Genomic DNA, 51,747 nt, shown 5'->3' on the forward strand with positions numbered 1-51,747 from the left:
GTGACAGATTTATCACGAGTACTCGACTAAATCTAAAAATTTGGTCCTTTTTGCATTGATAAAAGAAATTTTGTGTATTTTATTTGACAAAAAATAAAGTGATATGTTTTATTGGCTTTGGTAAAAAGCAAAGGGTGAGGTGATAAATGACCTTCGAGTGGATTTAAGGCCTGGCTTATTGGGGGTTATGGGCTGGAAATACCCACCATCATCAACTGCCCATGAAGTTTTTGATACCATAATTTATGCCATAATATTTTTAATATTCTTTATGATCACTATGAGATTAAGGGTTGAATCCACAAGGAGCAAGTATTGAATAAGTGAATTGGATTTTTTATTTTACATTTTTATATTTAGTTTAGGACGAAAATATAATTTGAAAAATAAACTAGTGAAATTAATTCAAAATAATTATATGAAGCAAGGAAGGCATTTATCATTCTAAACTCATTTATCAAGATTTTATAGAATAATTTTGGGATTTTCTTGGATTTTTGTAGTGATAAATCCTAATTAAATACCTTAGTTTGTGTTTCGGTACTGTTGAGTGACGGTTAATGGTGATGGACATAAGAGGAGTGCAAAAGAAGAAAGAAATACTGTCGTTGATTGCAACGGAGATGGTGAAAAATACACACCAACACATGACAGAGTAGAGGTAAGTGATTGAGATTTACCATGCCTTAGCGGTAATGGATATGGAGCACGTTAGCAATAGCAAGTTGGGGAGTTGGTGGTGGCATGCAGGATTGCAAATCTAGGCTATCAGTGATGAACACATATAAAAAAAGGATTATAAGTGATTCAGAAAAAAGACAGTGATCACACTAAATTCATCTTATCATGTCCAACATGATGAGTGGTGCTTTCTCAACATTAGTCTCGACTTGAACATCAATCCAACAATCCTTCACTCTTGGAATGTAAAACAGACCCCTATGAGTTTTTGATAATTATGATTATGAATAAAATACAAGGGTGCCCTTTACTAGAATGGGGGTCTATTCATGATGAAAATATATGTGGTCGTCAAGTCAATCACAGATTACATATCTTGTACCATGTTAATTAATAGAACATATCCATTATAGTGCACATGCGATGCTTATAATGAAGTCCATGAATACATGATCTGACTTAGTGAATTATGATGAGATCATATACAGAAATCACTAGTCTCTAAGCATGTGTTCTAAATATTCTTATTCAAAGGATAAGCGAGAAGGACATCCAAGTATAAAGATAGAATAACATTATCTAGCCTCCCTCATATGACGAGTATGGTCGTTCACATCGTCGTTAGTGTGGAGACATTAATGATAGATAGCGGTAGTTCTTTAGTGGAATAAGTTCATTGAGTTGACCGAATGGATCCCTGCATGGTATTATACCATATTGAAATTGTTAATCGGGTTGATTCACGCCACTGTTGTGCAAGTGGTCCTTAGACCTGAGACACCGATGATGTCTTGTGGATGGATAGTTGTACTTTGGCTATGACTTACATGTCCCTAATCATGGGATTCTAAATGTTCTTAGTTCGAATTCATTGAGAAGTTTACGAAGATGATTGAGTGGTCAAGATGTGATCGTCCACCCTTAGTATAAGAGATGAGAGCTCAAGGAAGACGATGTGATGAAGTCCTTGCCAAGGTAGGAAAATATCATAGAGGAGTTCGATGATTTTGGAACGCATCAATACTAACTCGGATGACCTATGAGGGTTTGACAATTGACCATATCCTAAGTCGCCCTAGGAGCATTAAGTGGATGAGGGACTATACATGGTAACCGGATGAACATGTTCCATGAGCGAATCGATATAGACCCATTTGTATCTTCTACAACACGAGGTATAGCTTGACACCCCACGTGTTGGAGACTCAACGTATCAATTGGGCTAAATTGATCCGGCTTTAATTAATCTATATGTTGATATAGATAATTTAGATGGAAGGCTAGTTATTGGGCCGATGGAGTCATTAACAAGACTTATACATGGGCCTAGAGGATCACACACAAATAGTCTTTTGGACGTCAGAATATATACTTAACTTTTAGGAGTTTTTAGGGGAAAGCCCTGAACGAAATTCACCCAAGCCAGAATTGTTGATAATAGCATAATACATATCTATAAGTATATCAAAAATGCTATTATATGTTACAATAATCTCATAAATATTCCTCTAAGCTCATCATTTTTGCACTTTGGTATTATTATGGTATATTTCCATGAAAAGATGAACTTCTTTACATGATTCTTGAATTATTTGTTTTAGAGAAAACCTCAAATCAACAAGGAGGAACCTCTTTGGAGTACAGAAGAGAAGCAGACGAAGGACATTAATTGAATGAAGTTAAACGTGCTTGGAGATGAAGAAGAAAAACCCTAAAAAGAGGAAAGAGAAGAGATACTCCTCAAATTATAAATCTGTCTTCTTCCTTGCTCTCTATCTCTTCTTTTTCTTCTGCGTTTTTCTCTCCCGATCTGTCTTCTTCCTTGCTCTCCATTTCTTCTTTTACTTCTGCATTTTTCTCCTCCCGATCTGTCTTCTTCTGCTCTTCGCTATTCTCTTTTTCCTGCGATTTTCTCTTCTCGACTTTACTCTCCTCCTCTCCTGGCTTCATTTTGCTTTCTCTCTCTCCCTTCTCCTTTTCCCTCTCGCGTTGTTTTCTGATTTTTCCTCATTCCTCTCTCCATCTCTCTCTTTCTCCTTAGTTACGCCCAGTTCTCTCTTCCTCTCTTCCCCTCCGCAAATTTCGTCTAGCTCGTCCCTTTTTCTTCCAGTTCTCTCATTCTCTATTCCTCTCCCGATCTATTTTTTGCCTCCTTCTTAATCTGTTTTTCTCTCTCGCCCCTGCACTTTCTTCTCTGCGCTTTCATCTCTGATCTGGTCGTATCTCCTCTCTTATTGTCTTTCTGCTCTTTCTACTCCATCGATCTTCTGTTATTCTTCACCTTCACATCTGAAACACTATTATTATAATTTCTCTTAATCTTGAGTCTCTTCTCTGAAACCTCTCTTCTCGCCTCTTCTAATTACTCTTATTTTATGTAGTATTGCTTCTCTCCCTTATAGCTCTTAATCTTACTACTCCGCTTCTTCTGAAATATTTTTTATCTACTCTATTCCAATCTCTTCTCCTCCCTATGATATTTGTCTACGCAATCCAGTGGCTGCTATTTGTCCTCAGCAGGTCGGTGAATGAGCCCCCATTCCTCGCTGTTCAACTGTGGACTCCCGTTGCTCATCAAATCTGTAATGTCATGGAACTTCTCTCTTTTGACTATTGAGTATTTTCTTTGAAGGATTGACTTTGAAAGGATAGAGAGTAATTGAAGTACAATGTGCATCTCTCATCATTTGTAAACTTGTCTCTCAATCCCAATCCTCGACTTACACCACTTTCTCTCTCGCTTGTCTCTTCTCTCGTCTAATTCATCTATCTCCCCACATACGTTGATATTACCACACCTCGAAATCCCTGAGGATCGACCTAGAAATCTATACAAACAATACCCCTCACAAGAACAGTAGTTTTCTAGATATAAATAACAAATTTGTGGGTTCAAGCACACAACGACATTGGGCCTATCAATTGTTTAGGAGCCTTCCCCTTATTCTCCCTTCTCTCCACGCCTCCTCTCCATTCCTGATACAATTGGGACGACATAACAACGACGACGAAGGGTGAATGGAGTTTGCAAGGATGGAGGAGATTTGACGTGGCGAGGATTGCGTGGATACGTCTAGAGGGTGCACAATTGAGCAGCTCGACTCGTCTCGCTCTTGTATCTAAGAAATCATAGATGTGATATGTGCAGGTTCTTCATTTTAATAATTTTAATGATGTCGTTCAATTTCGTTTAGATCTTCCGCGAAGGATCATTTTGAATTCTTCATCAAGATCAAGGCCTCTAGAACCCAATAATTCATAGATCTGAGATGGTGGATAAATATATGAGGTAAATAAGAAAATATTCTAAAAATTTTGGCCCAAACTTTCTTCTAGATCATTAGATATCACCATTTGAAGTTGAAGCAATCTGAGTCATCTAATTTTCACTATTCTCTAATATGTGTAGCATGTTGCCAAAGTGGAACAAAATTTTAAGGAGATGTCAAGAGGTAAAAAATATTTTTATAAGCAAAAAATAAAACTAAAATATTTAAATGGAATTTATGACTTTAATTTTTTTTAAAAAAATTGAAAATTAGAAAATACCATAAAATTATATAAAATCACAATATTACTTCAAAAATATGATAAACTCCTAATTACTTAAATAAATCTGAATGTATATTAATATGATTATGTTTAATTAAATGTTACTTTCTTGATGAAATTAATGTTATAAATTTTTGTTTAAATATGAAAATCAAGAAAAGTCGGAACCTCATTATAAAGGTGTAATAAATAATTTTAAGGCGTGAATATGTATTATGATCATTTTAATGTAAATATGCACATGAACGATATGAAATTACTGCTAAACATGACATGTTATTTGTGAGTTTCATCAGTCATGCCCATTACTGTACTCAAGGTTACTCACAAATTGAGCCCATTAGCAGGTAGGGTCAACGCGTAAGTAATTGCAAGCAGTTTGTGGGTAGTCACAAGCGCTATATGGGTGGGTGATGGTGACATACAATCAACATATGGGTGGAGCACGAGCAAGCATGTCTGGTGCCTAGTCATCATAGGCAACATGCAAACAAGCATGGGAGGTGGGCAAATGATGCATAAATAGAGTGTGGATGCATCTCAGATGGAACTGATGTTTTGTGAGCAGCATGTACACGGTTAGGATGCATGTGGAGCAATTAAGGGTAGTGGGGGAGGTGGTGTGAATTGCTTGTCGATGTCTCACGAGTGGATTTCGAATGGATGGGGAGTGGCGCTTTGAATGGAAGTAAATGACTTTGTAGTCAACTAGTGGAGGCTCATGGCATCTTCCAGATGGCTCATGGGGGGCTTGCGAATGGCTCACGGGTGGCTCCTAGATGACTTGTAAGTTGCGCGTCGATAGCTCACATGTAGTTTGTGGTGGTGCACAAGTGGGGCACATACAATGGGTAAAGTAGCGTGTGATGCTGATGGGAAGAGAGGAAACATCAGGTATTACAACAGGTAAGACATGAACTGGATGCTTGCTATAATAGGTCAATCACAAAGTGGGTGGAGCGCGAGTTGCACATAGCAAGGATGCGACTATGAGCAACTACCACTACTAGATCTATGTCCCCACAAATGAACTCAGAAAGACAAGTTTTACTTCAAATTCACAAAAAAAGAGAAAATCTACAAGGTCATGTAGAACCAAAGAGAGAACTGACAGAGGAAAGAAGACATCACTGTGGGGTATATTTAATAAATAAATAAATATAGTGTCTTTTGCACAGGACATCACTAGCGAAGGGCTGGATCTTGTTGAGTTATTGTGGGATATGTGTGTCCTTCTTGTTCAATAATGATGTGGCAGAGAAGTGGTCCTCAACGTCCTCTCTCGATTATTTTCTCTCTCTCAACCTCCATATTTATCTCTTTCTCTACTGTTATCTCTCTATTTATATTTATACCGTCTTCACCTCTTTTCTCTTCTCTAAAAGGAGGAAAATCATTCTCATCCGTCATTCGACATTGAGCCCGCAGTTCGTGCTGTTTTCATTGGAGGACTAGAGAAAACAGAGTGTCGTAAACCCAAGTAAATGCACAAATAGAAAAATGGAACGTGATGGAGGAAGAGCTTTCATTTTGTTCTCTGTTCAAGAGTAGGACAGTTATGGAGGGGACTGATGATGAAACCTCCCTACTCCCAATTTATGGCCCAGTCTAAAACAATATTAAATTTCATACTAAATCAGGCTTCATTCAACACAATAATAAACAATAACCTAACCAGTGTAAGAAAAAGCCCGAATACAGCAGGAAACTATACAAATTTCATGCTTAATTAGACTTCATTCAACACAAGACAGAATAATAAATGGTCTAGTGTAAGAAAAGCTCAATATACTGGAGCAGTGCATCTATATCCAGCAGGGAACTACACTACTTTCAAACTTAATTTAGATTCCATTTAACACAAGACCGAATAATTAAAGGGCCAGGGCAAGAAAAAGCCCAATGTACTAGAGCAGTGCCCATATATCCAGCAGGAAACTATACAAATTTCAAACTTAATTTATATTTCATTCAACACAAGAATTAGTAATAAATGGTCTAGTGTACAAAAAAGCCCAATATACTGGGGCAGTGCACATAAATCTGGTAAGGAACTATACGAATTTCAAACTTAATTTATATTTCATTCAACACAAAAATTAAAATTAAATGGTCCAGTGTAAGAAAAAGCCCAATATACTGGGGGCAGTGCATATATATCCAATAGGAAACAATAAAAATTTCAAACTTAATTAAACTTCACCCAACATAACACAAAAAATTAAATGAGCCAGTGTAAGATAAAGCTTAATATACCAGAGCAGTCCAAATATATATCCAGCAGGATACGATACAAATTTCAAACTTAATTAGATGTCATTCAACATTTAAAATAAATATTAAATGGGCCAATGAAAGATAAAGCCCGATAAGCTGCAGCAGTTTGTCTATACCCAACATGAAACTATAGGAATTTCACATCTTCAATATAATTCAACAAATATAAAAGTAAATATTAAATGGGCCGGTGAAAGATAAAGCCCGATATTCTGCAACAGTATGTATATACCGCACAGGAAACTATAGGAATTGCATACCTTCAATTTACTTCAATAAATATAAAAGTAAATATTAAATGGGCCTGTGAAAGATAAAGCCCGATACTTTGCTGCAGTATGTAAATACCGAACAGGAAACTATAGGAATTTCATACCTTCAATATACTACAACAAATATAAAAGTAAATATTAAATGGGCCGGTGTAAGATAAAGCCCAATACACTAGCAGGGAGTATATATACACCGCTGATTAGGGTTTGTTTATCTCGCTTGGTAGTCCAGCCCTCTTCTCTGCGTATCTTCCGCCGCCCTTCTCCTTCTGCGCAGCCGAGTGGTTGCCCAACATGGTACGAAGATCTCCTCCACTACCGCTCCGATTAACGCTATTTTCTCTGATTGTAATCGTGTTCTTGTTTCAATTTGTAATCTTCAGATCATATCGAAGAAGAATCGCCGCGAGATCTGCAAGTACCTCTTCCAAGGTTTGTTTTTCTAATCACTGCACTCATGATTACCGTATTCTTGAACTATTTTTTGTGAATTTGTATTGTTCATGGTAGAGGGAGTGCTGTACGCCAAGAAGGACTTCAACTTGCCGAAGCACCCGTTGATCGATGTGCCGAACCTAGAGGTGATCAAGCTGATGCAGAGTTTCAAGTCCAAGGAGTACGTCAGAGAGACTTTCGGTTGGATGCATTATTACTGGTACTTGACGAACGATGGAATCGAGTTTCTGAGGACGTATCTGAACCTTCCCTCTGAGATTGTCCCCGCCACGCTGAAAAAGTCCGCCAAGCCCATTCCTTCTCGTCCTATGGGAGGTCCTGGTGACCGCCCCCCAAGGTATTTATGTATTGTCAGTTGGATTTCAGTTGAATTACTCCATTTTACGTTCTTGCCTTATCGTTTGTACCTTCATTTCGATTTCAGCTCACCTTTAGGTAATTGTTTTCTTTAAAAGTTCTATTTTTCCTGTTCTCGTTTTGTTTCTGGCTCAATGGCCGGATTTGACTATTCGTTTTTGGATTAGTATTGTTCAAGAACAAATAACGGTTTTTTTGCATTATTTCCGTAAACCTTCCAGTTTATTTTTCTCTGTTTGGATTGTTTTCACAAGTGTTGTTTCATGTTTACCTCAGATTTCTGTCTATTTCAGTACCGTCCTATCTGTCACTCGGTTATCGAATTATTTGATTAATGGTGATCAAACTGCTTCGCTTGGAAAAAAACTAGGGAACATTCATCTGGCATCTTGTGTCATCACTAATACAGACAAACTGCTTTGCTTTGTTCGTCTGTATTAGTTTGGTAATTTAATTTTGAACATGAAATAATAGCATTTAATCAGTACTTTAATGTGTAATGTTGGAATTTGCAGGAGGTTCGATGGGGACAGGCCCAGATTTGGGGATAGAGATGGTTACCGTGGGGGTCCCAGGAGTGGTCCTGGAGAATTCGGTGACAAGGGCGGCGCTCCTCCAGAGTTCCAACCTTCTTTCCGGGTAATTAGGCTTGATTGTTCAAGTTCTTTGTTTTGTTGGGATTCTGTTATTCAAACTCCGATAATTAGGCTAAATTTATAACTCTTGGTCTTCATTTAATTGGGATTTACGAATTGGAGTTCTCATTACCTTATGTCATCTGCTCCCTAATTATGAAGATTAATATGTACTTTTTACTGAATATTTTATGCCTTACTGATCTTCGCAATTTTCGTAATTTGTTTCATTCTGGAGCCACTTTCAATTATTTGTAGGATTAAACTAAGTAGATTGATTGTTAAGGCTCAGCTGGATCATTCTATTAACTTTGAGGAACTGGCCATTGTATTTTCAGATTTTGATGTATTTTATTCTTTTACTATTCTCAATGTACTTTGATATATATGAATGGATGAGTAAATTCGCTCCTCCTTTCCGGGTAATCGCCCACTTTAGACCCAGTATGCAAATTATGTTTGAATTTTGCTCCCCATTTTCTGTTCAAGTTCCTCATTTGTTTTAGATTCGTTTTCAGAATATCTCACGTAATGCGCTTTTGGTCATGTATTTCGCTATTAATTGAATTTTAATGCCTTTGTTCCCAATCTTTACATAGTTTAGAGTTCGCGAGATCCTTGAATTTCTAATTCAGTTATGATGTACCAAGATAATTAAGGCTGGGAAGGTTCATTTATATATTTTCAGGAATTGGCCATTGTTTTGCAGATATTTTCAGGAATTATTACTATTCTTGGTCTGCAACATATAATTAAATTTCTGGTTAATTTTTCAGGGCGGGGAAAGGCCAGCCTTCGGGCGTGGCGGAGGCGGATACGGTGCTTACCGGCCTCCCGGCTCATCCTCTTTTGAGTAACGAGTTTATTCTGCTTTTTTCCGTTTATTTTTGCCCTCTGAAGACAATTAATATTTGCTTCCACAGCAGGATTTTCTGTTTCCTTCTCCGTTCGTATTAATATTTTGATTTCCTCTTACTGAAAATACTTGTTTCAGAGGGTGTTAAGCGTCTTTTGTTAGTCTTGTCATTTCGTGGGAGAAGTTTCTTACTCTTTTTAAATCGCATTGACAGTCATAAATCTTGAAACCACAACTCATAATGTGAATTAAAATACATTTTAATTTCTAAACAATACCGGCACTTATTTCGGTGCTTACTGTGTGCAGTCTTCAGAGGCGACTATTGGCCATCTTTGAAAAAAGAACTGGATCAACTTTTTTGGTAAATTGATGGCTAGATATTAACCTAATTTATAAATTAAATGGTATTACACTTCAATATTTTTTTGAAATATCACAATTTTACTTATTAAACAGAAATCTTTACTTATAAATTTACGCAGATTATGATTTAAGTCAACTTTACTTATTAAACAGAAATCTTTTAAAATAAATTTACATTAGGTGTCAGGATGAAAATAATATTTACACAGTTTTTTAATCTCAGAAAAGTTATTTTTCAAAAATCTGAGATATATATAATCCATTTTTTTGGCACTGTATATCCCAAACTCTCTAAGTAAACCTTGACGTAGATTTCCTGCCAGATTTTGACTTGGGCGGAATCCACCTGGCAGGCACGATGGATTCCACGTTATAACCTTGATTACCCCTTTTCTCTCTCTATCCTCGACCAAACCTAGTTGAGAGAGAGTGAGAGAGAGAGGCGTTCTAGAGAGAGAGAAGTAGCAAACACTATATGTTGTAAAATTTGTATATAAATATTATACATTGACAGATTAAGCAATTTAGTAAATACTCAGACCGAGTTATAAACATGGGGAAAAGCAATATTAAAATACATTTAGAGTGAACCGATTTTTTTTGTTTCGGTTGTCCTTATTCAGTGATTTATAAAATTAAAATTGAACCCGTAAATTATAATATTTTACGACCGAAATATATATATAAATAATAAGACCAGACAATTCCTGTTACCTTGGGGGATGCTAAAAAGTACGTGCTGAACCGCGAGTCGAAACACTAAAATAAGTATATTAAATATCTAAATCTTTAATTCACGGATAATATAATCTGAGTTAAAAAAATAGCTAGAGGGTAGAGTCCTAAGAACGGCGTGGTAAGAAAGCAGAATATTAAGGTACAGGGTTTCAGAGAAAGTTTGCAATAAATCCAGGCGTACGGGAGAAGGAAGAGATTTTAAATTCTCCGTGCAATCATTTCATCTTGCTCTTCTTCTTCTTCTTCGGCGTGGTGGTTACAGAGAGCTCCGCCGGCGATGAAATCGTTGTTTGCTGTCGATCGTATCCAAAGATCGAAGCTACTACGAGTGCGTCACTGAATCTGATATTGAAGAAGAGATCTTGAACTGGAAGGAATCTTTCTGCATTCCACTCCAGTTCTGCCTTGCCGGCGATGAGATCGTTGTTTGCTGAAGATCAGAACCAGAGATCAAAGCTACAACGAGTGCTTCACCGAATCTGATGTTGAAGAAGAGATCTTGAACTGGAAGGAATCTTTCTGCATTCCACTCCAGTTCTGCCTTGCCGGCGATGAGATCGTTTTTTGCTGAAGATCAGAACCAGAGATCAAAGCTACAACGAGTGCTTCACCGAATCTGATGTTGAAGAAGAGATCTTGAACTGGAAGGAATCTTTCTGCATTCTACTCCAGTTCTGCCTTGCCGGCGATGAGATCGTTGTTTGCTGAAGATCAGAACCAGAGATCAAAGCTACAACGAGTGCTTCACCGAATCTGATGTTGAAGAAGAGACCTAGAACTAGAAGGAATCTTTCTGCATTCCAGTCCGGTTCTGCTGCGCCGCTGGCGATGGCGGCATTTCTCTTCACACTCCTCGCACTTCCTCGGCTTGCGTCTTCTTTGAACGGTCTGTTCTCATTTTCAATGTTCCTCGTGGTCTTGATTCCCGTTTTTTTAATTGAAATCCTTCAGTACGAGATGAGATTCTGCTTCATAATAGCAGAGTTTTGTTTGGATTACATTGGGAAAAACAAGATGATTACTGTTTTACTACTAACTTTTTACGCGTCGTCTGTTTGTTGCTTTTGTTTTCTGAATCCGATTCTCGTTTACTTTTTACTTCAGTACAAGACGCAGTAATTTAATTTTTAATTGATTCTTACCAGATAGTTCCATATGTTCTTTGATCTAGAGCTTGTTCGCTCGTATTCGTTGCAGATTGCCCGCTGGATCTCGGCTGGTCCGACTTGACCTCGGCAGCTTACGCTTGTTCAGATGAAACACAGAGAGGAAATTGCTGCCGGTATCTCAACGCCTTCGTCGCTATCTCCGTCTCCCATTACGCGAGCTCCACCGGTGAATTGGGGGTTCCTGCTGCATTCATTGAAAGCTGTCTTGGCTCAGTCTCAGAAACACTTCAAGAACATGGAATTTCGCCCCTTGCCATGGATTCCTGCGGATTGGGGACTAAGATCATGGTTAATTCTCAGTGCGAGGGGCGATCCACTGTTCTTGAGATGCTCCAGTCTCCTGGTTTCAGTGATGTTGTCAGAAGCTGTGAGCCTTCTGTTTCTTTAGAAGGTGGTTGCAGGAGGTGCTTGAGTTCTAGCATGATCTACATTCATCGCCTTGTTGGATCTGAAGATAATGTGACTCTGAGCACCTGCCGAGGGGCGGCATTTGTGGCTCTTGCAAATCAGGGGAAGAATCTGTCGGCCGTCGACTTGGTGAGCTGCTTCTTCGGAATTCCGGCATCGAGTCTACATGCAGGTGCGGTCATCTTGAGTGTTCTTCCTTGCTCATTGTGTGTGCTCTGTTAATTTGCTTGAATTCCTTGGTTTATGATAGTTTATCATGACTGAATTCCTTTGCTTCTCACTTGTTCTTCCCCCTTGATTCAAAAATGGTTACGCACTGACATTACTTAGTTTGAGGTAGTCTGATGAGCAGTTTATCGTAATTCACCATGTGTGATCTGTCCTATTGCTTGATTACCTTTGTGCATCATAATTTTCAATTCTTGGATTCATTAGTTGGTGTCAACTTAAACTTCTTAGTTTATCGTAATTTAATGACCAGGTTACTGGCTACTTAGGATACTTGGCTATATCATCCTGATCAAATATGGTGTTTCAGATCCTCTTCTTCAGTCTCCATCCTCTTCAGATTCCTTGAATCCCCAGTCAGACAGAGGGAGGCCTGAAGAGGAGCCAACCAGAGACCACCATCCCTACCATCTTTCAGTGATTCATGTGATCGGAATTGCAGTTGCGGGCACAGCCACGCTGCTCCTGGCATTCCTCATTCTTCTGATTCGCAGGAAGAGGAAAGAACTGGATGTCGACGAGGAGAGTCTCCCTCCTCCTCCGCATAATAAATTCCCCGAAGGTTTTTTCGCTCTCCATCTTCCCTTTTGGGGTTTTTAAAGCAAATTCCATCCAGATTTCTTTCAATCTCAGTTGCCATGTTGATGATTTTTGGTAGGATTGTTTTAGGACCACGATCTGCATTCAAGCGATTCAGCTACAAGGAGACAAAGAGAGCGACAAATAACTTTGAGTCAGTGATAGGGGAGGGTGGATTTGGAACCGTTTACCGAGCAGAGTTTGGGGACGGTATTCGGGTTGCTGTAAAGAGGATGAACAAGCTCTCAGAGCAAGGCGAGAACGAGTTCTGCTGTGAGATCGAGCTCCTTGGGCGGCTACATCATCGCCACCTTGTGGCCCTTAGAGGCTACTGCATCAAGAAACAAGAAAGGTAGTCAGAAAATGACTTCCACTTTCATTCAGGGTGCTAACTATTTGATTAATACTGCATTTTGATTATGTTCTTTTGTCTTTGTTTCGATTTCAGATTTTTGATGTATGAATACATGGAAAATGGAAGCTTGAAAGATCATATTCATTGTAATTCTCTGTCCATTTAATCCCCCTGGTGATATTTGATGATCTTAGGTATGAACGATATCGTTCTATCTCTGTGTGATAGCTTCGCAGAAGCCTCCATTGAGCTGGCAGACGAGAATCCAGATCGCCGTTGATGTTGCCAATGCTCTGGTAGTTCCTCGTCTCTTTTCTGGATTTTTTAATTGCACTCTAATTTTTTCTTTGGCCACATTTGCAGGAGTACCTTCATTTCTACTGCAACCCTCCTCTCTGCCACAGAGATGTTAAATCCAGCAATATTCTCCTAGATGAGAACTTTGTAGCAAAGGTATCTAAACCTTTAAATTATTCAATCATGAACCATTCCCACGATCCCCATCGACTACGCACAGCTTGCAGACTTCGGCCTCGCCCATGCTTCCAGAAGCGGGTCAATCTTCTTCGAACCAGTAAACACAGATATCAGAGGAACTCCTGGTAGGTCTCATCAGATTGCATCACGTGGCGGTATAGTTCCGGATTGTCCCGGACGTGGACGAAGGACGGGACGATACGAATTTATAATATATCATAAATTTTGTCCCACGTCCGATGTTAGCTCAGGGACAAAGGACGGGATGGTTTTGTCCACCGACAAAAAAACCGCCCCGTCCAATAATCTCGGGACGATTTTTCGTCCCATCCAGTTCTCCCAGGATGAATTTTCGTCCCGCAATTTGTCCTGGATGAAAAAACACATTTTATATTTTTAATATATTATAATAGATTATAATATATTATAATATATTATAAATTGTCCTAGGGGGGCCAGGTGGCAACATCTCAACCGTCGGATGTGAATCCGGTGGTTTTCCATCCAGATTCGTCCGTCCATCATCTGGATACCTCCGGATGGTCGATTTTTTCGTCACATAGGACGAAAACCGTCCGGTCCGGTGGGGTCCTCGGGACGAATTTTCGTCCTGAAATTCACCTGGTACCCTCGGACGGGATGATTTTTTCGTGTCCCTGCTCTATACGTGGCGGTTTCCAAAAACTTAGTGGAAAAATCTCATGCATGCAGGCTACTTGGATCCGGAATACGCAATCACACAGGAACTCACTGAGAAGAGCGATGTCTACAGCTACGGAGTCGTGCTGCTGGAGCTGGTGACGGGACGGCGTGCGATCCAGGACAAGAAGAACCTCGTGACGTGGTCACAGAAATTCATAGCGGACGAGTCAACACTCCCCAGCCTGGTTGACCCGGCAATAAGAGGGACCATGGATCTCGAGCAGCTTCACGTCGTTGTCTGGATTATTCAGTGGTGCACGCGGAAGGAGGCGAAGACGAGGCCATCGATTAGGCAAGTCCTCAGATCACTCGACGAGCATATAGGTCTGCCATTTCATGGCAAAGAAAAAGAGGGAGAAGTATCTTATTTGCCAAAGGAGCAGCAAATGGAGGGGATATCCACTGATGCAAATCTACTGTCTTCGTCGAGCACCTCGAGATCTTACTGCAGCAGGAGCTTCCTGCTTGATGGTGGATCTCCGTCATCGCCCGCAGGTTTGCTCTAATTCCAATATGATTTTTCCCTCCAATTTTTCTTTTTTTTTGTTCAGAAAAAACTCGTCTTATTCGCTGCGCATCTGCCCGTGCCTCTCGCAGCTCATACCACACCGACAGCATTTCCGGAGTCACGAAAGAGGTAACCGTAGACATATTTAATGAAATTTGGTTAGCATCTGATGGTAGTAATTTATCGCCATAAAGAGGCAAAAGAAAATTAATGATTAACCTCATGGGGGCTCTAATTACGCCCTACCACTAATATAAATGGCTCTTTATCTTTGGAACTCTGGTGAGAATAAGTATGATAAATATCTGGTAAGATGGCACCTCTAGTAATCCAGCCATATGTATTGGAGACATTTAAGATTTGGAAGTATGATATTTGTGCTCCTCTCATGTTCTCCTTTACCATATACAATATAATTTGTATTTTGACGTTGGTTGATTTGCTCCATGCCTTGCTTTGGAAACTTGCTCATCTAAATTATCCTTACTTTACATGTCATGGCATTCATCATCTGTGTGCAATGCATGCATTGGCATTTGACGGGGTTTTGCTTCTTCAAAAAATATAAACTTCCGAGTTCTTGAAACCTACTTTTCAAAATGATGCTATGTCAATCTTCCAATGTCCAAAGTTTTAGATCTTCTGAAAGATTATCAGATGGAATTTATCACCTTCTTGGTGAAATGATTTCAATTATATTCTAATTAATAATTAATATCTTCTAGATCGTTTGGATGTTGCTTTGGCATATATTTGGAGGTAGTGCATTTTTCAGTTTTGTATTTGGGCCCAAGTACTGTTAGTCAGAGTCTCTGGTCGAAGTTTTTCAATGATCTCACCACTACTAGGCACAATATAACCCTCAAAACTAATTTTAAAGTATTTAAAATTATTTTAGAAATGTCAATTCTACTTACACAAACATCTGATTAAGATATAAAATAAATTTACTATCTGTTGTGTCAAGTTTCCCAGGATACCGCAAGTTTATTTAATAAGCTTGTGAAAGAAATTAAAGTAGCTGATAAAGTTAAACTTAATTAATTGTATCATGACATGTTATTAAGTATATCTGCAGTAATATTTAAAAATAAATAATAGCCTTAATTGTGGTAATAATAGAATAGATAATATTTAGGCATAATTTCAGAAAGTAGTGAAAGGGAAACTCCGATGAATTATTGTGGAGCTATCCACATACTCTGTTTTATGACCAACACCCAAAGAAAAACAGCCCCCACACAGCTTGAAAATCACTCAGTTACATGATCATGATCCTACAACAGAATTCGGCGGATATTGATTTTTTAATGATGAGATTTTTACTTGCCATTATCATTTCTTGTTCTAAAGTTTGAGGAAACCTTAACAAGAAATGAAGCACAAAAATTTGATTATAATAATTTTAATGAACATATGAACTCTGGTGTTCAACTCCTCTATATGGAGTAGCTCCATGCCTTTAGTTGCATCATGTTATCCTCAAGACAGCAATATACTTATAGCTTGTTTTGTTTCTTAGGGATTATAATATTATCCATAAGGGAATGATAAATGAGTCAAGTTTAATATTCAGTAATTTATTTATACTCAAATACACGTTAAAATGTTTGAATTTGCATCATGAATATAAAACAGTCCCAAGTTGTGTATCAATTTTGAAGTTAAATCTGAATTGAATCAAAGATGACTTAACAATCTTAACTCAAACTTAGTTATAAATGGAAAGTCAATCAACATATTGAATCTAATTTTTAATTATGCTAAATACAATTTATGTGAATTTCAACTCAGTTACAAATTAAATTACCATTTGGATTACTTTAAACTGCCAAGGGTTTGTTGGCATTATAATGCAGGGACGTGGACGGTTCGGGCGAAATTCGTCCCGTCCTACGTCCCATGTTAGCGTAGGGACGAAGGACGGAACGGTTTTTCGTTCGCAGACAAAAAGCCATCCCATCCAATAATCCCGGGACGATTTTTCGTCCCGTCCAGTCCGCTCGGGATGAATTTTCATCCCGAAATTTGTCCCGGACGAAAAAATACATTATATATTTTTAATATAGTATAATATATTATAAATTGTCCTCGCAAGGCCACGTGGCAACGTCTCAACCGTCGGATGTGAATCCGCAGTTTTCCGTCCAGATTCGTCCGTCCGTCGTCCGGAGACCTCCAGACGGACGATTTTTTCGTCCCACGGGACGAAAACCGTCCCGTCCGGTGGTCCCCCGGACGAATTTTCGTCCCAGACTTCGTCTTTGCCCCCAGACAGGACGATTTTTTCGTCCGGGGACGAAAAAACCATCGCGTCCGCGTCCCTGATCTATAGTTGGCATGCTTGATTTGTGAAATACTTGTGAAGCGGCCGTATTGTGCAGAGCCTGACATTCCAACCACTTGACTTAAATCATGAGGAAAAACAGAAGTTTATAAAATCAAGCCTGATAGTGGATTTATCCATCCAAAGGATCCATAGTCATGGGGATGATGAAACCAGAGTTCTCAGTAAAAATCACTTTCAGGAACCATTTAGGACAATAGGATAATTTTTTTTTTGAAAAGTGCAATAGGATAATTTTTTAAAACATATTTCCAATTCGACTTTTGACGAAATAAGAATCTGTTCATATTACAATTTCGTGAGATATATATGTTCATTGAAATATGAAGGTTGCATTCACAATTTCTTAGGGCACATGAGGCCACTTATTCCAGATTCAAACAGGCCGTGGTGTTACTTACCTCATCTGAGCTTAATTACTGGTTGCAATAGAGAAGCTCATCAAATGGAGAGACGTGTTAATAGAAGCTGCCCTTCGAAGCTCCTACTCGGTCTCGAGGAATGAGGCGGAGCTCTGATCCATGCTTGAGAAAGACGTTGCCTGGTTTTAAATTTAAAAAGTTAATGGCTCCAGGTTCGGTCTCCCAGGAAGAAAAATAGATAAATTGACATTCCAAATAAAATAGAAATCAGTACTGAAATAAATACGGTTAAAAAGTTGAGATGTACATAAATATTGACTTCCATTACCAAAAATTGCCCAAAATACCAAAAAATTGATGAGATAAACTGAAAGCATGATAAAGTCCTTGGGTAGGTCTCCACCTTGGATAATCTTGGAAGGGTAGAGAGAAAAATATATAAGTAACTATAGTTAGAGTCCTGGATCAGTGCCTAAACCCCCTCCAGGCCAATTCAATGAGTTCTTGACTGCCCTCTTTAGGGGAGGCCTACAAGTATTTAAAGTCAACTACAGTAAAGCCAAAATACAAAATACCCTGGTAAAGGTTAAGGGTCGTATCTGATAGAACCCTAGAATCCTATCTGGGAATCGTTTCCAAATATTTTCAAAGAAAAGGGAATTATGAGATTGGGGTTGAAGAGTAACTGCAGAGTGTACGCCGCCATGAACTAGAGGAGTGAGAACTAGAGATAGAGTAAACGTCATCTTCCAATCCAGAGAAATACAAGTCATGCCCTCCTAAAGGAAGATTTGCTATATTTGAAAGGAAATACAAGCAGTTGAAAGGACAAAATAACCCTAGATACGATGGAAATAGTATCAGTATCAAAGAATTTCCTCACAAAATTTCAGAATTCTAGAGAAGCACTTTTTCTTCGATATGCTTGAAATTCTTCTCTAGGATGTAGCATAACAAGGAACAAAGTGATAACACGGAACAAGAGCAGCGGAAAGAAGAGGTACGGAGCTTACCAGCGCTTTGTTGAGGGTTGATGCCGACGCCATCTAGAACACCAGAGTGCAATAAAACAGTATTAAACATAGAAAAGCCACAAAAATGGCATATTTTGAAAGTATCAGCATCGATCTTCCAACAAAAGAAGATCATGTTCTTAATATGAAACATAAAGAGCAATAACACTTCTTTATGGGAGACATAGAGCTATATCACGTTTTCACAGCTGATAATCAATACCCATTAAACTACAATCTATGTCATGCTTTCTTGATTACATCTCCAACTCAATATTCATGCTAACAACATAGGATTTCAATCCCCCATTCATTTGCATCATCTCGATCTGTAGCTAAACGTAAGAAAACATCCTCCCTCGAGAACATAATCCGTTCCTTCAAATTGCACTTTCAACTACAATATTTATCCGTAACAAGGAAATTCAAGCACTAAAATGGCCAGGTTGAAGTTCATTGTAATGTGATTTTCATTCTACAACATCAAGACATTGTTTCGCAGATCAACACCAGACTACCGGTTAAACTTCCGTCGTCGCAAAATATAATCCAAAAATAAAAAAGGAAAACCCTCGATTGCGTGAGACCCAATCTAATCAAGAATATTTTTTCACGCTTCCAACTGCAACCCCAGCCGTAAACTAAAAGACGGAGAAATTACCGTTTGTGATAATAGCGCTCGTTTGGGGAGGCACTTTAAACTCCTCAGCAGCAAATTTGAGCACCGCAGTGAACGGCGCCGCTTCAGGCACGCTAAAACTGAGATGAACAACCGATAAACCGCGAATTCAGCAAAAAAAAAGAGAAAATGAGTCAATCGAGCCAAATCAAGATCGAAACGAAAGATCATACACTTTGAAGGGGAGCTTCGGATCAGACGTGAGGATGACCTTGAACGACACCTTGCCGCCTGTCGCCATCGATCGCTCTTCTCCCTGCTGTCTTAGAGAGAGAAAGAGGCGATTTTGAGCAGTGAGAAGAAGAAGAAGAAAATAACGCGGCCGAAGTCCACGACGAAGCCGATTTTTATGGACCGGACTCGGTAAGCGGGTCGGATCTTACCCGCCTGTGTGTCTCCGGTGAACTAGAATTCGCCCGTCCGACACCACGATATCGGATATCAGTTGCTACAGTCCCGATATCCGATATCACCATCCATTTCGATGTCATCATCCGTCTCCGTCTCTCGGAAAGGATGACTATATCGGATATCAAAGTTGGATATCAGATTTTCAATATCCAACACTGAATAACTAAGTTTCGATTTTTGTTCTTCTTCTTCCTCCTCTTCCACTAATTGTCTTCTTTCTCTAATTCTCTTATTCTTCACCCTGCGCCAACAGAATAAAAAAGGGCGTTAGTTATTACAGCAATCTCGAGGCAATGATTGCCTAGTTAATGATAGGCTGACGCCAATCATCATAGAGTGCTCTGATTCGTCGCCGTTCCGCCCATCTAGTGGCGACACGCGGCGGCATGAAATAAAAACAACTAAAATGCTTTAAAAATTCATATTATATAAAATAAAAACCCAAAAAATACTTATAAAAATATATTTACTTAGAAAATTCATCTTTCCAAATTTAATGTTAAAAAATGTCAAAAAATCATATTATGTCTCAAATTTTATATTCTTTCAGAATCTACTGTCAGAAAATTCTCAAAAAATACACAAAAATGTAAAAAATTCATAAATTCATTCTAAAAATTCATAAATTCATTCTAAAAATAGATTTAATCATTTTAAGTTTGATAACATGCAAATATATGTAATTTAATCCTGATAAACATGTAAATATGATCATATAAGGTACTAAAAATGCATGTTATCTGACCCCCCAACTTAAATCATTGCTAGTTTCTTAGAAATGGCATTTAAAATCTCTTTGTTGGTCAATTCACCTAATAGTCCTAAAAAGATGAGCTTAAAGTAATTATGACATCAATTACACCTCTACGTACGATTATACCCATGTATTCCTAGAATGCATATGAGAGACTCCCTTGTAATTCTGGAAAGAGCTGGTGGTCATGAGGAGTGAAGCCTACTTCTTGCTGGGTATTATACTATAATCCAGGTAATGCTTTCCCTTACTTTCTCTCATCACTCACTCTCATATGATGGGTCCCCACTAAGTTTTATCCCTCCTCAAAGTGTCACGAGGCTCCTATATAACTATGTGTAAAGAGAAAAGAGAATGAGGGATGGCTCAAAAGAATGGGTGAAAGGTATGTCAAGGATGCATGGTGGGCTTAGAATACTTACACTACTTACTCCCATGATAGACGGAAAGAGTAGTTGACACCTCAATGGTATGATAAAATAAGTGAAGATGGAATATATTGATTAATCATGGATGATAATTTGATCAACACTCATAAAGAGAAAAAATAGATGCTTCCAAGATATCAAGAAACCCCATAACATATTTTTCTTGTTTTTTTTTTAACAGGGTTGAACATAAATGAACGCTTAATGTGAAAATATATAATGGTTGATCAAATATACAACATTATATGCATCCTATGCTAGTACAAGGAAGATGAAATCAGATGAGAGGATGCAGACATAAACATAAAGAAGTATACAAAGGAGAAAATATCATAAGAGGTTAATATCACAAGGGGAAGAGGAGAAGAAGCTTGGGAGTAAGCATATGATAAGCATCTAGGAATAATGAGGAATAGATGGGCACCTATAAGAATGAGTGAAATTGGGTTAATGGTAATGGGTAAGCTAGGAAAAATGGATGAAGAAGATACACATATAGGTTTGAAAAAGGTATTTTAAGGTAGCTCATGGAAAGGTGATTCTGTGCTTAAGGAATGAAAATATGACCATTTTTACCTCGAGAGAGGTTCACTTAGTGGAAATTAAAAACTCTAGACATGATTCACTCATTGGAGGGTGGATGGTGGGTGGCTCACTCGGTATTTCCCTAAGATGATAGTACTTCAACCCTTTGATTTTCATGTATGTTCCTCATCCTACCAGATATCCTAACCATTTGGAAGAAAAACACATGCATCTAGACCATGGCTCATACCATTAAAAGATATATTTGATCTGCTACATGAGCCTAACTTTTATACTCATGTTCCTAGGATAAGGGGTGAGTGATTCTCCAAGATGGGCATGATTAAATTCATACAATTATATGCTACCCCCCAACTTGAAAGGATGTAAGGAATAAAAATATTTTAGAACCAAATTTTTCCTCCCCTCCCCACTTGAAATATGCATTGTCCCTAATGCAAGAAACAAAATTGTAGGAAAAGGGATTGTCAAACCATGATTCTTGTGCCACTGATGTCATTGTCTTGCTTTGGATCCTTGTGCTTTAGTATGGTTGCCTCCGCCGCAATTTATTCTCCTAAAACTAAAGTTATCTAGAAAGATAGCTAAAAGAGATAAAATGGAAAATTAGTAAAGGAAAAGTCAAAAGGTGAATAAGCAAACTATACTTACGCAAGACTAAACCCTTGGTTCAAGAAGATATATCATTTCTTCCATAGGTTGAGGTTCCAGCCCCAAGTATGGCTTCAACCTCTGTCCATTCACTTTAAACTGTCTACCTGTCTTTGGATCTGAAATCAAAACAGCTCCATTATCAAACAGTTTAATAATGATAAATGGGCCATTCCATCTGCTCGTACACTTTCCTGGAAACAATTTCAATCAAGAATTGTGAAGAAATACTTTTTGATTCTCATGAAAATTTCTTCTATTCAATTTGCTGTCGTGAAAGGCTTTCATTTTGGCTTTGTAAATTACAAAATTTTTGTACGCTTCATTTCTAAATTCTTGCAATTCTTGGAGTTGCAACATATGATTTTTCTCTGCATCTTCCATTGCAAGATTCAATTTTCTAATTGCCCAATAAGCTCGATGTTGAATCTCAACAAAAAGGTGACATGATTTTCCAAGTATGAGTTTATAAGGGGGGACATCCCAATGGGTCCCTTATAGGCTGTCCTATAAGCCCACAAGGCATCAGGTAATCTTTCGCTCCAATCCTTCCCATCCGGCTGTATGATATTTTTAAGGAACTTTTTGATTTCACGGTTACTAACTTCAACCTGGCCATTGACTTGTGGATGGTATGGAGTTGTCATCTTATGATGAACCCCATACTTCCTAAGGCAGGATCTAAAATGTGAGTTATTAAAATGGGAACCACCATCACTAATTATTTCTCTTGGATCCGAATCTAGAGAATATATATTGAGTTAAAATTTTCTATACTTCCTTATGATCATTTGTCCTAGTGGGTATTGCCTTAACCCACTTAGACACATAATCCACCACCATCAATATATATTCATGTCCAAAGGATGGTGAAAAAGGCCCCATAAAATCTATACCCCATAAATCAAAGATCTCAATTTATATAATCCGTTTTAGTGGCATGGCATCATTATTTCTTAGATTGATCATGGATTGGCTTTTTAAACAATTTTTGCAAAATTCGTATGAATCTCGAAATAGCGTAGGCCAAAAAAAACTGCATTGAAAATTTTTTTAAGCCATAACTTTTGATGCAAAATGTCCCCCACAAAAAGATGAATGGCATAACTCTAGGATATTCCTATGTTCAAACACATCTCCTCAATATTTGATCAACCCCTAAATAAAATAATTCAGGATCTTCCCAAAAATAGTATTGGACTTCTCTCATAAATTTCTTCTTTTCTTGTTCAAACCAATCCTCTGGCGTTCTACCTGAAGCAAAATATTGAACTATGTGTGCAAACCATGAAACTTTTCTAGTGTTAATTTTAAGGCTACGCTCATTAGGGAAATTTTCAACAAAAGGGATTGGGTCACTAATATTCAATCGAGATAAATAATCAGCTACATAATTTTCAGGTCCTCGTCTATCTTTAATTTCTGAGTCAAATTCTTGCATGAATAATATCCACCTAATTAATCTAGGTTTTGTCTCTTTTTTATTTATTTAATATCTAATAGCTGCATGATTGGAAAACACTACAATTTTACTACCTAATAAGTAAGATCTGAATTTATCTAATGCAAACACAATCGCTAGCAATTCCTTTTCAGTTGTAGTGTAGTGTTTTGCTAGCATAGTAGATGGCCACATGCTTCTTGTCAATTTGTTGACCAAGCACTTCTCCTATTGCAAAATCAGAAGTATCTCACATAAGTTCAAAAGGGTAGTTCTATTTTGGAGTTTTTACTATAGGTGCTTTCACTAGAGCCTTCGTTATCTGCGAAAAGGCTTACTTCCCTGCATCTTCAATTATGAATCTCACATCTTTTGCCAATAAGTTAGTTAACGGTTTTGTGATAATTTAGCAAAATCTTTAATGAACCTTTTATAGAAGCCTGCATGGCCGAGGAACCCTCTAAGTTCCTTGATGTTGGTGGGAAATGGAAGGTTCTGGATCACCTCCACTTTGGCCTTTTCCACCTCTAACCCAAGGCTGCTGACCATGTATCCCAGTAGTATTCCCTCTTGGACCATGAAGTGGGATTTTTCCCTACTAATGACAAGCCATCTTTCCACACAAATCTGCAAACCCTTTTCTAAATTAGTCAAACATGTGTTAAAATTTTGTCCAAAAATAGAGAAATCATCCATAAAAATCTCAAGACAGTCTCCAACTAAATCTGAAAATAAAGTTGTCATGCATCTTTGAAATGTAGCTGGCACATTACATAGTCTAAATGGCATTCTTCTAAATGCAAAAGTTCCAAAAGGGCAAGTAAAAGTAGTATTTTCTTGATCGTCGGGGTGAATTTCTATCTGGATGTATCCTGAATATCCATCTAAGAAACAAAAATAGTTTTTTATTGCTAATTTTTCTAGAATTTGATCAAGAAAGGGCAGGGATGGTGATCTCTTTTTTGTGACTGCACTAAGCTTCCCATAATCAATGCATATCCTCCAACTATCTCGCAGTCTAGTTTGAATTTCTTCCCCTTGATCATTTCGAGTTACGGGGATTTCTATTTTCTTAGGGACTACATGCACATGACTTACCCAAGAACTGTCAGAAATGGAGTAAATAAATTCGGCTTCTAACCATTTTTATTTCTCTTTTCTAACTACATCTTGCATGATGGGATTTAATTTTCTTTGGCATTCTCTAGTGGGCCTAAAATTTTCAAGTGTAAAAATTATATGAACACATATAGATGCAATAATGCACTTGATATCTGAAATAGAACATGCAATGGCAGATTTATATTTTCTAAGCATGTCAAGTAAATCTTTCTCTTGTTTCAAAGATAAAGATGATGAAATGATAACTGGAAAATCATTGTTTACTCCTAGAAAATCATTGCTTTCTCGGGTGGGCGTTGACTCGTCGTCGCCCTATCCTCGTTGTCACTAGGTGACGAGACACCTAGTGACCGCGGGCAGCTATGTGGGGAGCGCCGGCGTCCACGATGGGCGTGAGTGTGACCATGTGAACCAGACAATACGGTGGCACCCTCATCGTCGGGTGCGGTCCGTCTAGGCCCCAAAGTAGGCGGTGGTGCGTTACCTTCAGGTGTCGGGGGACGGGGCTCGGAGAGGCCTGTAGGGTTGCCTCTCTTATCAGGCAACATATCAGCTCGTCGCGGGGAGGTAGAACCTCTATGTTGAGCCCTCATGCTCGATCGCATCTCTATGGCCATCCTATCACTCGGGGTACCTAGAGGGGTTTTCGAAAACGATGCAATGTAGAATGATGGCTATGCGGTGTCAGAGAAGTGCCGTGAGCAACCACAGCCTGGCTCTGATACCAATTTTATTTTGGACGTCGTCAAGGACTTTGTCCGGTCGGTACCAAGGATGATGGCTCAGTACCTAGATAGTGTTGTCAGATGTCAATGGCGTCGTGGTCCAATGGATGATGAACCCGAACAGGTAGATGTAACTACAATGCAAATGAATGCATCCTATGTGTCGTGCGTGCATGCTCTAACTCGAGGGAGATGCTGAGCTCCGTGCTCTGAAGGGGACGCCCGGTGGCAGCGACGGTGGCCTCTCGAACCTCGCTAGAGGGGGTGATGACGTCTACGGACCGATCATAATCAATCTGTAGGGCTCGCACGTGACAGACAGACTCGTCTGTACCAGTAAGATGCTCCAATTTCTCATTGTTAACTCTCAATTTTCCTCTCTCACCTTCCTAACCTGAGCGCGGTGGAGTCAAGACAAAAGTACACTACAAAAGGTAATATAACAAGCGACGGAGAGACGACGTACATCATCGGCGGGCGGCTCATCGTGCAGGTTGTTCGTTGATACAATGACTGGTGTGGGTGTAGTGGAGAGAAGCTAGAGAGCCTCAGCGGTTCGATTGGCATAACGGTGCAGACGGGGGGGGGGGGGGCAAAGGAGTAGGAGGGCGATGCGGATATCTCCACACATTTGATCGTCCCCAGACAGCAGGACCTCGAGGAAGTCGGCACGGATGGTATTCCAACCCAGATTGTGTGTGCGGATGATGACACCAGGCGGTGTGGTGGATGTAGACAACCCATGCACGACGGCCAAGATCTCGTGGGTCGGCACCTTTACGAGTCGACCTCCGGGTAACGACCCAGGGGCGTTGACCCACATTTTCAGAGAAGAATTCACCAAGGTGTTGACCCGTACACACTAGGATGAGCAGTGATGCTTGCCACTGCCGTTGACCTGGTGGATCTTTCCCACGGGATCTTGACCATGTTCACCTGGAACGGCAGATCACGCTCACCTGGATGTCGGTGATCATTCGGCCCAATTAGGATTCTTGGCCATGCTCAGGGGAGGGACCTCCTTGATCATATAGACAGGAGGAGGAGCTACTCTCTCCCACGGTAAGCAACCGAGGAGTCGTAATTCTCCACGATCGACACCTAGCAATTCTTGTTGGGCGGGAGATGAGGGGGCCGAACGACCATTGTTATCTCCGCTAGAGGTTTGATTCTGCCCAAATTTGGGCATGCCGGACTTTCGGATCGCCGGGAGAGTCGTGACCATTGAGTTGTCACCGAGGATTGACCTCGACCGGATGGACGTCGTCAGCAAATTTCACGCGGCATGACGACTACGTGCGAGTACCCATGGTGAGATTGCCGACGATGGTGGTGTGAGAATCCATCATGAGAATTCCTGATGTGATGGGGGATGCTCGGGGAAGGTAATGGCCACGTTGCGGGACAGATCTTTGCTCTTCCCTTGTCAAAATACCCCTCCAAGCTTCCGCAATTCTCCTCCATGCGTGGTGAGACTGCCGATGGTTGTTGACGTGAGATTCCATCGTTTGATTCCCTACTGGGATGGGGGGAATGCTCGAGAAGGAATTGGCCACGTTGGAGGCCAGATCTTACCTTCCTCTGATTCGAATTTCCCCAAATCCTTCATCAACTTTCTCCTCCACGCTCCTCTTCTCTCCCTCTTTGTTCCCTCTGAACGAGGGATGAGACCAAGATAGAATGAAAAAAAAAACACTTACTCAAATTCTTCCTGGTCTGAGTTCATTAGGACGCCCACTCTTCCCTTAAATAGGGCAATTAATGGGCCCCAAATGGGTGCTTAAAGGGGGGAGAAGGATGAAGTTTGTCAAGGGCCCTCTTATATAATGGGTCGCCATTACAAAAATAAAGGGGAAAACATACATAAAAAGAGAAAGGGGCAACAAGGGAGGGGAGTCCTCCCACATGACGATGAAAAACACAAAATGCAACTAACGAAGATGAGGGAAACCAACATATGATGAAATGTGCTTGATTCACCCAGGCTGTCGACGGCGGCGGCGACAGCTCGGATGACTTCTTCGACGGGTCACGATGGCGTGCGCCATCACTAGCTGTGGCCAAGAAGGGTCTACCTAAAATGATAGGAGCATTTCTAATATCATCGGTCACCTTCATATCGGCGATAATGAAATCAATAGAAAAATAGCATTTTTCTATTTTGACAACAATATCTTCTAATCATCCATACGGTGCCTAATAGAACTAAAAATTATCCAACCAATATCTGTCTGATATCTGATATTGGACAACCAATATCCGATATTCATGAAAAAACCAGGACGGTGACTGATATCGGATATCATAAAATATGTCTTTTAGATGTAGAAGGATATTGAAGACGGATATTGGTTGGGTAAGGACGAGACAGATCTTGGATACCGGATAGCGAAACTGATATCTGGATATCGATATCCAATATCCAGTTATTTTTTTCCAAACCGCTGTAATCCCATATGGAAGAATTCTAAGATTTTGAAAAGCATAAATCTTGTCCAGCCATTTTTCATGTAAACCCCTGTATTACGTTGCGTGCACAAATGGATGCTGCCTGTGACATTATTAGAGAAATGTCCCAACCGACTCTATATTCTCCAAATTTGCCTAGAAAAAACTCTACGAAGATCAAAAGCTCCTATAATAATTTATTTGGACTTATACTCCTGAAACATGCAACGTAGAGTTTTTTTAGGGGCATATTTACTAAGGAATAGTTAAAATATGTTCCTTGAATTTAGAAATTAAACTGAAAACATATTTTTGTAAAATTTATATCATGTTTGTAGTGAAGATGTCTCCTTATCCACAAATAAATCCCCCAAAAAATCAAGAAGTTTGTAGAGAAATCTTGAAAATTCTGTATTTAATCCCCACACTATATTTATCTTATACATGATTTAAATACATACATACACACAATATAGCTAATATCATTTTATACATCACATTAGGAAATTAAGTGCTTGTTTTAAATATTTGTGTGTGATCTACATTCGGTAATTAAAAATATTTTCCTCGAATTTAGAAATTAAACTAAAAGCATATTTTTCATGTTTGTAATGAAGATATCTCCTTATCCACAAATAAATCCCTGAAAAAATCAAGAAATTTGTAGAGAAATCTTGAAAATTATGTAATTAATCCCCGCACTATATGGATCTTACACATTCACAAAATATAGCTAAGATCACTTTGCACATCACATTACAAAATTAAGTGCATGTTTTAAATATTTATATTAGTATTTGTGCATGGTCTTCATTCGGTAATTAAAAATATTTTCCACAAATTTCAGAAATTAAACTGAAATCATATTTTTTATAAAGTTATATCATGTTTGTAATGAATATGTCCCTCCCAACAGCACTCGATCAGGTAAGGGTAAGGATGTAGCACCCACAACCAATACCTTTGCCCTCATGGATGTGCTTGAAAGCCCTGATGGAGACTGCGTGGAGGTTGGGCAGAGTCACTCGAGTATCCCTAGCACTTCCAGGCATACACCTACCGGTCCCTCACTGATGAACTCGATTTACAATAGTAATGATCGTTGTTGAGAACTGAGTTTCATACAATAAGCTTAAATTTTTCCTCACTTAGTATAGGAATTAAGTAAGGGTCAAACCTCAGGGAGCTTGGGTATGAGATTAGATTGTTTGTAGGATGGGAGAGAGTGGAGATACCTATAGTGTTAGAGAGGTGATTTAGGAAGAAAACGGAGAGGAAATGACTGAAACGAGAGTGAAATAGATTATGGAGAAGACTATTAATATAGATATAGCTATAGTAATGATCAATGAAGATGGTTTTGGGTGATTTGAGGAATTAAAACAAACACTCTAGGGAAAGAACGTGGAGAAGAAAGGAGTGGAGCGACCAAGATTTTTCTATGAAAAGATACGACTAATTCCACTACAAAATAGGTTTAACACTTCTAAATATCCATGGAAGGCTTAAAAGTAAAAAAAAGGGTCCAAACCAACACACACAAACCCGTTGTTGATGTCTGTCCTCGACTGGGTGATGCAAGGTCTGCTACGATGGTACTTCTCCACTTGAATGCACTCCAACAACATTCTTGAGCATCAAACAATGCTAGGAGTGGGCCTTGACCTCGCCCTGGTTCCTTCTTGTAGCCTGGTGCTAAGAGGAGAACAAAAGCACGGAGAGAGAGAAAGAAAATAGTATTTGTAGGGGTTTTAGGGTTTAAGGGGTAGTTTGGTCAATTTAATAGTTATAAATTATATGGAACTCAAACTCGTGCCAAACTTATACCAATTGCTAGATATGATCATTAGGAAGTTATATTTAAAATTTAAATGCAAAAGGATATCTATATCAAAAGAATTCAAGGGTCAAATGGTAGGTTTCCGAGGGACCAATTTTTGCCCTTTTTATATGGAAATTTACAGAAAACCCCCTATTCACTAAACTCACTGTAACTTTCTCATTTTAACTCCATTTGACCTCAAATTTTTTTCATTGGATCAAGAATTTAATCCTTTATATGTTTAAATCATCCAAACTTTGAACCTTGATAGATTTATGTTTTTCTTATATTTTGTCCAAACCCTATCCTTGGAGACCTACTTATCGTTTCCAATACCTTTAATGAACAAAACCTGACCAGTATGACTACCTAAAGTCATGGATCACCCAGATATGAAGGGATGATCCCTAACTACTCACAAACCTGATTTGGTGGTGCCATGTATCCTTGCATTCGTCCACATGTCATTTCTTGTCCCCTAGCATTCCAATACTCATGAAAAGCGTGAGATGGAAACCACTTAACCTCAGGGATGTCAAGTGGGGTTAGTCTCGCAAAATAAGCACATAATCACATAAAATGATGCATTTTAGGGTTAGGATGCGAATTAACATAAATGCAGTATTTGACCTTAGAATTAGCATAAGTCCATGATGTTTTTGATGAATTACTATCTATCTGACATTTTTATACATGTATGCAACGGAAAATTCATGCTTATCACTCACCAACCCCCATCCCATTTCATCCCCCTGTTCTACATCATCTCATCCCTCCTTAGTCCACCGGCCTCCGACTTCATCATCCCCACCACCTCACTCTTCTCCATCTACATCTTCCCATCCTACCTCACCTTGCCCTATGTCCCCCACCCTAGCGCCCCATTCCCCTCCACCGGCTTCACTTCCCTCCCCTCCCCCCTCCAGCGCCTCCCACTTGGACCCACTCCTCCCTCTACCTTCCTCTCCCCCCTTGCCTTGCTCTCCACCCATCCCCATCCCTAGCTTATCGCCCCACCCTAGCCACAATCCTCCGCACCCCGATATACTCACCTCCCTGCCCGACCTCCACCCATCACATATCCCTTTTGAGCGGGAGGATGGCTTGACTAACCATCAAGCCTCACTCCCTGGTTCTGAGGACACTTGTGGGGACACTAGCGGCCACACTTCTACAAGAGAGGAGGACGATGATGCCTCCATCTCCGAGGAGTTAGACACCGACACCCCATCTCCTTTAGGACATCACTCGGATACTACTTATACACGTCGCATCTATAACACCCGATCGCAGGTGCGTCACGCGAGCCGATAGTTTTATGATTCCAAGTCTTGTTTGGAATTGTAGAAGGATCGACAACCCTCTAACCCAGTCACATCTCTCCCTAATCAATAAGCACAACTTATGGATAGTTGGGCTTATTGAGCTGATGACTACATTAGATCACTCCCATTCCATTGCGAGGAAACTCATAATGGATCATGTTTACTGTCATTCCTCGAATAAGCTTTGGCTTTTCTGGATGCGAGATTATTTATTGGAACTACTGGCAAAGGGGACCTAGTATGCTTTGACGTACTGCACTCCCCGAAGCCATACACGCTTATAGTAGTCTACGCATCGCATAGACACCTAGTGTGTAAGGCCCTCTCGAAGGAGCTCACCTTACATATCCATGCCCATTCACGGCTTGTTGACCTCACTTGGTTTATCGCTGGGGATTTTAACTGCATACGAGCAATCCAAGAATGCCAAGGAGGCCGCCCACCTCAGTCACGATCTATGGAAGCGTTGAACGACTGTATCCATCAGGCATCCTCGGTCACTCGATGAGAAGTGGACATGGTGTAATGAGTGTCAAGCAGATGCGCGTATGTACGAGCGGCTTGACCGTTGTTTTACTAATATCACTGCGCTGATGCATTGAGATCTTACCGAGATATTACTCAGATCATTCATGATCCTCCTTCTCCCGGACTCGAGTAATTGAGTCCTCCGTCCTCCATTCAACTTCCATCATTTTGTACACAGTCATTGGCATGGAACAATCTCTACGTCGCCTATGGAGAACTTCAGTTTTAACGATTAAGATCTTACCGAGATATTACTCAGATCACTCACGATCCTCCTTCTCCCAGACTCGAGTAATCGAGTTCACCATCCTCCATTCAACTTCCATCATTTTGTACATAGTCATTGGCATGGAATGATCTCTACGTCTCCTATGGAGAACTTTAGTTTTAGGCTGAGGAACCTCAAGTTCCAATTGTAATGGTGGAATCGACATGTCTTTCGAGACATACATGCACCGGTCGAAGCACTTAAGAAGGAACTAACTACTGTCAAATGACAACTCCAAGATGGTTGGACGGACGACGTGGGAGAGCGCTAGCTTCAAGTTAGAGAGCAGCTTGAGGATACTATGCGGAGTCAGGAGATTTTTACCTCCAGAAATCACAGGTCCAATGACTGCAAGAAGGTGATAGAAGCACACGTTTCTTTCACGCCTCGATCAATTACAAAGCACGTCCTAATTATATGACCCTATTAGAGATGTATAGACAGGACCCCGCCCAACTAGCAACCGCAGGAGTAAATTTTTATCACTCGCTCCTATCCTTACAACCAACTGTTGTGAGTGAGGACCTTCTCGCCTCTATCTTTCACTTGGTGACCGACCAAGAAAGCGCACTTCTCACAGCCCTACCTACTCGAGTAGAGATTAAGAAGGTGGTCTTTTCCTTCTATAGGAACAAGGCCCCAAGACCCGATGGATTTTCAACAGAATTCTACACTGCATGCTGGGATATCCTAGGCACTGACTTGGTGCTTGCTATCAAGGAGGTGTTTGTGCTCAAAGTCTTCCCTCGAAGTTGGAAATCCACTTTTCTGGCGCTCATTCCAAAGCTGGACACTCCAACTTCCTTCAGAGACTTTCGCCCCATCAGCCTTTATAATGTATGCTACAAAGTTGCATCCAAGATCATTAAAATAGACTAGGTAACTTTCTTGGTAGACTTATCTTGCCTGAATAGTGTGGTTTTGTCAAGGGTCGACAAATCCATGATAGTATCATGCTAGTTCACGAGCTAGGACAGTCATTAAACACTCATATTCCGGGCTCAAATGTCATCATCAAACTGGATATGGAGAAGGCCTTTGATCGAGTCCAATGGAATTTCCTTACCCAAGTGTTACGTCGCTTTGGGTTCACCAATGTGTTCATCAATCTTGTAGATGGCTTTATTAGAGGGAATCATTTCTCTCCCCTGATGGATGGAAATTCCATTGGCTTCTTCACTACCAAGAGAGGTCTACGGCAAGGTGATCCTATCTCACCCACCCTTTTTATATTGATGGAGGAGGTCTTCAGCCGATCGCTCATACGTGCGATCGACCACGGCTTCATCCATTCGTATTTTACAAAAAGGGACTGCCCGATCCTCTCGCACTCTCTATTTGTAGATGATGCCATCCTTTTCCTTAATGGATCTAAAAAATCCATTAAGGAATTTATGAGTGTCCTCACAGCAATGGAGCAAGCTTCGGGCCAGCTCGTCAATGCCTCGAAGAGTAGCTTTATAGTTGGTCCTTTCACCACTATAAAGCGCTCTCAAAAACTCCAGCACTATACCCCCTTCTCACGAGGATGCCTTCCTTTCGACTATCTTGGATGCCCTATCTTTCTAGGACCCGCTAGGCTTCATTACTTTGATGCAATGCTGGTTAAAATGAGAAAGAAACTAGAGTGATGGGAACTTCGTTTTCTATCCCCTAGAGGATGTATCCAACTTATTTGACACATCATCATGAGTATCCCGCTGCATACCCTTGCGGTCCACTCACAATCTCTCACCGTCCTCCGCTCAATGGAATGATTATGCGCACATTTCCTATGGTCTGGTCACCTTGAGGGAGAGTGTCGCCATCATTGGGTCTCTTGAGCGAAAGCTTTTAGGGTGACGACCGAGGGTGGTCTAGGGATCAGATGCCTCTCGGACGTCTAAGACATGCTTCAAAAGAAACTCGTATGGCGTATGCGCACCACACACTCCTATTGGGAAGTTTTGTTTCTGCCAAGTATGGCGAGTAGGCCCGTCGAGAGATGGATATCTGAGGCCATCGGCGATAGCGCACATGGCAGAAATACTAGCTTAAGATAGCCCAGGTTACACATTCGCAGGTTGGCCGAGGTGCGAATAGCGCCTAGTTTGACACTTGGCATGGTGACAAACCCTTAGCTCGCCATCCACACTTTGTACCTCAATGACCGAGACTAACTGTGGCCCAACTGCTCATGGACAACACGGGACACCTATGGGAGCAGCATGGCCTCACTTCAGACACACTCTCCCAGGTACAGAGTACTCCTATAGGGACCACTCCCGATCATGCAATTTGGACGCTCACATTCGATGGAACCTTGTCCTGTAGATCTTCTTGGGATGATTTCCACGAGAAATTCCCCCACTAGCACTGGGGTCGCTGCATCTGGCATCCAGGATCCTCATACGTATATCCTTTTTCCTTTGGAGACTCTTACATCATGGCCTTCCGACTGATGATCGGGTGATCCGTTTAGGTTACTCTCTTAGTTCGCGTTGTCACTACTGCCCCACATCACTACATGCTGAGACTATGGAGTATCTTTTCTTCAATAGTGAGACAGCCCTAGACTATAAGCGTCACATCACACACCCATGGCATCCACTCCTTCCCATCCCACTGACCTCATTTGAGCATTTTTGCAAGATGTTTCTCTCGCCAACACGCTCTAAACGGAGCCCCATCCTACACATCACCATAGCTTACTTATTGTGGGAGATATGGAAAGGGCAAAATTCTTCTCGTTATGCATGGACTCCCATGTGCGCTGTAGATATCACGCATCGAGTCAAGCTCTGGATACGGCGCACCCACCATTTCATCTCACCTCGCGACCGCATCTCAGCCCTCACGTGCGGCTTCCTTCACTCTTGGGGCATTTCGGTGACCCTTGCCCCTGTCTGCATTCAACTACAGGTTGTCTGTTGGCTTCCATCGCCAATCGGCATCCTCAAACTGAATGTAGATGGTGCGGCCAAAGGGAACCCCAGGCCAGCAAGGGGAGGTGGTATCCTCCATGAACATACAAGGAGTATTCTCCTCGCCTTTTCCTCTTTCTATGGCATACAAACTAAAACAGTAACCGAGGCTATGGCGGTACGTGATGGTTTACTCCTCTACGAGGAACAAAACCTTCACCACATCGTCGTAGAATCGGACTCACAGGTGTTGGTTGACATGCTTCGTGCAGGTTCATGCTCCTAGTGGCGCCTACATTGCGTATGGCAGGACATTATGTGGTGGCGCCCTCGCACCACTAGTATACGTCACCAGTTGTGAGAAGGCAATCAGACATCAGATGCCCTGGCCAACCATGGGGTACACACAAGACACCCCTCTCTTTTTCTTTCTTGGCAGGTCCTCCCTCCCTCAGCTTGGGGATGCTATTGTGTGGAACCTCCTTACGGGTCGCATACTACCAAAGGAGAGCCCGCGGGAGTGGCGGATTGCGTGGAACACTCAAGGTGGGTGCGCCAACCTCTCGTCTGATCGGGCGACTTCCGACATCACAACAACGGGGTTGACTGCGCACACTTCCACCATCGTAGCTGCTCTGCAGCCACCGCACACTCTGCCCTCACTTTCAATCGGAGGGAGCACAGATGGATGAGACGTCAGCACGCGCGAACTTCTCTGAGCTCTTGCTAGGTATCATTTATGTATCTTTTTCTTTCCTGCACATTGGCGTGGACGAGTGGGATCCGAGTGTAATTGAGATATTTATGCTCGCTCCATGCCTATAAACAATGATAAACACTCCACTTTATATATAAAACCCCCCTAGGTGGCGTCCAGGGCATAGCTGGATCAGATTACGGGCACAACCACACGGTTGGCCGTACCCGACACCGTGTTTTTTGCTAAAATAAATGAATGTCTCCTTATCCACAAATAAATCCCCAAAAAAATCAAGAAATTTGTAGAGAAATCTTTAAAATTCTGTAATTATTCCCCACACTATATTGATCTTATACATAATTTGAATACATTCATACACACAATATATTGCTCTTATACATACATACACAACAATATTACAATGTAAGGTGTAGAGATAATTCATTATGAACCTATGCAATAAAGAGGAATATATGAAATGATTTGACCTGATATTTGTGCAGGTTTTTATAAATCCTGATTATGTCATAAGTAACAACTTTAAGTATTATAAATGGATTTTGTGATATATTATGCAAACTTCTATACTTAAGTACATGTAATCGTAAGAAGTTTAACACAAAATTTGTGCAAAAAAATAGAATAATTTTGTAATATTTGACCATCAAAATATGCCATTTGTCCTAGAATTTCCCCACTGCTCCATCAATGGACTGTGCTTACTTGGGCATCACCTATATAGCGAAAGACAACAAATAAAACACAATGCTTTTGTAAAATATGCATTATATGATCATCAATGTAAGGGATGTGTACCTTCAGGAGATGAAACTACCCATCCTGGCCATCCTCACCATCTGAATCCAGCTCCACATCATTGTACAACCGCTTGTTGTCCACACGCTGCCAACACTTCACTGTAATGCTTATTGGCGACAATCGTGCTCTCTTCTACTTAACAATAGCGTTGTCTGCACAGAGCATGCGTTCACCAGTAGCGCTTGTTGCACATACGGACAACAGCTCCCTTGCAATGGAGGTAAGGAGAAGCATTTTGCCCCTGTGTTGACCCACCAAGATAGTGGGGTGAACACTCCCGCATTAGGCACAACCTCTATCAGATATTGGTTGAACTCATCCAATGCCAACCTCGCTGACACAAGTGCAGGTTGGACTTTTTGCATAGTGCTTTGTAGCCAAGAGTCCAACTCTCTACCTTTTGGGTGCTTATTTTCAAAATGCCCAGCTGCTACATGTCTTGGCGAGTCGCATGGTAATAGAGATCGTACATATGCAACGGTTGACTCTCTAACACCCTTATAGAGCATGGACCCTTTATGGAATGGGTCCATTAATGTTGTTCCGATGATTGCTTCATTCGTCCAATAGAGTTCTGCATACTGCACTAGCTTACGTTGCACCGCCTTAAACGCTTGCGCCGTGTTACAATGATCTCCTTTATGCAAACATCGTACGCATATGAAGAAAGTTCCCTCTTCAATTTTCTGGACAACCTCCCCCATGTGGCGCATGAGATCGTCGATGAGAAATAACACATCACATATGGCCGGCGTCTCTATCCAGCAAACATGATCAGTGGATACACAGAACCGCCCAAGGATGAGATAGAATTCTTTCACCAACTCCCACTCGTCATTTGACATCTTCGTCGACTTCCCTTTTCTACCAAAATTCTTCGCACTTCATCAATCACATCACATTTCTTCATAGGAGCAAATAAAATAGCATAAGTGTTGTTCCATCAGGTTAGACAGTCCAACACGACCATGTTAGAATCTTCAACTTCAGGGTCCTCTTCACATGCCTTTGCATACTCCTCTTGCCGTTAAGCAAAACTCCAAATGATGTGCACTTGTGTCCGCAACTTCGCAACTGCATCACCCAAATATAAAAGACGGCGTGTTCCGTCATTGTCTTCAGACAGTGAGTAAATATCTCCATGCATGTTGTCCTCGTCGCTGTCATACTGTTATATTGTCCTGCTGACATCTCCTTCATTGGGCTCTACTACTTGGGCTGAAGGAATGCTGAAGCTTTTAATTGCCGCTTGGATGACAATGTTCAATATGTGTGCATCACATGGGATGTGTATTCTAGCACTAAACATTGGGTTGACGCTCTTTATCTTCTTTGGAATCACTGACAACATCCTCTTATTAGCAGAGATATTATTAGTAGTCACAACATAAACTTGCATGAACACATGTCACGTATAAAATCACATGTTTATTACAAAGATAATTTCAATGTTGAATGATGACCTTTGGTCGCATGCAGAAATCTTCCAAGACCTGGAGAATGATGGACGCGACGGTGTCCCCATCATGCTTGCCGACGATCTCTCAGATGGTAAGTACTCGCTCTCGGTACACCTATTTCTTGTCCACCCAATGAACGGTGATGCCTAGAAGACCAGTATCGTTCTTTGCAGTCCACGTGTCTACAGTAAGGGACACTCGGTCCACGTTCTCCCATGGTTTTTCACCTCTTACTTCATGCAACCATGCATTTAAATCGTCCACTGCTTCATGGCCTTCGCACTTATAAGGTTTAAGTTCTACTATGTCGTGTAACGCCATAGCTCCTTGAATGCGACATTCTGAACAATGCTCCACGGGGAATCCGTCAAGCATATGAAATGAAACAACGTATTTTGGAGATATTTCCAAGCTTATGTCATAGTAAGCACGCATAGTACCCATCACCAATGTGTTCAAAGTAGTCAATGATGACAAATCGGCCAAAACGAGGGTGACTCTATACAGCACAAGATGTTCCTGCGTTGGTATCTTCATGAAAATTGGCTCCTGCCCCAAAGTAATCTTGGGGTGGGGCATTACCTCTTGGTGGGTTCATGTTTCTGAGAAACATAATTCGGTTATCAACAATTGGTTCTTCTAGATTACATGAACACATTTTGATTCACTATGCTTTAAACTCTAAAGAAGATATACAAAATTGCAACTTCATACACAGACAACATGAGAAATAAAGAAGATAAGTCAATAAGGAAAAGGAAGATGATAAGAAGAACAATTAAAAAGAGATGAGAGGAAGAAAGAGGAACAAAGAGGAAGAAGGGAAGAGAAGAGGAAAAAAAGAGGAGTTGAGAAGAAAGCAAAAGAGTCAAAGAGGAGAAGAAAATGAAAATTAATAGAATAGAACAAGAGACAGTAAGAGGAGAAGAGAATAAGATATAAGCATGAGGATAGGAGAGCAAGGAAGAAAATTTAGAATGAGAAAGTGAGGAAAAAAACAGCAGAGGAAAATTAAGAATGAGAAGTGAAGAAAAATTTTAAGAAGAGATGAGAAGAATAAAGATGAAAAAGGGAAGAGAAGAGTACAAAAAAATGAGGAGTCGAGAAGAGGGCAAAAAAGTCAAAGAGAAGAAAAATAAACAGAGAGAAGAGAACAAGAATCATGAAGAGGAGAGGAGAGGAAAATAGAAGCATAAGGAGAGGAGAGCAGGGAAAAAGAAGAGAGGAGAAGAAAAGAAAGAGAGGATGAAGGGAAGAGAAGAGAAAAAAAATGAGGAGTCGAGAAGAGGGCAAAAGAGTCTAAGAGGAGAAGAAAAATAAATACGAGAGAAGAGAATAAGAACCATGAAGAGGAGATGAGGGGAAGATAGAAGCATGACGATAGGAGAGCAGGGGAAAAAAAAAGAGGAGCAGAAAAGAAAGAGAGGAAAAAAGCAGCAGAGGAAAATTTAGAACGAGAACTGAATAAGAAAATTTAAGAAGAGATGAGAAGAAGAAAGAGGAAGAAGGGAAGAGAAGAGTAAAAAAATGAGGAGTCAAGAAGAGGGTAAAAGAATCGAGTAGGAGAAGAAAAAGAAAATTGAGAGAAGAGAAAAGCAGGCAGGAAGAGGAGAGGAGAAGAAGATAGAAGCACGAGGATAAGAGAGCAAGGAAAAAGAAGAGATGAGGAGAAGAAAAGAAAGAGAGTAAAAAAGGCAGAAAAAGAAAATTTAGAATGAGAGGTGAAGAAAATTTACGAAGAGATGAGAAGAAGAAAGAGGAAGAATGGAAGAGAAGAGTAAAAAAAATGAGGAGTCGAGAAGAGGGCAAAAGAGGAGAAGAGGAGAAGAAAAAGAAAATTGAGAGAACAAAAGAGGAGACAGGAACACGAGAATAGAGCAGGGAAAAATAAAAGAGGAGGAGAAGAAAAGAAATAGGAGAAGAGAAGAAGAAAAAGAAAGAGACGAAAAAAATAACAAAAGCAAAAGTAAGAAGATAAGAGAAGATGAAAAATTAAGAAGGGAAGAGAAGAAGAAACATGAAGAAGGGAAGAGAATAAGAAACAGGAAGAAGGGAAGAGAAGAAGAAACATGATGAAGGGAAGAGAAGAGGATGAATGATAGAAATTTACCGATTCCCAAATGCATTGAACAACATTAAATAAATAATCAACACAAAAGTAAATATATAATGGGTGAAAAGATCAAACTAAAAAAGAAAAATGTAAACTTAAAAAAGTAGACACAAAAGCTAAATGCATCGAGGAATATAAATAAATTATCTTTACAGATACTTTTATTTGAAATGAACCCACATTTTTTACTCTTCCCTTCTGCATTAAATAAATAATCAACACAAAAGTAAATATATAATGAGTGAAAAGATCAAACTAAAAAAGAAAAATGTAAACTTAAAAAAGTAGACGCAAAAGCTAAATGCATCGAGGAATATATATAAATTATCTTTACAGATTCTTTTATTTGAAATGAACCCACATTTTTTACTTTTATTTGAAATTATTGAAATACATGCAATCAGGATAGAAATTTCAACATTTTAATGAAATGAACCCACATGAATTACAACAAAGAATAAGAGGGAGAAGAAGATGAGAATTAGCAAAAGAAGAAGAAGAGAATTGGCGGAAGAATAAGAAGATGAGAATTAGCAAAGAAGGAGAAGAAGATGAGAATTGGCGGAAGAATAAGAAGATGAGAAGAAGAAGATGAGAATTGGCGGAAGAATAAGAAGATGAGAATTAGTGGAAGAAGAAGAAGTGAATTCCAGGGAGAAGAAGGGGAAGAGTGTTAAGAACAGGAAGAACAAGGGGAAAACAGGGATTGGGGAATGGGGAAGAATAGGAAGAACTTGAAGAAGAACAAGATGGACGAAGAAGACAACTGATCGCCGTCCGCTGTCTGCCGATGTCGTCATCGCCGTCGTCGGCTGATGCTGCCACCGCCGTCAGCCATCCGGCGTCCGCCAATAAAACACCGTCTGCCGTCCGCCAAGGCTCCAACAGTTTCAAGACAAAAATTAGGTATGTAATAGATGTTGGATATCAAAATTTGATATCCAACATCAATAATCAATGTCGTCATCCTACCCCTGAGACGGAGACGGATGACGACATTGAGACAGATCTCGATATCGGATATCATTACTGTACGAACCGATATCCAGTAAAAATTGATACCGAAAATTCTCTTTTCGATGTCCAATATAGCATCTGTCCCCGATACCGTCATCCAATATCAGTATCAGGATGTATGATCCCTAAATTGAACCATATGCTAATTGTAACTCTAAAATATTGACAGTAGCTCCTGAATCAAGTAATGATTTAGAAAAAATCATTCATCCTATCTCAGCACTTGATTAGAGGGGCTCCTGGATCCCAACGTTTTTTTGGAAGATTTTGTAAAATAGAACTAACAGTTTTGGATAATTGAATTCTCTTATGCTTTCCGCTAGGTGTGCACAGATTTTTCAAAAATTTTACAGAAGGACTATGTTGTATTGCTTCAGTCAAGGGAATACTGATATTTACTTGTTTAAAAATCTCTAGAAGACTTTCATCATGAGGGTTTGGTTTAACTCTAGAGTTTTTTAGAGCATCAGGGAAAGGAATGGGTGGAACATAACCTATTGGATTAGTCTCTATTTTGGTAGAATCATCATTATCTTCCTGAGATATTTCTACTTCTTCTTTTTGAACTTCAGAAATATCTGGCAAAACATTCCCATTTTGTAATTCAGAAATTGCATGCATGGTTTCATGTGAATAGGAATCATGACTTTCGATAAAATGTAAATTCCTAGGATTAATTTGGGGTTGAGTTGGGAGTCAACCTGTTTCATGGGTAGGGAATCCATTCTTGTCCATTTTACCTTTTTGTTTGAGGTTGGCTCTTGAGTTATTTTCTTCTCTCATTCACTCCATTTCCTTCTTGATTCTTGTAGCATTCCGATCATTTGAGCTTGCATTTGCTCCATTTTATCTTGTTTCTCCCGCACATTCATGTAGAGCTCATCATACAAAGGATTAGTAGTTTGGTGAAAGGTACTGTGATTGGGCCTTAAATAGAAATTTATCTGTTTCTGTTGAAAAGGAATAGGATTTTGATATGTGTTTCTTGGCATATTATTCTTTAGATAGCCACTATCTCTAGGATTCCAAGAATTTTGAGCTATAGGTCTATTCATCTTGGACCGAACAATAGCCAAGATTTGCTCATGCATTGGACAATCTATTTCTACGTAATCACCACTAGAGCAATGATGGCAAAGTGAAGTATCCATATGAGAAGAATGGGAGGAATTAGGTGATTTTAAACTATGAATTTGTGTAGTTATATCAGAAACAGCTTTTACTAATTTTCAATTCGTATATCGGGTTCAATGCCATTCACATCAATCATCCCTCCCCTCTTAGGATTTGCATTTCTCCCATTACAATTAAGAACAGCGCAATATACATCATTTTCTGCTAGTGTTTCTAAAATGCCTAATGCTTCATCTAAATATTTATGCATAAATGTACCTCCACTGGCGGCGTTGATCATTTTTCTGTCTTGATCTAGTAATCCTGCATAAAAAGTTTGAACAATTTCTCAATCTTCTATCCCATGGTGTGGACATTTTTGGGTCAACTTTTTAAACCTTTCTCATGCTTCTCCTAGAGATTTGTCTGGCCCTTGAAAAAATTCTCTAATTGCTCGTCGATATGAATTTGTCTTTCCAACTGAGTAGAATTTTTTTAAGAAGGTGAATTCCATCTCTTTCCATGAATCAAGGTTCAAAGATAGAGATGTAAACCAGCTTCTAGCTTTATCTCTAAGACTGAAAGAAAATAATTGTATTTTAATAACCTCATTCGTTAACATTAGGGAAGTTCAATGTTTGACAAATCAAAGTAAATTCTTCCAAATGCTTATACGGCTCTTATTGAGATAAACCATGGAAATTAGGGAGCGACTGAATCATATGATGATCAATTTTAAAATTTGAACCCTCATCTATAGGTGCATTAATCTTAGTAAGGGGCTCGTATCCTAGAGGAGCATAATATCCATTTAATCTACGTCGTATATTTACTTGATTTATAATAAAATCCTTAGTGTTATTGTTTTGATTATTTGAAGCCTCTCCTCTATTTCCTTCGCTTTCATTCTCATTTGTTTTTGTGATCGTCTACCATTCATGATGAGAAATATCCTTAAAAAAAATTGTAGAAGTTAAATAGTTTTCAAGACAAGAGTTGTACCTTTTCTTTGTGTCTTTGTCAGTCTCGTGGAGCTGATTACACTACTTTAATCACTATACGTAATCGAGGGAAAATCACCAAAATAAAAGAAAACAAATCCTTAATGTCTATCATTATCCAGCAACGATGATGTCAATTGATAATCTCAATTTTAGGGGTCTAATACGTCGTTGGTAATTGAAATTATTCAATAAAAATTATATTTAACCGTACTTAAGAATACTTAGTGATGAGTGCGGATCATCTCCATAAGGAACGATGATTAAGGAATTAATTTCTCATGATAGTGATGATTAACGAGAGAAGAGATGAAGACGAGAGTAGAGGATATGAGCTAGCGATATCGAGAAAAGGGATGTAAGTTATATGTTAATTTGACAATGAGTAAGTGAACATTAAGGATACAGTGATGGTCAAGTGTGTGAACGATGATAGTGGTTGAATGTAGATGGTGTGGTGGAGAGGATAGAGATACGAGATAAGAGAGTATAAAGGAGTTAAATGTGAGTGAAAATATAATGAAGAACACTAATTAAGCGAATTATGATGTCGGGAAAGAAACAACGTAGGGCAAAGACGCTTACCTTAGATCCTTACGTTCTGCCAGGATTATGGTGATTTACGAGTTCCAGTAAGCTCCCCCTCTTCTCCAATGCTTCTCCCCCCACACCTAGGACACCAAGAACACACTTGATGGATCTCAAAACTCACTATCTTTCAATCAGCCCACACAAGTAGGAAGCAAGTTCGAGATGAATTTTAAAATGATTTGGGCCTCTATGTATAGATCACAGGAAAGGAAGACAAAGCAACGCTGAAAATTTCATCTCAATCGGAGTTGTAGATTAAAAGGTATGGCCGTTTGAAGTTTAGCCAATCCTAGCCCTTGATTTCCATCTCTCTCCTCATTAGTGTCATCATTTTTTGTGTCCGTTGAGACATCAAAGTGCTCTATATTCTGCACTTTTTGTATTTTGTGCAACGCTCTTTGTATTCCGTGCCACATGTATCCAGAAAAAAGAAAAGGACAAAAGAGAGAAAAAAGAAAGATTCACACTTGACATGGAGGCGCATCAGCACGCGCCACGTCAATGCGGACTTTTTTCTTTACTCCCCCCTTCTTTCCTTTTTTTAAAATGTGTGAACATGAGCGCGTCACGTCACCCTGCACCAACAGAATAAAAAAATGTGATGATTGGCTGGCACCAATCATTAATTAAGCTAACAATTGGCTGGCACTAATCATTATAGAGTGCTCTGATTCGTCACCATTCGACAAATCGAATGGTGACACGTGGTGGGGCAAAATAAAAACAAAAATAAAAATTATTTAAAAATTCATATTAAATAAAATAAAATTCCAAAAATAGTTATAAATATATATATTTCAACTTACAAAAATCATATCTTTTCAAATTTAATGTTGAAAAATGCCAAAAAATCATATTTTGTCTTAAAAATTATATTCTTTTAGGATCTATTGTCATAAAATTCCCAAAAAATAAACAAAAAATGTAAAAAATTCAGAAATTCATTCTAAAACTAGATTTAATCATTTTAAGCTTGATAACATGCAAATATACATAATTTAATGCAGATAAACATGTAAATATGGTCATATAAGGTACTAAAAATGTATGTTATCATTTACTTCATTAAATATGGTATCACTTATTTTTTCTCCGGTCCATTATATTGATGACACAATTTTACGCAGGTGTCTGACAGACAACGCGTCGAATAACAGAAAGATGATGAGTATTCTGGACAAACATCTGAAGTTAGTGAACCCTCAATTCAGTCCAAGTAGACATGTGCTTTGTGCTGCGCACATGATAAACCTTGTGGTATAGGCAAGGATGAGCTCCCTACGTGTGAGAGAGGTGCCATCAAAGTCGCTAATTATACACGAGGATGATATGGTTGGTATGAATGATATAGAACAAGGCAACACACTTGCTGCATTTAGTACATCTACGCTGGGTGATGTCATACTCCGGCTCCGCGAGATATTCACACGAATACAGGGTTCATCACAACACGAAGAACCCTATGCAGTGGTATGCAAACAGTTTGATGTACCTGACTATAGAAAGGTTCCCTTGGACTGCCCAACAAGATGGAATTCTACGTACGACATGCTAGTAGCTGGTGTCGAGAAACGGGATATTATACATATCATTGCGTTGAACTTTTTAAAGAAATAAGTGTTATGTGATGAGGAATGGGCAATGATCAAGGAGTTTGTGAGTATATCCCCTTTAGTTGGCTACTGTCTTCACATGCCGATCAAAAGCACCCACAACAAATGAGGCAATTGTTATCATCAGAGCATTGATGAGACCCTTGAATGGTGCCATGGCCGATATCAGAGAGGGAAGGATGTTACGAGTCAACAGTGTTATATCCACCGAACAACAGATATTAGTGTACAAGGCTTGTGAGGCGATAAAGACCAAGATGAGCAGATATGCATCAGTCCTCACTCGCAACCAGGCCTTCACTGTTGCTGCCCTCATTGATCCCTCGATGAAGCTACAGTTACTTGAACACGACCAACATGACAAAACAATCGCGTATGTGCAAAGCTTATTGCATTCCTCTGAGGTCACCAACGATGGAAGCATAATTCATTCTGATTCTTCTGGATGTTTTTTACCAGAGTGGAGTCTACAGCTTTATTTATTGAAGCACTAGGTGAGTTGTTACCAAACAGTGAGCATATACCAATCCTTAGTCCAGGGCACGAGCTAGATGTGTACATGAGCTCACCTCTTCTCAAGGGAACAAAACCATTGCATTGGTCGAAAGTAACAAGAGAACACTCATATCCAAGGTTGGCAATGGTTATGAAGGAATTCCTATTGGTCACTACGACGAGTGCGCCCTCTAAAAGATTCTTCTCTGTCGGTGTGTTGTCATCAAATACAAGCGTTCCAGGTTGACAGCAAAGAACATTAAATTACTAATGACACTCAAGTGTTGGTGGCGAGTGGATGACGATGACGACAATGATATCAAGCAAACATGCAAAGATAGTGACAAAGACCCGAGTGTTCATTAAGCTCATTTCTTTTTCCTTCAACTTGCTGAACAATTTATACATTTCTTTATGTGTTGAAACTAGTTGTGGCATTTGTACTTCAAGTAAGTCTTAACTAATTTATTTATGCCAATTAGTAAAATTAAGAGGACTGGCTAAAATAAATGTTCATTTTAAATATTAAATACTTATAAACAACCTATTATTACTATCCAATCTGATGACCATAAACTATTATTGTCACCTAATTAGTAAATGTTAATATCATAGTAATATATAATTTATTCGGAATAATTATCGAGTAGATACCTAATGACGAGAAACTATTTTTATTGTGACAATTTCATAGTTATAAAACATTTACTCATGGAACATGAAATATTTATTGTATATTATTAAAATAATTTGTGATGGAAATTAAAACGTGAAATATTTATTGTATATAATAATAAATAATTTATATCGAATAATTAGCTAGTAGATACCGAATAACGATAACCAATTTTTATTGTGACAAGTTCATAGTATAAAAATTTTACTCATGGAACATGGAATATTTACTGTGTATTACTAAAAATATTTGTGATGGAAATTAAATCTTCACGCTCCTATAGTCGCGCATGAATCTTAATCTTCATTTTGACAATATTAATATTCATTTTCATGCATATAATAATAAATAATTTATTCTGAATAATTATTGAGTAGGTGCCTAATGACGATAAATTATTTTCATTTTGACAGTTTCATAGTTATGATTCAATTTCCATGCAACATTAAATATTACTTATAATAATAAATATTTGAGCCATGGAATCATAAACATGAGAAATGTTGTTTAATTTATATACTTAGCACGTTTTTATAAAAACAATAGTTTAAAATAGGTTTTTTATACCTGCAAATGAATGCCTGATTTTTTCCTATATTCCTGTTAATTTATGAATTTTATGAAATTTATTTAAGCCTGGAATAACTCTATTTAAATGAAATTGGCAGGTATAAATACTTAGTTTAATAATAATTGATATGGAGATATAGCGCAGGGACGCGAACGGGACAATTTTTCCGTCCGTGGATGAAAATTTTGTCCCGTCCAAGGGGTGTGGACGAATTTGTGGACAAAAACTCGTCCACATGACGATTGGACGGGACAATTTTTGTCCTGTCAGATGAAAATTTTGTCCGTTTGAAACACGAGGATGGTGGACGAAAGAATGTGAGACGAAAAAAGTTTTGTTAAATCTGGATTAAATTCCCAAAATAACGTATGAATTTGTAATAAAATGTGGAAAAGTCATTATTGAATCCCTAATTAACAAAAAATATAATAAATCTTAATACATGCAATTCTCATCTTAAATCATTGGATTGAATTGCCAGATTAATGTATGTATTTACAATAAAACTTGGAAAGGACAGTATTTAATCCCTACTTAGTAAAGCTTATAATCAATTTCTATATATTCCATTCTCATCATATTAAATTATGTTTATTTTTTAAATTCATTGGGTTTAAATAATAGTTTAACGTCTAATTAGGGTAAATTAAAATTTTCAGAATGACATCTTTATTTGGATTATATTCTCAGGGAATGTAAAAAATTACGGCAAAATGAAAAAATGTCGTTACTCCCCCCATAGTGTTTTTTTTACAATTGAGTCCCTTTGCTATTTAATTAATCAAATTTAATTGTGGAGTTTCATTAATCAAATTTAATTATAGATATGGAGAAAGATCTCATGTTCCATGAGTCATGGGTTCTCTCTATAAAGTTCATCAGGGGAAAATGTAATAACTGACAAATTGGCGATTATCCCTGTAAAAAGATGCCTCTCTTATAGACTTTGCAAAACAGTTGTTATATCTGGAAAGTCAGCGCCAACCCCCTATGAAAACGGTATATTTTCCAGGCCACTCCTAGAAAACGTGGTTGATGAGTGCCAAGGAAATCAGAAAAAAAACATTTGTAGAAGAAAATAGAGGTGTTGAAAATTCGAAAGTATTTTGAACCCAAGTTTTTTACCTCTTCTTGAGAGAGAACTGCAAGAAAACCAAACCGAAGTCAGGTACAGATGTTTTTGAAGGGAAAGGTAATTAAATTATGGAGATGTTTTTGGCTTCCATTGATTGAGAGAGAACAGCGAGAAAATGACCTTTGCCCCACAAAATTTCAGAGTTTTCTTGGGAGAGGACGGCATGAAACCCAATCCAAGTCTCTAAATCATAATGGGTATGAATGAAAACTAGATATTTCACAATGGAATAACTGCATGGGTGAAAATCGAGTTGGCAATAATAGTTTTGTTTGCTTCAGTCAAAGTAACAACAAAAGAGCATTACCAATTCACCATATAGGAAGATGGTTGAACGAGGGCTAGTGAAAAGGCAAGGTGAGGTTGGGTCTTGGGAGAGGCCATGACACGCAGTGAGAGGACTCTTCAAAACCTGCATTGAATAATAGCCCAAAATTATTCACGATTCGCACAGCAAAGAAATGAATCAAAATGCTCAACTTAAAAGGGAGCAAAATTATATGACGAGAGCTTCTCGCATGGAATCAAGTCTTTTTTCATCAGGCTCTTTGATCGAGATGTGTCAAGCATGGAAGATATGAAATTAAGATACCATTTACGCGTTACATGAATATGGAGATGTGTCAAGCATGGAGGATATGAAATAAAGATACCATTTATGCATTAAAATGATTATGGAGTGCTGACAGGTCAGTTTCATGTGTAGGATTTTAAACCGATAAATTTATGGTAAATGAGAGCATGTTCGTTTGCAGTCTGTTACATGGAATGAATCAGCAAATGAAGTAGAGAGAGTAACGAAGAAGCATAACTTACATAAAAAGTTAGAGTGTATCAGCGAATGAAACCCATCCACTGTGATCATGTTGTTCCCCCTTACTCTGTAACATGGAATAGAGGGAGTCAGGAAAAATAAACATGATTACAAAAGGTGGAAAGTGATAGAGCATAATGCACCAGCACCCGAGCTGTCATCGTCATCAAAGTCATCATCGGAGTCGATCGAGTCCTGCTCTACACGACACAACCATGCACGAAGCATCATCAACATCTCAATGCTCTCTGCATCCAAGCGTGATCTTCGATACGTTGTGATGCCTCGGTCGAATGAAAAAAGCCACTCCACCGGTGTGATGGTCGGACTCGAAGCCAGAAATTGGCGAGCAATTTTTGTCGAATTCGGAAAGTACCGCGTCCCAACATCCTTCCATGAACTTAGAGGATCATCCTCCTTCTCACTGCATGGGACGTTTAGATACTTATCCAGCTCTTGCCTTGGCATTGCCCGTGGTTGATGATGTCTGCACAGACGCGTATATTGTCGCTTGGACAAAACATATTGTGTCAGAAGGCGACTTTCCAACAACTCTCCCTGCTCTAAGTCACATTCAGCTGCTTTTGTCATAGATGCATAATCCAAGAGACCGCCAAGATAAGAAAGCACACTTTGGCAACATGACGGATGGACAATCTCTAATTTATAGGATGGATCCAATGTCACGGCTATAGGGACAGTATTATTGCCCCAAAGTACCAGTGCATAATGTATCAACTTGTTATGCATAGCACCAATCGCAGACCGCAGGGCATTCCATTGCTTAGCATCCAATGATGCCCCTGCATTGTTCGTAGCATGCTCAAGGTGATTCTTCAGCTCCACAACCAATGATGTTACTTCAGTTATTGGCAATTTCGTCGCCTAACACACAAAGTCAGTTCCCTGGCATAGTGGGCTGAGGATGCACAGGTATTCATCAATCAACACCTAGTCCTTCTGACATAGGCCGCAATCTCTAGTGGACGTCGAAAGGAACCTCAAAGCCATATGGTCTAGAACCACTTTATTAGCAAGAGCATGCTCTAACATAGTGAAAGTGGAGTTCCAGTGCGTTGGGCAGTCGACCTTTATCTTGTTGGAATTTAGGAGCTCAAATATTTTGCACATATTAACATATTTCTCCATACGCTGCTTGGATCCCTGAATGGCATTGACAATGGCTCTCACGCATAAAACTTCTTGTCCCAAATGTGCAACTATCGCTGTAGTATCTTCGTTGACCAGTGAATAGGTTGGGTCATCCGTGTCCAACGGTGTATTTGGGCAAAGATCTCAGACATGTAGCGTATTACTTCCAAGAGGTTATGGATTGCGAATGACCTTGAGTCTGGCCTGGACTACGAGGTTCAGTACATGGGCAACGCATGGTACATATCGGTCCATAGTGAATTGGGGGGTTTACAGTCTTCAGTTGATCTACAATGGAGGCCATCATTGTTCTGTTGTTGGACGCATTGTCCGTAGTGATGACACATAGCTTCGACTCAATGCCGTATTCATATTCAACTTCCACGATGATCCTCGCTAAGTTTGTGCTGCAATGGGGTCCCCTGATCTATCGCAGACCAAGAAGAAGCTCATTGAGCTTCCAGTCGGTGTCGATCCAGTGGGCAGTGACACCTAGAAAGGCGAGGTTCTTTTGGGATATTTGAGCATCCACGATAAGTGAGACGCTAGAGACGTCGGCAAACATCTCCACCAGCTTCCCTTGGAGTTCTCTGTACATCCTTTCAATCGTCGCCTTGACCGCATCCGGACTAGGGATGTCCTCGACCACCTGTGTCCCATAGAACCATAGTCTTCCAAAAGACTTCTTCACAAGATGCCAAGTAGGATCATTGTCGCAGATGAACCTAACGAACTCTTCCTTCGTATACTCCACGGTGATGCCACGTAAGTACAGCTTGTGGGAAGAGTATTTAGTAGTGGAGAATGGTTTTGTGCTTCATCTTGAGTCCCTTAATTTCATCACGAAATTTACGGTGTGCCTTCTCTAGATGTCTCCTAAATATGTTTGTGCTCTTATCTTTATTCCTCTTGATGATGACCTTACGGGTGGGGTTCTCTGCTTAACATAGTGTGCACTGGTACTCATCCGGGGCAATTTCAACAAATCGATCTAAAACATTAGACCGATTGTGTCTTCCGCTACGAGTTGAGATGTTGGCATCAACCTCTACTGGGAGGCACTCTGTGAACATCGACGGCGTAGCCATATCCGTCAATTTTGGGATGGTAGCAGATGTAGACTCCATTACTCTACCACGGTAATTCACAAGACACAATCATTTGTAAAATCCGTGTGACTTACATTTACAATTAAAATCCGTCGAACTGGAATTTCAGAAACAAATTTGAACCACAGGAAATAATGCTCCTCTATTACTCTTAGAAACTTACATTTACAATTACCATGGTTGGTTCACTAACATTTACACCAATCCAATAAAATCATAAAATCTTTCAAAAAATGGAAACGACTTAACACGTACTTAAAACCATTTCTGCTTTTTAACAGTTTAAATTTGTAATAATCCTAAGAAAAATTTATTTAGCTTACCTAAGCACATGCCTTCATACTGCCTTGTAGAGTCCTTTTCATTATAATAATACATGCAACTAAAAATTTCAAAACACCACAATCAATAACAAAACTAATAGTATCAAAATTACACAACACAATTCTCCATAGAAAATAAATCCACCAAAAGTAGATAATCAAGCAACAATTTTGCATTAAAATTATTTGAACAATTTTATCGTTATGTCCTAAGAACTGGCTCCCATACAAGTTATCATCTCTCAACAAATAACTTATTTTTAAAAAAACAAAACTCAACCATCATACAAACCACCATAGAACATAAAAACCATCAAAGAACGCGAAGAAGAATGCGCATACCTGATTACAAAACAATTTCAGTCCCTAAAGAGGCCAAAAGAATGGGGAGCCAAGGACACTCAGCTTTCTGTAAAGTGTGACCAAGACCCGGTCGTACCCCAGAAGGGGAAAGCTGCATAAATCAGAGTGAATTAATAATTGCATTGCCACAACATCATTATAAAACAAGTACGATCTCGATAACACATGGAGAAAGATGGGCGAAGAAAAAAAATTCAATATATCATGAAACATTGGAAGATAAAGGGAAAAAGGTGGAAAACGTCAATGAACACTATAAAACTAGAAATATCCAGATAGTATGTAGAAAAAAT

At 39.4% G+C, this 51,747-nt stretch overlaps 3 protein-coding genes across 3 annotated transcripts; 2 read left to right on the forward strand and 1 right to left on the reverse strand.

Moving 5' to 3' along the window:
- Positions 1-6,969: 6,969 nt before the first annotated feature.
- LOC144705621 (RNA binding Plectin/S10 domain-containing protein) lies at positions 6,970-9,212 on the forward strand. Its single transcript, XM_078578387.1, has 5 exons — positions 6,970-7,079; positions 7,166-7,214; positions 7,293-7,575; positions 8,111-8,234; positions 9,007-9,212. Exons 1-5 carry the CDS (start codon positions 7,077-7,079, stop codon positions 9,085-9,087), a joined length of 540 nt encoding a protein of 179 aa, XP_078434513.1. The 5' UTR covers positions 6,970-7,076; the 3' UTR covers positions 9,088-9,212.
- Positions 9,213-10,277: 1,065 nt separating this feature from the next.
- On the forward strand, positions 10,278-15,054 carry LOC144705818 (putative receptor-like protein kinase At1g49730). Its single transcript, XM_078578644.1, has 10 exons — positions 10,278-11,076; positions 11,388-11,939; positions 12,306-12,557; positions 12,665-12,926; positions 13,023-13,075; positions 13,158-13,225; positions 13,293-13,382; positions 13,447-13,531; positions 14,118-14,603; positions 14,706-15,054. The coding sequence occupies exons 1-10, from the start codon at positions 10,947-10,949 to the stop codon at positions 14,747-14,749; spliced, it is 2,022 nt and encodes a 673-aa protein (XP_078434770.1). The 5' UTR covers positions 10,278-10,946; the 3' UTR covers positions 14,750-15,054.
- A 2,170-nt stretch (positions 15,055-17,224) lies between these two features.
- CCP2 (ubiquitin-fold modifier) lies at positions 17,225-19,332 on the reverse strand. The gene is made up of 4 exons (XM_078578653.1): positions 19,191-19,332; positions 19,000-19,097; positions 18,339-18,371; positions 17,225-17,504 (listed from the first exon to the last, which is right to left on the reverse strand). The coding sequence occupies exons 1-4, from the start codon at positions 19,256-19,258 to the stop codon at positions 17,422-17,424; spliced, it is 282 nt and encodes a 93-aa protein (XP_078434779.1). The 5' UTR covers positions 19,259-19,332; the 3' UTR covers positions 17,225-17,421.
- Between the last annotated feature and the right edge of the window lie 32,415 nt (positions 19,333-51,747).

This window comes from Wolffia australiana, chromosome 7 (assembly GCF_029677425.1).
Source record: "Wolffia australiana isolate 7733 chromosome 7, ASM2967742v1".
Lineage (NCBI taxonomy): Eukaryota > Viridiplantae > Streptophyta > Magnoliopsida > Alismatales > Araceae > Wolffia > Wolffia australiana.

Bases quoted from the DNA above. Each gene is read 5' to 3' on its own strand.
- LOC144705621 (XM_078578387.1), top strand. The intron at 7,215-7,292 runs GTTTGTTTTTCT...TGTTCATGGTAG, and splicing joins CTGCAAGTACCTCTTCCAAG to AGGGAGTGCTGTACGCCAAG. The intron at 8,235-9,006 runs GTAATTAGGCTT...TTAATTTTTCAG, and splicing joins AGTTCCAACCTTCTTTCCGG to GGCGGGGAAAGGCCAGCCTT.
- LOC144705818 (XM_078578644.1), top strand. From the start codon at position 10,947: ATGTTGAAGAAGAGACCTAGAACTAGAAGGAATCTTTCTGCATTCCAG. The intron at 13,226-13,292 runs GTAGTTCCTCGT...CCACATTTGCAG, and splicing joins TTGATGTTGCCAATGCTCTG to GAGTACCTTCATTTCTACTG. The intron at 13,383-13,446 runs GTATCTAAACCT...GACTACGCACAG, and splicing joins ATGAGAACTTTGTAGCAAAG to CTTGCAGACTTCGGCCTCGC.
- CCP2 (XM_078578653.1), bottom strand. From the start codon at position 19,258: ATGGCGACAGGCGGCAAGGTGTCGTTCAAGGTCATCCTCACGTCTGAT. The intron at 19,098-19,190 runs GTATGATCTTTC...TGTTCATCTCAG, and splicing joins CCGAAGCTCCCCTTCAAAGT to TTTTAGCGTGCCTGAAGCGG. The intron at 17,505-18,338 runs GTAAGCTCCGTA...ATTTAAAACCAG, and splicing joins CAACCCTCAACAAAGCGCTG to GCAACGTCTTTCTCAAGCAT.